The sequence below is a fragment of the Sciurus carolinensis genome, assembly GCF_902686445.1.
Source record: "Sciurus carolinensis chromosome 19 unlocalized genomic scaffold, mSciCar1.2 SUPER_34, whole genome shotgun sequence".
Lineage (NCBI taxonomy): Eukaryota > Metazoa > Chordata > Mammalia > Rodentia > Sciuridae > Sciurus > Sciurus carolinensis.
In genome coordinates this window covers 5,234,093-5,306,181 of record NW_025920112.1, presented here as the reverse complement: position 1 = coordinate 5,306,181, position 72,089 = coordinate 5,234,093, and the positions used below count along the sequence as shown (strand labels likewise).

The 72,089-nt window shown below is 38.1% G+C and overlaps 1 protein-coding gene and 3 pseudogenes across 1 annotated transcript; all 4 read right to left on the bottom strand.

Moving 5' to 3' along the window:
- Nucleotides 1-21,686: 21,686 nt before the first annotated feature.
- On the bottom strand, nt 21,687-22,614 carry LOC124973519 (olfactory receptor 14C36-like; annotated as a pseudogene).
- A 3,740-nt stretch (nt 22,615-26,354) lies between these two features.
- Nucleotides 26,355-35,305, bottom strand: LOC124973518 (60S ribosomal export protein NMD3-like; annotated as a pseudogene).
- Nucleotides 35,306-36,833: 1,528 nt separating this feature from the next.
- On the bottom strand, nt 36,834-37,766 carry LOC124973517 (olfactory receptor 14C36-like). Its single transcript, XM_047537415.1, has one exon. The coding sequence runs from the start codon at nt 37,764-37,766 to the stop codon at nt 36,834-36,836; it is 933 nt and encodes a 310-aa protein (XP_047393371.1).
- Nucleotides 37,767-53,811: 16,045 nt separating this feature from the next.
- On the bottom strand, nt 53,812-56,246 carry LOC124973516 (transportin-1-like; annotated as a pseudogene).
- Between the last annotated feature and the right edge of the window lie 15,843 nt (nt 56,247-72,089).

Here is a 72,089-nt window from a genome sequence, read left to right as displayed (position 1 = left end):
AGCCAAAATGATGCCTCATGTTTTCTCTGCAATTCTGTCACCTCATCTGGACTCTAATTTGTTATCCCTGTTATCACTCTTCAATCTCTTTCACAGGATCATACAGCTCCATTATTTCTTGTTCACATACATAGTCACACTAAGATTCCCAGACTGCTCACCGATAGAAATGCTTATGCTGATAATGCTATGAAATCACTTTATTCTCTCCTTTCAGATGCTGTGGAATCACACAATTTTTTTCATCAATATGCTCACTGTTTAATGAAAACATTTTCCATTCCCCTTCACAGGTCTGTTTCACCACTAATAATTGTTCTCATTGCACACCCCATTGTTCCCTTACTTGGAAAACTGTAAACCCTCCTGGTTTACATTCAAATACACATTGGCAGATGGATCCAACTCATTTTTCTCCCTTCCACCTCTATTCTTTCTTACATGTTACCATAGATAGATATGTCCTCAGGCTTTATATGGGCCAGTGCACATCGTTCAGAGATGGTCTCAGTCGGTATCTCTCATTTTCTCTTCTGCCTTGCCACCATGGATAAACTTCATCATTTAAAACCTGACAGTGTTAATACTGCTTATACTTCCAATGCCTTTGCTCAGTTTTCTAATCAATATAATATAATTCTAACTCATGGAATTCTCCACAATCCTACTGGACAGGGCAACATGCCTTTTAAAACAAAAATATAAAAGGGAACCTAGCCTTACTCATGTTAAAAATGCTTTAAATAATGCCTTGTTCACAATGAGTGCTCTTAGTGTACAATATGAAGATAATGCACATTGCTGGTCCTGTCTTGAACAGACACTTTAAACCTAAGGAACCACTACCAAATATTTATGTAAAATACTGAATTCCACCAGATCCGATATGGCAGGACCCTGTGCCTTTGACTTCTTGGGGGAAGGGATATGCTGCTGTTCTTACTCTACAGGTTGTGTCTTATTTCCTGCCAGGTGTCTGAGACCTGTCAAACTTCATGAGTTGACATCATGTACTTGAAACCCAATTCCCAAATTCCAGTTTTTCCTAGATGAAGAGGACCCTAATTCAAAGAAGGAAGCTCCACGAAGATCAAGAGACCGAAGTGAACTTGTCTTCTAATCATCTAGTAACTTTGAGGTACACAAAGCATTTAAAAACCTCTGATCAAGAATTTCTAGCATAGAGGGTTTAACATGTACCACAGAAAATTTGTTTATAACTCTGTTTATAAAACTTACCCCAAATTCCACAACTCTCTTGCATTTTTTCTTTTTTTTGCTCCCATGCTGCTGGTGGCCCTGTACAAAATACTGCTTCATCTTTGGTTTCCTGCACTCATTATAATATTTGGGCCCACTTAGTAAAAATTGTTAATTCTTCTGAAATTTGTATCATCAAGCTGTTCATTAAAATAGGATTGCTATGGATTATTTGCTACTGTTGCATCATAAGGGATGCCAGGAACTTAATAATATGTGGCTTTATCAAGTTAACTGATAACAGTAACCCCATCCAAAAAGAATTGGATCATCTTAAAGCATTGTAATGAAAGTTCAACAGGATGATGGAGTTTGGGATTTATTAATTTGGTTAACCTCCTGACTATCAAATTTTCCATGGATCAAACAGTTATTCATGGGAGTATGCTTATTGATGCTTGCCTTATTATGCTGTGCTGCTTTTTTGCCAACCTTTGTCTTGCTTTCTTCCTCCACCTTCCTTACAAAAAGACAAGTCATGTCTATTTAAAAAGCCACACCCAACAAAAAAGGGGAATTGTAGAGGTTTCAGGTCAGTCAATGTTCAGAGGAGTGTAAGTCCTTCAAGTGAGTAAACTCCTCAGGATAGTAATACATTCTGTTTGAATGGGTTAGAAATGCTCTGCAACTCCTCTGTCCTTGAGGCCTGGAGACATTATCTTATTGTAAAATCATTTGGAACTAGTGGGCTCTGAGAAGCAAGCAAGTTATGTGATCAGCATATGTGCAAAGCTAATTGCACTATTTAAGCTAATGTGACTTGATATATCCCTGGAATAGATAGCAAAACCGAATTGGTTTTCACAAGGGGGCCACTTCTTGCTTTCACCATCTTGTGTGTGTTTCTCTTTATTTCTCTATCCATCTTTAGCACACCAACCTTATTGTGAATTATCACCTGCATATCAGAGAAAACTTTCAGTCTTTGGTTTTTTGGGTTTGGCTTATTTCACCTATCATGAAATACTCCAACTCCATCCTTCTACCAGCAAATGCTAGCATTTCATTTTTCTTTAAGCCTGAGTAATATTCCATCACACACGCACACACACACACACACACACACACACACACACACATTCTCCTTTAAGATTATCAAAATTTCATCATAAAATCATGAGATGGGACATAAATAAAACAAGGCTCATGTAGCAAGAGGGTCAAGAAAAGAAGCTGGAGGAGAAGTTAGCACATGTTTAATGCCAGAAGGATGAGGAGGGAGTGCTCCAACTACTTTCCTCTATAAGGGAGAAAAGCTGGGAGTTTTCCCTTTTGTTCCTTCACTGGATAGTATTTACAATTTGGAAGTGTATGGGAATCAGGTTGCATTTAATAATGCAAAGAATTGCTTGGGATGTAAGATACGGAATTAATTATTATCTAAATTACTTTTTCCTATTAGCAATTATGGTCTAGTGCTATTGATCAGCCATTGAGGAATGATGAGGGGCAATTTGTCACATTCTTTCCTCCATAATATGCTTCCAAAGGCTGTGTGACCTTATTTTTATATTTTACCAGTGGACACACATACTCATTACACCTAATGTACATATAGTATTTTGTGAAAAAAAATATTGAAAAGGAGAACATAATTTTCATAAGGACAAATAGTGAGCTTGACGAATTCAAAACGCTTCAGTGAAAACACAATATTAGAAGTTTTGTTCTCAAAACTGCTGAAAAATAAGAATGCATGTCATTTGCTCAGTAAATTCTTACTATCTACCTGTCACCTATCAGTTGTTTGAGATTTTATCTTTCTTGCCTTCTTATGAATGTATTTCTTTGTCAGCTCTTTTTCCTATGCAGATAATCTTGTGCATTTTCTAAGTGTGTGGTAAGTAAAGGTAATTTGAAAAGAGTAATTTTAAACACATAAGCAGCAACATGAAAAACTGTCACATGTGTTACTTGCAAACACTGTGCAAACATCGATGACAGTCCAGGTACATTACTATAAAAGCACTAAGAGTCATAGGAAATATGACAGTGTTCACAAAACTTCTCTGATAGGTTATTTTGCATCATTAAACATTTGTTTCCTGGGATAGCTGACTCTCTTGATGAGATTGCAATTTTTGAACAGAATAAAAATAAGACTTCAGGTGCATTTAGGTCCTAAAGACCAAATAATCACTCCTGAGTGCTGCTGGTTCTCCACAGGGGAGCAGAATTGAGTTTCTCCTCAGCTTCTATAAACTGTACCTGCAACCAGTGTGGATCTGTCCAGCCAGCACAGCACAATGTGGGATGTCAGAAGCTCACTCTCTGCTTAAAGTTAACATGGCACCTTTCAGAGGGAGCAGGGCCCTCAGGACCCCAGAGTTCAGCCTGTGGAGGCAGCAGGAGGCCTGAGCATAGCACCAGGCAGCAGCATTTCCAGTGCCCAGGAGAGAGGATCTGGCTACCTGCCAGCATGGGCAGTGGATGGCACAGGGGAATCCTCTGCTGGGCATGACCCTAAGTCATTGCTGAGAAGTGAGTAGCCCCGAGGAGAGACGGATGGGCTCACTGAGTGTTCTCATCTCTGCCTCCTTCACCTCAGTGTGAGTTAGGGATGTTTATGGGGTCAGATAATATGAGGTTGGTGAAAACTCTCACTGGCTCAGCAAACTGCAAGTGGGAAACAGTTAACAGTGCATTTCAACAGCAAAAATCCTTACAGTTGAGATAAAATTCAGGTTACATAAAGTCAACTGGTGTAATAGTTCATGCTAACCAGTTCAGTGTTATTTATTGTACTGCACAACTGTACAACATCCAGCTTCCTCTTTGTCACAAATACTTTTATTACTCAAGTGACTCATTGATCCATTACACAACATTGTCCATATTATCTCTAATTAAAGTCACTGGATAACACTAAGTGTCTTGAACTTACTGTTTGTGAAATATAATATAAATAACATTATTCAGTATAGGATCTGTATTCTGGCTGAAGTTAGCCTAACATGATTGAAATTAATCTACCTTATAGCATGTACCATTATTTCATTACTTAAGGATGAATGGCATTCCATTAAGCATATGTGCCAGAAAAATTTTAATTAACATGTGCACTGGTGGACATAGTTTTTTTTTTCATGCTGCTAATAAAAAGCAACTGATTTATTCATTATCATATCTTTTGCATCTTTGAAATATCTGATAAACAGTTTACACTCTCTAAGATTAGGCTGAATAATTGTTTCTGACTGGTTTGCATTGATGTGAAAAAAATACTGGATTAAAAACATAAATATAGCCCAGTGAAGTGATGCATACTTGTAATCCCAGTGATTCGGGAGTCTGAGGAGGAATGATCATGACTTCAAAGCCAGTCTCATCAACAGCAAACTGGTAAGCAACTCAGTGCAATGATGTCTCTAAATAAAATACATAAGAGGGCTGGGGATGTGACGTAGAGGTTGAGTGCCCTGAGTTCAATCTCTGGTACTAATAAAAACAAAGAAACATCAAACAACAGCAACAAGAAAAAACACACCCCAAACAGAAAACCAGCTCAGATCAAGGAAAGCACATTTTTTTTCACAGGTTCAGAGTTTTAGTCATCTGTCTTCTGCCAATTCTGTGGTTTTTTGACCATGGTTTTGGCACATTGAGGAGGACCTAGCAGAGGGAAGCTAGTCAGGAAGGGGCTGCCAGGAAGCAAAGACAGGGAAGATAAAAGGGGGTAGAAGAAAGATGACTGCTTCCAGGACTTGACCCCAGTGGCCACCTCCTCCACCAATGCCCCTACATGCAGAATGCTCCCACCTGGTGAATTCATTCATTCAAACCAGAATGTACTGATTAGGTTGTTTCTCTCAAAATCCAATGATTTTAACTGAGAAATTCCTTGCCAAACAGGAAATTTTGGGAGATATCTCACATCTCATCCATAACGTTTCAAAACCAGACCTTCTACACTCATGTCCACGTCACAATGCAAAATGATTTTAGTCCATGTGGAAAGGTCACTAGTCTGAACAATTCCAGCATTGCTTCAAAGTGCAAGTCCAAAATCTCACCTTAACCTGAAGGTAAATTCTTGGCTGTGAGCCCCTGTAAATATTTTTAACACTGCACATTCTGCACCACACTTACAACTGATGTGCCATAATAAAATTTGTGAAAAATTATTAAAAAGGAGAACATAATTGTGATCAGAACCAAAAGGTGAGGTTAATGATTTCAAAGTGCTTTGGTAAAAAATGTATACAATATTAGAGGATTTATTTCTTTTCTTTTTTTTTTTTTTCACATAAGGGAGTTTATTAAGCAAACAGTGTCTCCCTGCAGGGTAAGAGAGAAAATGAGAGGAAAAGAGAAAGGAAAAGAAAGGGCACATGCTAGTGAGAGTGGAAAGCCAGGAGGATAGAGAAAAGTGAGTATGACAGACAGAAGAAGAATGGAAAAAGATGGCGTGGAAGCTACAGTAAAACAGTTGAATTCTGCTGGGCTAACAGGACCAATATCAGAGAAGGATACTTGCAAATTGACTGATGGACCAATTGCTAGCCAGGATGTTCACAGACTGACAAGTGGTTGGGAGGCAGGGGAAAATTACTGCACCTGATGTGTGGGGGAGCAGCTTTTTACATTATATTCCCCCATTTCTTTTTTTATAAGAAAATCTTTTGCTCTCCAGTTCTTTTTGAGGCCTTCTCTCTCCTTCCTGCCTAAGTGACTGGGGTTGGTTTTGCAGGTGAGATGTAAAAAGTCCATTCTCCTTCCAGACTTCCAAAGGCAGATGGTTTTCATGGACTTCACTTCCTCGATTTGACTGATTCCCTATTTCTACACTAACTGACTGTACCCCAATTCTGATTCATTCGTGTCCTGTAATTCTAGGAACTCCTTCATTCCTGTAGGAAAATGGACTGATGACCGATCTGGCTTCTTCAAGCTGGAAGTGGGCAGCATGGGCAAGCAGTTTGAAGTTCCCTTTTTAGAAATTGGGTCAATTGAGGTGTCCAAGATAGAAGTCTGGTTGGGGAAGAGCAGGTTGTAAAGGCATGTGGGGATGGGTGCTTCTATGAGAGAAGAACAAAGAGACATGAGTACTGAAATGTGATAATACAATATAAATGTTGCAGAATCTGGGACATGCCAATGCATATAATAAAAATGACAAAAGTCAATAATTCCTCAGCAGGGGGTGAAAGAACTGAGAAGTTGTTCCCATAACAAGACCTAGCAAAGGCTGGAGAGGACAAGGCCTTTATTTGGGAACTTTAACATTTTCCAGGTTATCAGGAATGTAAACACAGCATTTAGTAGAGATCTCTATACTTCTGTTACTAGCAAACATATATTAAGCCTATTTGTGTCTGTAGGCCTTAAACTGACTAAAACTTATGACTCTGGCAGTCTCTCTTGATAGTTATCAGGCCCATTTGCCTAAGAATCTCTCTTTTGTAGCTTTTAGTCTTTATTCTAGCAGGCTAACACAAGTGTATATCTTAAGTTACATTTAAGTATTATTTCTTTTAAATGCCCCAAAATGGCTATATTTTGGTTTTAACTGTTTTGCTAGGTGTTTAAGATCAAGCTGGTCAAAGTGACCTGTTCCTGTCTGTTAAAGAGTCAGTTGAGTTCCCACAGGGTTCACTCATAGAGAGCTTAAGAGCAGCTTCTTAGCTCCATTGGTGCCATTGGTTAAGCAGGGTTGTCTTGATGAGGTGGCTCCCCTTGGAAGCATTAGGGGTGTTTCCCCTTTTTTTAAGACCCTCCTCTACAGCAGGTACACTGAGTGGCTTTTCCTCTAGTGGTCTCATCAGTCTCCTTGGTCAGGAGGTTGTGTGACCCAGAGTTGCAAAGCTCCTTGGAGAAGTCCTCTTGTTCCCTGGGTTCAGGCTGACTTTGAGGGCAAGACCCAAATATGGACTTTTCTTGACCTCTGTCTCAATCTCTAAGTCTGATGTTAACCATCAAGCAAGTCAGTCTCACCAGTCATAAAGTAAGAGTACTGGGCTTTAGCTTCAATGTCTATGACTTTACCATTATTTACCATCTTTTATCTAATTGGGGTTTACATGTGTTCACTCTTGAAGCAGTACTTCTGCAAAATATTCATCAGGCAACAATTAGAATTTACAAGCAAAATACAAAATGGAATCACCAACAGTGAAGCATTCAGTTTGTGCAATAGCTATCTTGAATTTTGCCTGAATTTCCATTTGAGATCACAGTAATCTTTACAACAAACATCAGACTTTTGAACACAACTTTAAATGAGTTAAAGTCTGGCTTACTTTGGAGCCATTCTAATGTGCAGCAGAGTTGTGAGGCAGAGCCTTATCTCAGGTATGGTGGGGCTTTCCACAAATTTTAGGTAAGTTGTTCTAATCCTGAAGCTAATTTTTCCTCTTTTGCCATGACCAGCATGACCGAATTCTCAAGTTCAATGAGGGGCAAAGGAATACTAGAAAATAAAGGTTTATGAACACAGATTTTGAAGATTAAGCTGAGATCAGATGGAACTCTGTTCTCTGATGGAAATGCAGATCTAAAGAGTTATGTCAGCAACATGTATATATGTATGTAAGCATTGAAGAAAAGCTGAGAGAGCTTTTAACTGTCCTCTCAATAACGTTTAGAAATACATGTAACAAATTTTATATATACCCTATTGAATACAGGTCCTAAAATAGAACATTAAATGATAGGTTTACCATTACAGACATGTTTAATTTGGAGAATAGCAGCTTGATAAATTTTCTGCTTTAAAGGCTTGTATACCTGAAAAATATGAACACATTTAATATACAAAGAATAATGTTTTTAAGTATGTTACTCCATGAAATAGCTTTGTAAATTAATTAGATGTCTCTAACAAACACATATGAGTAATCCCATACATGTTGACTTTAATTCACTCATCTTACTGTAAAAAAACCAAGATATCAGACAAGTGTAAAAAAAACAAGATGTCAAACAAGTGTAAACACTATTTCCCATCTCTTTCCTGTTGAAGAAAAGTCCTAGAAAAATTTAATTTAGACACTTTATTAATATTTTATTAGTGTGACCACCTAGAGACTTGTGAGTTAATTTTAAAGACATTTTATTTCTATTAGATTACCCAATTTAAATTGAACTTCTTTAAATCATGTGAATTAAAAATATTTGGATCCATTTTTAAAACTTTAATTTTTATGCATGCTTATATTTAACACAAAAGTAAAGGCCTTGTAGTATTTATCTCCATTGCAATCTAACAGTTGTTCAAAAATAACTCTAGAGTTGGATAAAAATAACTGATCAAAAATTATTAACCTAGGTATGTAGGATCAAAATTGTGAGTTCAAAAATACAGCATTTAAGAAAAACAAAAGTCCGAGAAGAAAACTGATAATGGTCATTAATTATAGCATGAGAAAATGAGAAGGAGAGAAAAGTTGAAAGGGAGAAAAGTATTCTGAGTTGTAGCCCAAAAGAAATTTAAAATGGACACTTTTTTTCCTTGGGTTTGAAACTGATATCCCACTGCACCTTTCTTCATTTACATTTCAATGTAACGCTTGACTGAGATAGAAGGAGGATCTGGAGGCGCTTGAGCCTGCAGGAAGAGCCAAGAAACAAGAAAGAAGAGACTTGAAGATAAGGAATCCCTTTCCATTTGCCAGCTCGCCCACGGAAGCTGTGTGCCATTACACAAATGGATTTTGATGGCTTTAAGTACCAGGGGTCGGGTGAAGCATTCTCAGAGTGGAATCTGCCAGATTGGAGGACCCAGATTCCATGGTGGGGACTGATACGGCCGAGTCTGTGGCCAGGGCATCCCGAGGCCAGAGTACTGCACTGGAGATGAGGGGTAGCACATTGATTGTGTCCTCACACAAAAATCAATGTGGGGCCAGGCAAGTGAAGCCCAGAATAGTTGAGGACCTGATATCGGGATTTTTGAGGACAAGTGCGCGATGGTGAGTGTGCGAGCGCGAAATGAACCTCAACCCTGAGAGAGATCTCCACCATAAAATCAGGAATCCACCCGGCAGATAAGACAGACTATAGGGGCAACTATAAATCAGCCTAGGGGAACCGGCCAACTCACCAACCTGAAGTCCAGTGATAAATGCACAGCAGAGCATCTGGGCAGAATGGAAGGTGGAGCCGTATCTGGGGGCACTGGGGGGGTTCAGATGGGGTTCCACTCCCTTAAGAGACAATGGAAGATCCCATCCCGAGTCTCGGCATCAAAGTAAGGAATTTCCACGGAACCACACTGGACACGGGAAATCACATAAGGGAGTTTATTAACTAAACAGTGTCTCCCTGAAGGGTAAGAGAGAAAATGAAAGGAAAAGAGAAAGGAAAAGAAAGGGTGTGTGCTAGAGAGAGTGGAAAGCCAGGAGGATAGAGAAAAGTGAGTAGGACAGACAGAAGAACTAGAGGCTTTATTTCTAAAGCTACTGAAAAATAAGAATATGTCATTTGCTAGATGAATTCATATCTATCTACCTGTCACCTGCCATCTCCTTGACAATTTGTCCTTCGTGCGTTAATCTGAATGAAATTATTTGTCATCTCTCAAATTTTAGGAGACAGTTCTGTGCATTTTTGAAGTAGGCTGTAAGTAAAAGTAACTTGAAAAGAATAATTTTAAACCCATAAAAGGAAGCATGAAGTACTATCGCATGGGTTACTTGCAAACTCTGAGTAGACATTCAACAAAATCCAGTTACATTACTATAGAAGCACTAGGAATCAGAGTATACTAGAGTGTTTACAAGGCATCTCTGTGCCTCTTATCTTGGAGAAGTAACAAATGAATTCCTGGTCTAGCTGAATCCCTGGATGAGATTGCAATTTTCTTTTTTTTTTCTTTTTTTCTTTTTATTTTTTGGTGCTGGGGATCGAACCCAGGGTCTTGTGCTTACAAGGCAAGCACTCTACTGACTGAGTTATCTCCCCAGTCCTGAGATTGCAATTTTCTAAGCAGAATAAAAGTTAGGCTTCATATGCTTTGAACTCTTACTGCCAAGTGCTTACATCTGAGGGCTGCCTGTTCTCCACATGGGAGCAGAACCATGTCTATCCTTGGCTTCTCCCATTAACTGTGTCTGTAGACAGTGAGGACCTCTCCTTCTAGCCCAGTACCATATGAGATATGGGGTGCTCAGTCAACCGTGCTTCATGTGAACTTGTGCATCCCAGTGGGAGCATGGTCTCTGGGAACCTACAGCTCAGCCTGCAAGACAGTAGAAGACCTGATCACACCCCCAGGCAACAGCATCTCCAGAGCCCAAGAGAGAGGACCTGGTCATGTGCCAGTGGAGACAGTGATGCTGGGCATCATCTGAAGTAATTACTGAGAAATGAGTAACACTGAGAAGAGACTGATGGTGCTCACTGGGTGTTTTCATCTCTGCCTCCTTCACCTCAGTGTGAGTTAGGGGTGTGTATTGGGATCAGGTGACATTAAGGATAGTGTGCAACTCTCAGTCACTCAGCAAACTGCAAGTGTGAACATCTAACACTATCTGAATCCAGCAGCAACAATTTCTTACCTTTGAGATGAAATCCACATAACATAATGTTAACAGTTGTAACAGTTCATTGTGAACAAAGCTGTATTATTTACCACATCAAACAATTACACAACATCCAGCTATAACTTGTTCCCAAATATTTTATTACTTCAGATGAACCATCTAATCTGTTACACATGCTGTCACTGGTATTCCTAATTTCAGCCACTTGAAAACTCTAAGTATATTCTGTATAGTTGAATTTAAATATTTGTCAGATTTCATATTAATAAAAGCATTCAGTTTATGATCTTTCTTCTTGCTTGACTTAGTCTAGCTTTTTCAAAATTACCACACCTTTTATACTGTTTTATTATTTCATTCTTTAAAGATGAATGACATTTCATTATATGCATATGCCAGAAATATTTTAATCAACACTTCCATTTTTGGATCTAATTCTCCTCAGTCTATTAATGTAATAGGACTGATTTATTAGTTGTCATTTGTTTTGCCATTTTTATATCTCTGGTACACACTCTGTACTCTGTATGATTATGATGAATAATTGTTATCAGTCAGATTTTTATTTCTGTGACCAAAGTACCAGTTATAAAAAAATCCACAATAAACAAATGCTAACTCATGTGAGGCAAATCATTCTGAATCAGTGGTTCAGAGGCCTAGTTTGTCATCAACCAATTCCATGAATTTTTGCCCATTTTGTTGGCACATTGAGGAAGGACCCAGAAGAGGAAACTGCTCAGGATTGGCTGTCAGAAGCAAAGACCAGGAATGGGAAAGGGGATATAATGAAGATGATTATTCCAGGGCTTAATGACAGTGTTCCACCTCCTCCATCAATGCCCCCACATGCTTAAAGCTCCCACCCAGCCAATTCATTCAAACCAGGATGGACTGATTAGGTGTTAACTCTCATAATCCAATCATATCATGATTGAAAATTTCTGCCCAAATCTAGGAAATTTGGGGAGGAATCTCACATCCCATTCATAACATTTCACCACTGGTCATGTAAATCTCATGTTCATTTCACATTGCAAAATGAATTTAGTCAATCTCCAAGGTTCCCATAGTCTTAAAATCCCAGCTTTGCCCAAAAGTACAAGTCAAAATATCACCTGAATCTGAAGGTAAACTCTTGGGTCTGAGCCCCAATAAAAATCAAAATTGAGTTACATACATCCCACATCCACTGTTAAAATGTAAACTTTCCCATTACCAAAAGGAATGGTAGTACTATGGAAAGAATGGATGGGTCAGGAGGAAACCAAAAAACGAGCAGAGCAAACATAACTCCATTCATATTTCCTCATATACCACCTAGTAACCTTGACTGAAAGATGTTCCTTCCAAAGGGTTGGGAATTCCTGCCCTAGTGGTCTTGCCAGTTGTACAGCATAAGTGTTCCCTCTGCCTTTAGCTCTCTCTGCAGCCAGAAGCTTTTCTTGGCAGGCAGTTCATACTACTTTAACAATTAATTTCTGGGAATTCCATTCCGATTTTGGCTTCACCTTCAGAGATTCTCCCATTACCCTCTCAGGGACAGCCTACCAAGTCTCAGTCTATGCTACAATTTTCTTAGATTAACAGGCCTTTCTTTGAAATGATGGTGGAAATCATCATGATTTGTTAACATGATTACACTTCATTCCTGCAAAGCCAGCTCCATGTAAATGATGCTAAGTCTGATGGCAGCTCACACTGTAGTTGGGTTCTAAAATTAATTTCAGAACTGATGGACCATGATTGACTGGCAGAAGGACAACTGGAATGTTTTCCCAGTGTGCAAACCTGCATACACCAGACACTGAGCATGGAAGGCAGAGGTATATGGATACAAAACTGGAGGTTCATGATGATAAGGTACTGCAGGGGCTGGCAGATGGCCTATTAGCAGTCCCAGGCCATGAGGGAGAGAAAAAGAAGTTCAACACATGCACTTAAAATGACCAAGAAGATCTGGGGTGCACAGCCAGCCTTCGAAATGGCCCTGTTTTCTGTGATGGAGTTGACCCAGGCATTGGGGACAGTGACAGAAATGAAATACATGTCCACGATGGACAGGATCCTGAGGAAGAAGTACATGGGTGTGTGCAGGTTCTGGTCAACAGTGGTTACAGTGACGATGAGCAGGTTCCCTAACAAAGTACTCAGATAGGTCAGAATAAACACCATGAAATAGAGGAAACTCATATTCCAGCCATCAGGGGAGCACAGAAGGAGAAATTCCATTACCATGTTGGAATTTGCCATGTTCTGCAAATTCTGGTTGACTGGGAAGATAAAGAGGTAAAAGGGGAAGTAAACAGTGATTAATACAATTACTCTAAATATCATGTCCAGTGTTTTCTTGTACTTTGCAGTTTCATTTCTTGCAGAGAAAAGGTCACTCCTGGTTTTCTGATACGTTTAAAATTTTCTGAGGAGAGAACAACTCCCCATGCAGGTGTGGAGCTCTGATACCCAGGGTCTGGGTATAAGCTGCAGGGTTGTCCTCAGCTCCTCCATCATGCCTCCCTTGACCTCCTGAGACTCCCCTGCAGAACACTAGCAGGTGATGCTCACCTCCTCTGTTGCAGGGTCACCTGAGTGACAGTGTGCTCTTAATGCTCTGTAATTTAGTAAACTTCTTTCTCTTCCAAAAATAGTTTCAGTGTAATCTTGTCATTGTATCCACATTCAAATATTCAAATTACAATTTGTAAATATTTTATGTAGGAATCTATTCACAGTGTCAGAATATTTATATTATGAACATGAAAAATTTTTAGTCATGAGTAAACCGTCTCTAAAAAGCACACATTCCCATTCCAGGCCCACTGGTCCAGTGCTGTGGTGATCTGAGGTGACTGACTGCACCTGGACTCCCCTCAGTCCCACACTCTCCCCACTGATCCCAGGACATGGCTGGTGCTGTCTTATGACCAGCACCCTCAGCCAGACCTGCTGCAGCTGCCCTGAGTCTCTGTTCTTCTCCAAATGAGCAGTGTAAGCTGTTTAAAGCCTGCAGCTTCCAACCCAGCTGATATTCTCCTAACTCCTACTTTTATATTAATATGCTTTTACTCTGTGTTCAGCACCATGAAACTGAATGTTAGATAATCTATACACTCATTTGTCCTCTTTTTGTTGACACCATCCATTATATTCCTTTCTTCTTAATGTCATAATTATACAAAAACATACTGAGTGTTTACTCAGTATGGAGGAGGATTTTGCTGATAGTTACATCACTTCTGCAGCATCTCAGATGACTTCAGTTCTGCATCCCCTACATCATCATTTCCTGTGCCCTCTGGAAACCTGATGCTCCTCAACACCTTACCAAGTTAACCACACTTGTTCTTAGAAAAGTGATCCTGATGAATCTGTCTGGGCTCCTCTGGAAAAATGTATGTTCTCCACTCTCATGTGTGGATGTTCAGACAGGTAGGTTTGTGTTAATTTCCCAGCCAGTGTGAAATTCATGTGGTGCTATGCAGTCTAATTTCAGTCTTTGTCTCCCCAATCCCATTCCTTTCTGGCACAAACCTGACTTTCAGCCTGAGTGAACTACCTGTTTACTGCTGATGTCTTTACAGTGAACTGTTGATTTAATTTTTCCCATTAGTAAATACTGAAATTTAAAAGTCTCCCCAAAGCAATCTTTCCTCTGAAACCTTCTTCATAATCTCTAATTTTCATTCCAATTTTGTGAAGTTTGGAAATCAACATGTTATACTACCTTTTTCTAAATCTGTATGTATCCATCACCCCAGGTCACTGGTGCAAATTACTTTATTTTGGTCTATGAATCATTCATCATTTTATCTTTCAGGGGCAAGTGCATGACTTCCTGGACAGTGGTTAATTAACTAAAATGCCTGGTCATTTTGCTGACTGGCAATTCACCTGGACTGAATTTCTTTCATCTTCTGATTGACAGATGAAGAGCTCCCAAGCAGGCTTGCCCCTTCTTCACTGCTGTAGCATACACAGTGCAGACTGGGGTGAGGTCATCAACCCAGAGGCCTGGGTGCTTTCCAGGTAAGTCTCTTTAAAGTAATCCTCTCTTGACAAATAAATGATGACACAAATGTGATCCCAGGTATTTCAAATCTTGAGATTTTAAAAAAGAAAAATATTGGTATTTTCAAATAATGTTATTACTGTGGGAGAAATAATACAATAATACATTGTGTAAGCATGTAAATACATAGGACAAATTCAGAAGGTTATGGGTGATGAGACAAATCCATATTAAACACCTTGCAACCTTTCACTCTCCGTACTGAGCTCCAGGCACTTCCTGGGTTATTGTTGATCAACCCCAGGCATTTGTGTCAAATATAAGATGGAAAATTAACTATGGGATTAGGATCTGGAAGCTGGCATAGAACAACAGAGACATGTTCTTAGTTTCAATTTTTTAAATTCTAAACCAAATAATCTTTTGTGTTTCCAAAAGAACTTAGCAAATTCTCCAGTAAATCATTTGAATTGTATTAACTTAATAGATGACCTTCTTCACTTATGTGGTGTAACTACAACTTAAAATATTCCTTTCTAAATTTGACTTACTTTTTCCATGAATCAGTCTCATAGGAAACTTCAGATTATGGATATAAGAAAATAAATAGCAGAATTACCACCTAACTTTAAAGGCACTTAGAGCATACTTGGAGATCTACAAAATATGATTACTTTATGAATCTAGATATTTAATTAACCTTTTTTACCTGTTTTACTTAGTTATGCATGACAGTAGAGTGCATTTCTGAATTTTGATAAATCATACAAAAGTGGAGTACAATTTTTCACTTTTCTGATTGTACATATTGTAGGGTCACATAAAATTAGAAATAAGCTTTAGTTTCTGTAGTTTGACCTCAATCACTTTGGAGTATTTAAAACTACATTCTCTATTAACAGGTGAAAAGTGCTTGTTGAAAATTTCCCTCAGAAAACAAAAAGATGGGGCATAAATACAACCAAGTTCTGGAAGCATGAGGGTCTGGAAAATATGTAGGAGGAGAAGTTAGCATCTGTTATGGTCAGAAATTTGAAGAGGATTGCTTCCAGTGCTTTCCTTTGTAAATGGTGATTGCTGGGGTTTTCCCTTTGGATCCTTCTCTTTATAGTGCTTAAAATATGGTAAATCAATTTCATATAAAAATGCAAAGTCTTACTTGGGTTGTAAGAAACAGGAATTAATTATTTTCGAAATTACATTTTTCAGTATTAGCAATTATCACTAGTACTATTGATCAACCATTGAGGAAAGCCAAGGGGCATGTTATTACATACTGACCTTCAAAATGTGCCTCCAAAGGCTGCACAATTCTGTTTTTACATTTTTACCACTGGACACACATGTCCTATAATCACAACTGATATAACCTTAATATAAAATGTAAATAATTATTGAAAATAAGACATAATTGTGATTAGTAAAAGCTGAGAGGATGAATTCAAAAAGGCTGAGATTGATGAATTCAAAATGCTTCATTGAAAATTGTGTACAATGCTATACATTTTTATTTCCCACAGCTACTAACAATATGAATGTATGTCATTTGCATACATGAATTCTCATCTACCTTCCTGTCACCTACAAGATATTTGGCATTTTGTCTTCCTTTTTCCTTAATCAGAATATATTTCTTTGAGACCTCTCAAATCTGCAGATAATTCTGTGCATTTTCTGAGTTTGGGTTAAGTAAAAGTCATTTGACAAGAAGAATTTTAAACTCATAAGAGCAACAGGAAGAGCTATTACCTGCCTTACTTGCAAATACTGTGCAGACACCCACCATACTGTGGATCTGTTTGCTACTTAAGCACCTGATATCATAGCAAATACCACAGTGTTTAGAAGACCTCTCTGTGCCCGCCGTTCATTGCAGATTTAACCCTTCATTCCTTCCCTGGGCTGGCTGACTCTCTAGATGGGACTGCAATATGATGGGCAGAACAACAGTGAGGCTTAGATGCACTTAGACTCTAAGGACCAATTACTCACTCCTGAGTGGTGCCTGTTCTCCACGTGAGATGAGAACTTTCTCTGTACTTGGCTTCAGCTATGGGGTATGTCTGCACCCCAGTGGATCTATCCAGCTAGCACAGTGTCATGTGGGATGTGAGGAGCTCAGTCACCTCTGTTTTATGTGAACCTGGTGCCTTGCCAGTGGTAGCAGGAGCCCACGAGCCCAGAGCTCAATCTGCAGAGGCAGGCAGAGGGATGAGCACAGCACTAGGCTGTAGCATCTCCAGAACCCAGGGGAGAGAGACCTGGCCTCATGACAGCTTGCACAGTGGATGACACAGGGCAATCCTCTGCTGGGCACCACCCTATGTCATTGCTGAGAAGTGAGTAGCACTGAGGAGAGACTGATAGTGCTCACTGTGTGTTCCCATCTCTGCCTTTTTCATCTCTGTGTGAGTTAGGGGTGCTTATGGGGTTTAGTTAACATTAAGGGAGATGAGAAACTCACTCACTCATGAACCTGACAGTGGGAAACATCTAACACTTTCTGCATTTCAGCAACAAAATTTCTTATCACTGAGATGAAAACCACGTGACATAAAGTTAACCATTGTAACACTTCATGGCATCAATTCAGTGTTATTTACCTCAGGACAAATTTGTAGAACTTCCATGTTCAACTTGTTGATGAATACTTTTACTACTTCAGATGAGCCATCTAATCTGTTACACAGAGTTTCTATTATCCCCACTTACTGTCACTGGAAAACCTTAAGTATATTCTGTATATCAAAATTTACATGTGTGTGAAATTTCTTAATAGAATCACTTAATATATGATTTTTCTTGTTTAACTTAGTCTAATAGTTTCAAAATTAATCCATTTTGTAACATGTATCATTTGTTCATTCCTTAAGGATGAGAGACATTTCTTTATCTGCACATGCCTGAAATACTTTAATTAACACATCAATTTGTGGATATATTTTTCTTCTTTTGGTTAACATAATATGAGTGATTTATTGTTTCTCGTAAGTTTTGCCATCTTCAATATTTCTGGTTCACATTCTGCACTGTCTATGATTATGTCAAGCAATTGTGGCAGTCAGAGTCACATTATTGTTACCAAAATACTTTATGCAAAACAAACATACAACAAACAAAGAAACAAAAAACCCCAATAAACAAAAGAGCAACTCAGATGGGTGAATCATATTTTGGCTCAGGATTTCAGAGTTTTCATCATCATTGGACAATTCCACTACCTTGTTCCCATGGTGTAGGTACATGGAGGAAGGACACAGCAGAGGGAAGCTGCTCAGGATGTGCCTGCAAGGAAGCAAAGACAGAAAAGGGAAAAGGGGATGGAAGGAAGATGGATGCTTCCAGGACTTAACAACAGTGTCCACCTTCTCCAGGAAGGACCCCATATGACTAATGCTACCACCCAGTCACCTCATTCAAACCAATGTGGCAGATTAGTTTGTAGGTCTCACAACTCAATCATTTTACATTTGAAAATTCCTGCCTCTCATCAGGAAATCTGGGAGACACCTCACATCACATCCATAACTTTCACTGCTGGTTCCCAAAATCTCATGTTCACTTTTCATTGCAAAATAAATTTAGTCCATTTCTAAGAGTCCATAGTCTTAACCAGTCCAGCATTGCCCAAAAGTCAAAGTCAACAATCTCACCTAAATTTAATGCAAACTCTGGGCTGTTAGCTATTGTAAAATCAAAACAAGTCACATACATGCAATGTCCACTGGCAGAAAATAAACCTTCTCATTCCCAAAGCAAGTAAGAGGGTTATGGAAAGAAAGGGAGGGTCAAAACCAGATGAGCAAGCATAACTCCACCTCATATAGCATCTAATACTCTTGACTGAAAGAAATTCTTTTCAAAGGGCTTGGGAATTCCTGTCAGTTGTAGAGCACAAGGGTGTTCTTTCATTTGGCTCTCTCTGCAGTTAGCTGTTTCTCTTGGTTGACTGTTCTTGCTACTCCTTATATGAATTTCAGATGATTCCATTCAACTGTGGCTTCACTTTTAGAGGGTGAACTATTATCCTATCAGGGGCAGCCTACAAAGGCTCAGACCCTGTTACATTTTGCCTGGAATCTCAAGCCTTTCTGTGGAATGATGGTGGAAACCTCCATGAACTTTTACCTTGAGCACCCTGCAGTTCTACAGGGCCAGCACCACATAAATAATGCTAAAGCCTGCTGCCAGCTGACACCATAGTTGGGTCCCTGAAATTACTACCAAGGTGGTTTCTGGATGTCTTCCTTGTTGAACATGCTAATCTCACTTGCTCGGACCCCTTTGTAAGTATGGAGGCCCCATGAGATTTCTCACTAGAATTTTCCCTTCTATATCCTTGAGTGTGCAAGGGATGTGATCTTGCAAATGTCTTAGAGGCCTTCAGACTCCTTTACATTTTCTCTTTGTGAAATACTTGGTTCCTCTTAAGGGACTACAATCTCTTTACAACCACAACTTCCCTTGCCCCTGTTTTTGAAATGATTACTTTAAATTCTGATGAAATGTGGTTTTTAACTCTACTAATATAAACATCTGTTTTCTTAAAATGCTATATGTCTATGTTATTAATATAAATATTCTAAAGTCTTTATGAAACTTAGAATAGTTTGATGGTTTTATAAAACTTGAAAAGTATAATATTCCTAGCATAATATTCTCATTTTTGAATGTGACCTTAAAATGCTCTATAGAATCATTTACTACATTGGCTTTTTGGTGGCAGAATGAGTTACTACATTTTCTTGTTGGTGGATGATGTCCCAACACATTTCTAACTGTTGACTGTAGTAAGTCTTTTTCTTCTGTAGTTTTGATTCCACAAAGCACTGACAACCATAATAACAAAAAGTCTCCACCAAGTACTCCTAAACATAATATCCTTATAAGGGTAGACATGATATTCAGAAAACATGGCTTTCCAAAATATATCTCTGACAATTTTGGTATACTCTAAAAAATCTCTTCATTTGTTTCACATGTAGTATACGAAGTAAAATTTTTGGAAAACTCTACATAAGTTCCATACCACACCACACTTTCAGGGTTTTGCATTATTTGCCATAAGATATGAGATATCATGGAGTCCTTATATCAATATTTCCTTTTTTTATCTCCTTTTCCACCAGGACTTTCAATATAAAACACAAGTTAGATGTCCAAATACATGCATCAAAATACAACTTTCAATAGAACTGGTGTTTGAAATTGAATTTATTTCTAACTTTATCCATTAAATTTAAATTTAATATACCTGGCCACCTTAACTCAAAAAAGCACATGAGTTAGAATTCAGTCAGCTACAGGGGTGGAGGACATGCATGGCATGAAGAGTTCAACTGGGATTCTCTGAAGAACCTTCTTCTCTAGCAGGGAAAATTGAAATGGTGAGAATAAGAAAACATGGAAAACAGTTGTTTGGATGAAGATTTCTTGCTGGTTGCATCCTGTTAAGCAATCAAGGCTTCCTGCATCACCCAACACCTGGGTGTTTCAATGGTTCCTCCTGAAAGTATTCCTGTGTCTGAAAACTTTAAGAAATGCCATTATGAATTAATCTCATATATTTAAGCTTTTTATTTTCCTAGGTAATAAATGCACTCTTGAGTTTCTCCACTTAGTTTGTATTATTGTACTGGTGAGCAATATTGTTTTACAGAATTTGGAATTTAATATATTGAGTGAGGTATTGCATGAACAATTTTTTTATCACTTTGTTATATAAGTTACTCCTAGGTAACTTGATATTGAGCATATGTCAGTTATGATTAATGATTAGCACAGTATATGCTAAAATGTTTGAAGACAAATATCTTGTGTGGGATGATGAGCTATTACAAATCATGTTCACAGTCACACACCTGCATCCCAGCGGCTCAGGAGTCTGAGATATGAGGATCTTAGGTTTGAAGCCAGCCTCAGAAACTTAAGGAAGCCCTAAGAAACTTAGCAAGACCCTGTTTTCTGTGATAAAAGCAAAAATGGGCTGTGGGTTCACCCTGGGTTCCATACCTGCTGTAAACAACAGCAACAAAATAGATTGCCACAGGTACAGAGAGGGTTTTACTGTAGGAACACCAGTAAACTGAGAGAAGTGGTGGCATTGATGTGGGAAAAAGGGTCAGGCCAGACAACTAGATTCTATCTTTCATAATGATCTGACATGACTCATTAGCATACTCATTACAAAAGTAAGATGTGTGTGAGGAAAACTCTCTGAAAGATAACATGCAACTCGGCCCCATATTTACATTCCCACCACTGGGTCTCTCATGGAGATAATAAGAGACTGACAGCCATCAAAGTTGTGGGGGAGACCCAGGGTGCTCTTTCCCAGTGGATGAATTTGACTATAGGGACTATGAGGGTTGAAAGCTTTGGTTTCTGCTTTCTTCATGGGCAAGGAGATACTTTCCTTTTCATGTTGCAGATGGGAAAAAACATTACTGTGATTCTCTCATCATTTTGCTTATAAATTCTTTAGAAGTTGAGTTTTATATGATTTTAAAATAATTATACTGACAATTATGTATCACAGTGCTCACAAATCTGTTTGACATTTCTCTGAGTAAGAGCATATTATGCAAATATATGTTATCACCACGTTTTGTTTGTAAAGGTTTCCTCTGTGACAGTATTGTATACAGTTATGGTGAAGTTTCAATATATTACTACTATGGATAGCTTTCAATATATATAAACACAAATGATTTTAGAATAGATAGTGAATTGTATTTATATTTGAAACATTGATAAAATTACAGATTTAATGAAGGATACATGAAATGCTATGGTAAATCACAAAATTATTGTTCAGCTTCTCATAAGGTACCATTAGGGTAGGCAGTGTAACGTGTAAAGCCCCCATAAGAAGAGCACTTGATCTTATTTAACTCCACTCAGTGCAAGGAGTATAATGGTGAAATGCATCTTTATCATTTTCCTGAGAACAACTGTCTTGGTATTACTCTCCTCACAGCTTCGTTTACCTCTTTGTTCCTGAGATTATAGATGAGAGGATTCAAGAAGGTAGGATCCATGATATAAAAGGCAGAGAGAATTATTTCCTGCAGTGTGTCAGAGGTTGCTGCAGGCCTCAGGTACACACCTGTAGCAGAGCTTAGGAAGATGGACACCACAAGAATGTGAGGGGTGCAGGTGGAGAAATCCTTCCCTGACTCTGGAGGGAAATATCAGCACAGTAGAAAATATGCAAATATATGACATGCCAATTAAGAAAAAACAACCATCCCAAACCACCACAGCAGAGAGGAGAATAAGGACCATGTTGCTCGTGGTGTCATAGCAGGAGAGCCTCAGCAGAGAGGGGACATCACAGAAGAACTGATGGACCATGTTTGACTGGCAGAAAGAAAGCAAGAATGTGTGCCCAGTCTGTACACATGCATACACAAGGTCACTGAGCAGGAAAGCCAAGGTCATGCGGACACATAACTGAGGGTTCATGATAGGGTACTGGAGGGACTGGCAAATGGCCACATAGTGGTCCCAGGCCATGATGGAGAGAAAAAGGAGTTCAACACATGCACAAAATATGACCAAAAATATCGGGGCTGCACAGCCAGCCACTGAAATGTCCATATTGCTAGTGAGAGTGTTGATACAGGCATTGGGGACAGTGATGGAAATGAAGCACATGTCCAAGATGGACAGGCTCCTGAGGAAGAAGTACAAGGGCATGTGCAGGTTCTGGTCAGCAGAGGTGACAGTGATGATGAGCAGGTTCCCTAACAAGGTACTCAGATAGGTCAGTAGCAATACCATGAAATAGAGGAAACTGAGTTCCCAGCCATCAGGAGAGCCCAGGAGGACAAATTCCATTATCGTGGTGGAATTGGCCATGTTCTGGAAATTGTTTTACTGGGAAGATAAAGAGATAAGGCCAAGCAAGTGAAGCATGATTAATGCAATTACTTTTCATTTTTATGTCCAATGTATTTGCTTCAATTTGCAGTTACTTTCCCTGCAGAGAAAGGGTCACTCCTGGTTTTCAGAGTTTTTAATCATTTCTAAGAAGAGTGCACCTCCCAGGGCAGATGTTTAGGTCTGCAGCCCTTGACCCTGGGAGTGGCATGCAGGGCTGGTCCTCAGCTCCTCCATCATGCCTCCCCTGACCTCCTGAGAGTCCCATGCAGAGCACTTGCATGGGTTACTCGCCCCCTCTCCTGCATGGCCACCTGTGTGAAAGTGCATTCTTCAGTGCTGTGTAATTTAGTTAACATCATTCTCATCCATAAATCAGAACTGATAAGAATGTTTTAGCACTCTCTCCAGTGTTAAAAATGTTTTTACTCAGTGTTTTTGCCCATGATATTTGATTCATTTTTCTAAGAATATTTTCCTTGTTCTTCTTGACACCTTCCATTATATTCTCAATGGCATCATAATCTCTAAAGGCATGTTAATGATATATTCTAAATTAAGGTTGTGTTCATAATTATAACTCTTATGAAGCAGCTCAGACAGCTCAGTCCCAAGTCACCTGCATCATGGTTTCCTCTGCCCTCTTCAAACGTAGGTCCTCCTCAGCACCTTGCTGCTGGGGTCCAGCCCTGTCAGCAGTCGAGGGTCCTAGGTGGAGAAACAGCACAACGAGACACCAAGTGTTCTGAGGTCTGAATCTTTATTGTTCACAGAATCTTTTTGTATGTTTTTTCTTTGGTATTGATTACATGATTTCATAGTTAATACAAGGAAACTTTAAGTAAAAATCTGCAAGAGTATAATTAATGATCTTTTTCAATAAACCTGTTTTTACTGTATGATAGCTTAAAATGAAAAAATGGTTCCCAGCAAGGTAGAGGGCACCATGCTTTGTTTAGTTTTAATTTCCCTGAAATAATATGTCATTAAGTTTCTGTAAAAATTACCCCTTCCAAGTACTCTTATGTTAGTTATTAACAGTGAATGTTTTTTTGTTATTACTAACAGAGAATAGAGGAATCAGCTTATAGTTAATATTTATTGTATTTCATGTACTCAATGATGGACTAAAACTCTAACTAGACATAGAAAGAAAACAAATTGTACCTATTATTAACCTATTTATTTATTAAGTTGGAAAAATATCCTCAAACTTAATCATAAACACTAAGAAAGCAATGAAGACCAAACACCACATCAAAGCTCAGAGGAATACACTCTCATATATAACTTTTAGAGAATTTTTTATATTAAAGAAATCATGGGTTCCTTACAAATTTGAGCAAATCATAATTGCTTATTTATGATTTTATCGAAGTATTAACATTAAGCTTTATTGTATGTATTTTGTGCCCAACACCATGAAATCTCTCCAGTATATTCTATAATCTGGATCTAAGGATATATTGATTATTAGAATTAAAAGTAACTGCACATGGAGACATGCCACACCTATGACTCCCAAGAGTGAGGATGTCATAGCTTTCCATTAATTAAATAAGCATTGCCATAAGGTGTTTTAACTGTAGGAACTCTTTTTTCTTTATTTCTGCAGTTCCTGTCAATCATTCCTGATGGGGTTGGAGTTTTTGCCTACATGGTTCAGTTCATCTGAGAGTCGTCAACAGGGGATTGGCAGCTGGAATCTGTTTTTGTATTTTCTCATAGCATTTTTTGGTTACTCAGAATTTCATTGTAAAAAACTAAATCTGAAATCACTGTTCCGTTAGAAGTCTGGATTTATGTTTTAACCCTGGTTCTGTCAAGACCCATGTTTTCAGGGAAAACACATAAAATATTAATAGTAAACCTATACATATTAAGCAAGCAAGGAAGGAAAGCCCGCAACCCAAATTCCCAACGTGATCAGACTTTGCAAACATCTTTTTTACTCAGCGGAATCCTTGTCAAGCACTGAGGGGAATTGCAGGTGGCATAACACCTTGCCTTGTTAATCACACTCTTCCTTTGAAGAGTGAGCTTCCTTCTGAGCCTGTCTGGGCTCCTCTGGAGTTGTGTGTCTCCCATGGTCAGGAGGTGGTGGCCATACACAGGCAAGTTGCTTTTAATTTCATGGTCATGGCAAAGTCCAAGGTGTCCCCTCCAGTCTACCTGTCATCTGTGTCTGGTCCCCTTCTCAGCTTCTCCGTGACACAAACCTGAAGCTCTCTCCTGAGTGACCTCCTCTTCAGAGCTGACAGAGACTCCTTTTCCTACTAGACCAAATGATTAGAATGTGTTACTCTTTTTTTTTTTTTTGGAAGACTATTTTTATTTTCATGCTTTTTAATATCTTGACATAGAAGAGAGAAAGAACTTGTTGAGGCCATGCTCACCTATAAAGAACTAAGACAAGCTATCACCAAGAATAGCATATGCCTTTTACATTCAATTTTAACTAAATATGCAGACAGAAAAGGAATCAATTGGAAAATTCAGGATTTCATTCATAACTTCAAAATTGGGGAGTTCAATCTCAAAAAAGTAAGCATTCTATTCAGCACTTCTCAATCTATTTAGTGTTAGGCATATAATTAATGAAGTAACAGTTTGGTATAGTTAGTAAGATCTTATGCTACAGAAATAGAATTGTAATACTTCTCTCTCAGGACACTAAAATTCAAGCCAAGTCTCTTTCTTAAGAATGCGGAAGGATTCTACATTCAAACCCGATTCGTGGTTTTAAAAGCATGTACTTCAATTTTATTATTTTACCAACTACATGCTGGAATCTAATATTCTTTTTGATGGAGATGTGTTCAAATGATGAAACTTACAGAGAAAATTTATTTATTCTCAATCTGTAAAACAAAATTTTAAAAGCAAAATCTTTTAAGTGATAGGAAGATATTTTTATGACACAGACTACTGCCCTAAGCTGCTGGTCCAGGCAAAAATAACAAAAGAAGAAATTCTTATTTAACCTTTAAATAACAACTCCATATGAGCTACAAATATGTAAACATTTTATATATATTTCTTTGTACTACAGTAGAAGTTAAATGTTTAAAAACTTTTGCAAGACTTGGAATACAACTCAGTAAGAGTTATATAGTAAGCAAATGCCAAGCTGTGGGTTTGATTCCCAGTGTCACACAAAAAAAAAGAAATAAAAAGCTTCTGAAAATGTTAATTTTATGATGAAATTAAAAAAAAGATTAACTTCCCTCTTGAATGTCCAGTGATAAATTGAACCCCAATTTCCCTTCACTAAGGACATAAAAATGATCTAAAGTGGCTCAAAAAGCTTAGCAAGTTCATATTAAAAATGACCTTCCATATGCTCATAAAATGATCAACATAAAAAGAATGTAAAAGCTCTTGTTATACTTGAATATTTAGTTAACAGCCAAAGAATCACTACATTTGAGCTTTTAAATCCAGTGCTACAGTATGTAAATATACTACAGTACATAAAAAAAAGCAGTGATAAAACTGCACACATAAAAATGGCCCAAATATCAGCAACAAAATTATTCTCCCTAATCTTTTATTATCTAGAACTTCAAAACTATCAAATCTTTTAATGCTTAAACAATCAAAATAGTTTTATTTATTCACATTTAAAACTAAATTTCTCCTCCTGAAATACGGAAGCATAGAAGCAATACACAGTAAAGATCATTTTGTTCCAACTTCCTGAGCCACAGATGGTACAGTCTATAACATGATCTCATTATGTCATCATTGATGCACCTTCTTCACCAGTGGCATCTTGGGAAATATGAAGATCTTCAAGCATCTCAGCCAAACTAATTCGAGGTGCTCCTTCATCATCTGTGTCACTTTCCACAGGTATAGTTGAATCTCTATAGATGTTGATATTTTTTCTAATTGCCTCATCTTCTTCAAGATCTTCAAGGAAATCTTGATACTGCCTTTCATCATCTGTATCCATGTTTTCTCTATCTCTTGCAAGTTCTTTCAGTTTCCAGTTTCTACGACGCTGGCATTTGGTGCGGTCATAGCTCTTGTTGATTAGTACCACATCTGAAACTCTATCTGAGTTCACTTTGTGGACAAGTTCATCATTTAAGTTACAGTTGGCCAAATCAAACCCCAATACCAGGTCTCCAGGATTTAGAAGGTGTCCCAAATGAGTGTGACAAAGGTACTGTTTATCTGTATTCATTTCAGATGTTTTTTGTACCCAGACTTCCACGAGGGTATACTTTTTTGATATCATTCCAGCACCTGCATTGCGTTTTACATTTCTAATGATGCTGCATTCCATCACAATAAACTCCTCTAACTGTTTGGGATGGCATAAACTATTGAAAGGATGACTCCAGAAAGTGCTCCCATCAATATCTGCATCTTGTAGGCTGTTTGGATCTTTGAGGTGGATGGCACTGGTTACTCGAATATATTCACAGATCTGGTTCATATTTCCCAGACTTTGTGCCAGTTTTGGAGACAAACAGACAACATTATCCTTGCATATTGGAACAATTTTCACAGAAAAAGTGCTTTTGTAATTGTATGTGTTACTATGAATATCCTGAGAGATCAGTCTTTGTGAAGCTTTGTATCTACAGGGAACTGTACACTGAAGAAATTCTACCATCTACTGAGCATGTTGTTTTGAGGAATAATAGAAATCCAGACCATCATGAATCTCTTTGATACGAAGTGTATTCTGATGCATTCCATATTTCAGAAGCAACTGTTCCAGATAGTAGAATATTTTTTTTTGTTTAAAGTCTTTTGCCTGACTTGAATCACGGCCTTCCAGAAATCCTTGGCTTCTACTCTGTGGCAATCTCTGCACATTTGGGACTGAACAACATAATCCACCACAAACACTTGCTGAAGGACAGCACCATTCATCACCTCTTTTTGAATAGTCAGTTTAACTTTAAGTCTCTTAGAATGGGGCTCAGTCCAAACAAAGCCCGCATCTACAAGGCGTACCTTACTCAGAGGAGTTTTGATTTTTTTCAACCACAAAGCAAGAAGTTCCCTGGATTCTAAAGCACACTGTACCCAAGTTCCTGGTTGCTGAAAATATCTTTGACATTGTTTGCAGAAAGAAATTGAGACTTGCTTTGGAATACCTTGGCTGATGTCTACTTTACTTCACAAACAGGTCACACAAATATTGACAGGATTTGGACTAATTGGGACACCACACTCACAGCACAAGATGTGTCCAGGGCTGCAGTTGGTGGATACTGTCATATACTCCAGTGTTTTGTATACCCTCGTCTCACTGTCAGTTGCCACCACCTAGAATGTGTTACTCTTGAAAGGAGGATCAAATGTACCTTTTCCTCTGAAAACTTACTCATAATCTCTAATTCCCTCTTTGACTTTTGTATTTTGTTTAGAAATTGATGTCTTATAATAAATTGCAGCTAATATGTGTGTGTTTATCATCCCCACAACACTGCAGATCTTTGAATTTTTGGTCATGTGATATTCATGATTTTACATGTTTAGCAGCAATTACCTGACTTTATGCAGAGTAATTAATAAATAAAAATATTATAACATTATTGACTAACTACTAAGTGGACTGACTTTATTCCACTAATTTACAAATAAATAGCTCCCCAATAGACTTTGAGCCTTCTTCTGTCCTGTAACAGATACAGTACACACTGGTGTGAAATGATAAAAGCAGATGCTCCTCTCTACCCCATGTCTTTACAGGGTCAGTTCTAAAGCAGTAATGTAATCGCTCAAAAATCATTACTGATGACACAAATTTGGCCACTGCTATTCCTGATGCTGGGTTTAGGGAAAAAAGAAAATTATTGACATTTTACAAAATTTGATTACTCTAGAGGAAACAAATGTAATAGACTATAAAAACATAAATATATACAAAAAATTTGGATACTGATGAGCATTGAGATGAATCAGTAAGAACATGGGCTGACTTCTCACCCTTCCTGTGAATTGCAGGACTATAGGAAACATTTGTCTCCTTCATTTTTTCTTTGTGCGAAATCTATGATGGAAAGCAGAACATGTGTTTAAAATCCAGGAGTTGCATTGAACCATAGACATTTCCCTCATTGTTGAACACTATATACCACCTACTTGTGTTTATTTCTCCATCTGAACTTAGTAAATTCCCCCTAAGTAGTTTGAGTTATGTGAATGTAATTGCTTTCCTCTTTATTTATATGATTTAATTGTAATTTTAGAAATTTTCTGAATTTGACTTTGTTTCTTCTTTCTTTAGTCTCAGAGGATACCTGGGATCATGGAGCACTGATCTTTCCTCATGTGTAACATGGGAAAAACAAGAGTAGGAAACATCCCCTAATTTCTACAGAGAGCCTCAGTCAATAGACTTCTAATGTATCATTTCTTCAGGAAGAGAGATTTAAAAACAAAAACATGCTTTTGTTCAATTATCTGCACCACAATAATTTTAGTGTGACTCAGAAATGTATTAGGGGCAGATAAATGCCTATCAAAAATTTCTTCTACAAACAATTAGATAAAGATAAAATAAAATAAAAGTCAGGTGGAAAAGAAAGGCAGGGAAATGCTTCTGAGGAGAGGCAAGCAGGCCTTAATGCCAAGAAAATGAAGAGGGTGTGCCCAGGGCTGCCTCTAAAAGTGGGGAAAGTTGAGAGTTTCACTTCTTGTATTTCTACAGATAGTGCTTAAAATAAGGAAATAAATGATAAACTGGTCATTTAAAAACTGCAAAGGATTACTCCAGTTGCAAGGCACAGGAAATTATCATTTTCTAAACTATATTTTTCTATTTTTAAAATGATTAATTATTACTATTGATAAACCTTTGACAAATATTAAGGTGATATTTATAGTTTCTGAAATTCATAGTATGCTTCCAGAATTTTATAATTTCATTTTTTGTATGATTACTACTGGACAGAGACTTCCTCATAGTCACACCTCATATTTTGGTAGTAAAAAATGTAAAATTAGTTGAAAAACAGAATAAAATTTTTATCAATACAATAAGATAGGTGGATGAATTCAAAATGCTTCCATAAAAATTGTATGCAACAGAAAATTTCTTTTTTCCTACATTAACTGATACGTTTTAAGGTATATTATTTATATAAATACTTTGGTATTTACCTACTTATTGTCTATCAGGTATTTTCCATGTTATACTTTTTGCTTTAAAATGAATGTATTGGGAGGAAGAGGAGGAGCACGGTGGGTCGCTTGGGATAGGAGTGACTGCATCAGAGTTACAGGTGGTTGCAAGAGGAGGAGCTGCGTGGCGAGCTGTTTGGACACAGAGCGACTGCTTCTGAACACCGGGGGGCTGCCCTGAGGAAGAGGAGGAACCTGTCGGGTCGCTTGGTCTAGGAGTGACTGCATCAGAGCTACAGGTGGTTGCCAGAGGAGGAGGCGAGTAGTGAGTTGTTTGGACTCAAAGTGACCACTCCTCAACACCGGTGGCCTGCCTGGAGGAGGAACAAGGTGGGTCGCTTGGTCTCCGAGCAACCACTCCTCAACACCTGGGGGGCTACACCGAGGAGGAGGAGGAACAGGGCGGGTCACTTGGACTCGGAGTGACTGCCTAGGGCTATGGGCGACTGGCGGGAGGAGGAGATGTGAAGTGAGTTGCTTGGACTCCTACTGACTGCGATGGAACACCGGGTGGCTATCTGGAGGAAGAGGTGTGTGGCGGGTCTCTGGGACTTGGAGCTATTGTACGGGGCTCCAGGTGGCAGGTCAGAGGAGGGGCCGCATAGCCAGGCGATTAGGTGCAGAGCAGGGTCCCAGGACCTAGGCGGCTTCTTGCTGGAAGAGCCGCACAGAGACACGCCTAGGGGCGGAGCGAAGTTTCCAGGACTGCGGGCAGATTCTCTCAGGAGAGGCAGCCTACAGAGACTTGTCTGTGAAGGGTGAGGCTCCCAGGCCCAGGAGGTAGGTCCGGGCCCCTGGGAACATTGCAGAGGAAGAGAGCCCAGACCAGGCAGTACTTGTAGTTTGAGGGGAACCTCTAGGAGGGGAACTGACCAGCGAGACCTCCCCACCGGGTGGGTCTTCCCTGCCGGGTGAGGTTATCCCACAAGGATGGTAAAACCAGAGACACAGGCACAAACAGGCCTTGCCTCAGCCCACAGCCTAATTACCCTTTGGATGACGATTGGTCAACAAGTGGAGGCGCCTTGGCCCACTATCAGGGAATATACCCCACAAGAGGGTCACCAACTCTAGAGAGGCAGCTTCCTTGTGGAGCACAGCATTATCAACTTCCTCCAAGACTGCAGGCTACTGAAGGGTAAGAGGGGATATACTAGCAATCTTCAGGGACATTATAAGTCAATAGAGGAAATCTGCAATATCTTAATGACCCACTGATTCCTGAACAATATGAGAAAACAAGGGAAGAAAATGCCCCAAACAAATCTAGATGTTACATCAATAAAATCCAATGACAGCATGGCAGAAGAAATGATAGAAAGGGAGTTCAGAATGTACATAATTAAAATGATCAGGGAAGCAAACAATGAGATGAAAGAGCAAATGCAGCCATTGAATGATGAGATGAAAGAGCAAATGCAGGCATTGAATGATCACACCAATCGACAGTTAAAAGAGGAAATACAGGAAGCAAAAGATCATTTCAATAAAGAGTTAGAGATATTGACAAAAAAAACAAACAGAAATCCTTGAAATGAAGGAAACAATAAACCAAATTAAGAACTCCATAGAAAGCATAACCAATTGGATAGAACATCTGGAAGACAGAACCTCAGATATTGAAGACAAAATATTTAACCTTGAAAACAAAGTAGAACAAAGAGAGAACATGGTAAGAAGTCATGAACAGAATCTCCAAGAACTATGGGATATCATGAAAAGGCCAAATTTGAGAATTAATGGGATTGAGGAAGGCTTAGAGAAACAAACCAAAGGAATGAAAAATCTATTCTATGAAATAATTTCAGAAAATTTTCCAAATCTGAAGAATGAAATGGGAAATCAAGTTCAAGAGGCTTATAGGACTCCTAATACACAAATTACAACAGACCCACACCAAGGCACATTATAATGAAAATACCTATCATACAAAATAATGACAGAATTTTAATGCCTGTGAGAGAAAAGAACCAAATTACATTCAGGGGGAAACCAATACGGATATCAGCAGATTTTTCAATCCAGACCGTAAAAGCTAGAAGGGCCTGGAACAACATTTTTCAAGCTCTGAAAGAAAATGGATGCCAACCAAGAATCTTATACCCAGCAAAACTTACCTTTGAATTTGACGATGAAATAAAATCATTCCCTGATAAACAAAAGCTAAAAGAATTTACAAAAAGAAATCCAGCATTACAGAACATTCTCAGCAAAATATTCCATGAGGAAGAGATAAAAAACAAAGAAGCAAATCAGCAAAGGGAGAGATTATCCTAAAGGTATTGCCAAATAAAGGAGGAACCAAATTGTGTCAGAAATAAATGAATAAATAAAATTTTAAAAATGAGCCAAATGACCGGGAATACAAATCATATCTCAATAATAACCCTGAATATTAATGGCCTGAATTCATGAATCAAAAGACATAGACTCGCAGATTGGATTAAAAAGAAAGATCCAACAATATGTTGCCTGCAAGAGACTCACCTCATAGAAAGAGATACCCATAGACTAAAGGTGAAAGGATGGGGAAAAACATACCATGCACATGGACTCAACAAAAAAGCTGGAGTATCCATCCTCATTTCAGATAATGTGGACTTCAAGCCAAAGTTATTCAGAAGGGATAAAGAAGGACATTTCATACTGCTTAAGGGAAGCATAAATCAGGAAGATATAACAATCATAAACACCTATGACCCAAACGGTGGCTCACCCATGTATGTCAAACAAATCCTTCTCAATTTTAGAAACCAAATAGAGCATATCACAATAATACGAGGTGATTTTAACATGCCGCTCTCACCACTGGATAGATCTTCCAAACAAAAATTGAACAAGGAAACCATAGATCTCAATAACACAATCAATAATTTAGACTTAACAGTCATTTATAGAACATACCATCCAACCAAGAGCGAATACGCTTTCTTCTCAGCAGCACATGGATCCTTCTTTAAAATAGGCCATATATTATGCCACAAAGCTAATGTGAGCAAATACAAGAAGATAGAGACAATACCTTGTATTTTATCAGTTCATAATGGATTGAAGTTAGAAATAAATTAAAGAGTAAAAAACAGAAACTACTCCAACACCTGGAGACTAAACAATATGCTATTATATGATGAATGGATAACAGAAGATATTAGGAAGGAAATTAAAAAATTCTTAGAGGTAAATGAGAACAAAGAAACATCATATCAAAACATCTGGGACACTATGAAAGCAGTACTTAGAGGAAAATTTATTTCATGGAGCACATTTAATAAAAGAAGTAAAACTCATCATCCACTAATTAGTGATATCATTCGTCCTTTGGTTTTTTGAGATGGGCTTATCTCACTTAGCATGATATTCTCCAATTTCACCCATTTGCCTGCAAATGCTATAATTTTATCATTCTTTATGGCTGAGTAATATTCCATTGTATATATATACCACAGCTTCTTTATCCATTCATCAATTGAAGGACATCTAGGTTGGTTCCACAATCTGCCTATTGTGAACTGAGCAGCTATGAACATTGATGTGGCTGTATCTCTGTAATATGCTGATTATAAGTCCTTTGGGTATAGACCAAGGTGTGGGATAGCTGGGTCAAATCCTGGTTCCATTCCAAGTTTTCTAAGGAGTCTCCACACTGCTTTCCAGAGTGGCTGCACTAATTTGCAGCCCCACCAACAATGTATGAGTGTACCTTTCTCCCCACATCTTCGCCAACACCTGTTGTTGCCTGTATACTTGATAATCACCATTCTAATTGGGGTGAGATGGAATCTTAGGGTGGTTTTGATTTGCATTTCTCTTATTACTAGAGATGTTGAACATTTTTCCATATGTTTGTTGATTGCTTGTAGATCTTCTTCTATGAAGTGTCTATTCATTTCCTTAGTCCATTTGTCGATTGGATTATTTGCATTTTTGGTGTCAAGTTTTTTGAGTTCTTTGTAGATTCTGGAGATTAGTGCTCTATCTGAAATATGATTGGCAAAGATTTTCTCCCACTCTGTAGGCTATTTCTTTGCATTGCTGATCGTTTCCTTTGTTCAGAGAAAGCTTTTTAGTTTGAATCTATCCCAGTTATTGATTCTTGCTTTTATTTCTTGTGCTAGGGGGATCCTATTGAGGAAGTCTGATCCTAAGCCAACATGTTGAAGATCTGGACCTACTTTTTCTTCTATAAGATGCAGTGTCTCTGGTCTGATTCTGAGGTCCTTAATCCATTTTGAGTTTAGTTTCGTGCATGGTGAGAGATATGGGTTTAGTTTCATTCTGTTGCATATGGATTTCCAATTCTCCCAGCACCATTTGTTGAAGAGGCTATCTTTTCTCCATTTCCTTGGAATTTCCTGTTTCCTCTAAGTATATAATCATATCATCAGCAAATAGGGATAGTTTGAGTTCTTCTTTTCCTATTCCTATCCCTTTAATTTCTTTGGTCTGTCTAATTGCTCTGGCTAGAGTTTCAAGAACCATATTGAAAAGAAGTGGTGAAAGAGGGCATCCCTGTCTTGTTCCAGTTTTAGGTGGAATGCTTTCAGTTTTTCTCCATTTAGAATGATACTAGCCATGGCCTTAGCATAGATGGCCTTTCCAATGTTAAGAAATGTTCCCACTATTCCTATTTTTTTCCAGTGTTTTGAGCATGAAGGGTGCTGTATTTTATGAAATGCTTTTTCTGCATCTATTGAAATAATCATGTGATTCTTGACATTAAGTCTATTGATATGGTGAATGACATTTATTGATTTCCTGATGTTGAACCAACCTTGCATCCCTGGGATGAAACCCACTTGATCATGGTACACTATCTTTTTAATATGTTTGTGTATGCCATTTGCTAAAATTTTGTTGAGAATTTTTCCATCTTTTAAAACTAATTTACTTGTTCTAAATGTAAAAATGCAGGATATCAGCCAATCGTAGTTAACAATATTAGCCATCACTTCTGTATTGAAGAAAAATCTGAGAAACAATGGATCTTAAACATTTTAGATATTTTATTGAGACCATTGTGCAACTACCTAGAAAAACTTAATAGTAATTTTAAAGATATCTTACTGTCATTTATTTACATAATTTAAATTGAATTTTAAGGTCATGTGAACAAAAAGATATTTAAATCGATTTTAATTTAAATTTTAATTCATGAGCACTCATCTCCATGTCAATTTTGATACCATGTACAGGATGTGCACAAGCACATATGTAGTCACAACACTAAAACACACAGGTGTGCACACATACTTAACTCAGGCAGGAAACAAAGATTTTATATCTTTTTGTAGGTAGATCTGCACAACTGGGAGGCAACACTACAAATAGTATTAAAGCCTCTATTATATATAAGCCACTAGGTATCAGAATAGAGTCTATCTCACTTTTACATCATGACTTAAATGCAGGGCAGGTCTAGCAGTTGGAAATACAGGTGCAAAGCCACTGTGGACACCTGAATGAAAGTCTCAGGGGACCACTGGCCCTTGATGGCTATCAGAGTTATTCCCAACTCCACCATGTCTATGCACCTTTAGGGTTTTGTGAAAGAAAGTTTTCTAGTGTATTTGAGAGTCAAACCTTGAAAAATTGACCTCTGAACATGGAGCTGAAAAAATTCTATACGTAGATAAAATAAGACTGATCAGAGGAAAATCAATTAAGCATAAAGAAAGAAATGTAAATTTACTATAACACCATGAGCTTAAACATATATAAAAATTTTTCAAAACAGAAATTCTAAAAAAATACAGTCATAATTGTTCTAGTAAAGGAAGCATGTAGAATCTTTTTATCAGATCAGGGTGTAAAAAACTTTTTTAAAACTTTTTTAAAAGTTTTTTTTGTGTATTTTTAGTTATATACATGACAGTAGAATGTATTTTGACATAGTATACATGCCTTGGAGTATCACTTTCTATTTCTGTAATTGAACATGCTGTGGAGTTACATTGGTCATGTATTCACATATAAGCATAGTAAGGTTATATTTGATTTATTGTACTGTCTTTTTTATTTCCATTAACACTCCCTATCTTTGTTCTCTTTTTGTGTGATCCAATGAACTATACCAGTTGTCTGTAAAGTTAGTGGGAAACAGATGAAAGGAAGGCTGGTGTAAACCAAACTATCTTGATCTTTGTTATGTGTAGAACACAATTAGTGAAATCACAATTAGTACATTGCACAAACTATCAATCATTGTCCATTTCTGAGACATTCATATTTCTTGTTAATAATATATAGTACAAGCTATCAATCATTGTCCATTTCTGATATATTCATATTTCTTGTTAGTAATACAGAATTATCAATTTCAAACCAGCACCAGCAATGTAGGAGGCCCCTTAGCAACTTACCAAAATTTTCACTCTAAGTAAAATCAAAAAGGACTAGGGATGGGCCCTTGGGTTAAATCCCTGGAAAAATAACAACCCCAAAACCCAACAAATACAACAACAACAATAATCACCACCACCACCAAAAACAGCAAAATGTTGTCACAAGGCTTTAGGGAACAAGGACTTATAGATGTTTACTTTATGAACTCCAATAATATGAGGGAAATTAAAAGTTGACCTGGGTAAGGCACTGAGGCCGGACAATTACAGTTCAGTTTTCCATAATTATAAGGCATGACATGTTAGGATAGACATCAGAGAATGAAGATATGTGGGAGGAAAACTGTCCAAAACCTGTCCTGCAAATGAGTCTTGGGGATTGATCCCTGACACTGGGCAACTCATGGCCATCATAAAACAGTAGCAGCCAATATTATCCCAGGAATGTAGGGTGCTCTTCCCCAGTGGATGGATTTGACTATCAGGACACAGGTTCTCTATTTCTTCCATGGACAAGGAGTCTTCTTATATTATGAATTAGATGTACAGAAATATTATTGTGATTCACTCTACATTTTTGGTTATAACTATTTTGGAATTTGATTTTTATAGATTTTAGTAGAAATTAAATTGACTCATATGAAGAGGATTGTATCACATTATGAACCTCAATCAGGGAAATTAGGATAAAGCTGAAATGCATCTTTCTCATTTCCTCGAGAACAACTCTCTTCCTAAAACTCTCCTCACAGCTTCCTTTAGCTGTTTGTTCCTGAGACTGTAGATGAGAGGATTCAAAAAGGGAGGAACCATGGTGTAAAAGGCAGAGAGAAGCAAGTCCTGGAGTGTGTCAGAGTTTGCTGCAGGCCTCATGTACACAACTATGCCAGAACTGAGGAAGATGGACACCACGAGAATGTGAGGGGTGCAGGTGGAGAAGGCTTTGCCTGGGGCTTTGTTGGGAACTTTGAGCACAGTTGAAAATATGTAAATATATGACAGGATTATTATACCAAAGGAGCCACCACCAATTATTATAGTAGAGACAAGAAGAAGGACCTTGTTACTGTTGGTGTCAGAGCAGGAGAGGCTCAGCAGAGAGGGGACATCACAGAAGAACTGATGGACAACGTTTGATTGGCAGAAGGACAGCCAGAAGGTGTTTCCAGTGTGCACACCTGCATATACCAGACCACTGAGCAGGGAAGTCAAGGTCATGCGGACACAAAACTGAGGGTTCATGATGATGGGGTACTGGAGGGGCAGGCAGATGGCCACATAGCGGTCCCAGGCCATGATGGAGAGAAACAGCATCTCCACATATGCACAAAAAATGACCAAGAAGATCTGGGTTGCGCAGCCACCCACTGAAATGACCCTGTTGCCAGTGAGAGAGCTGACACAGGCATTGGGGACAGTGATGGAAATGAAGCACATGTCCAAGATGGACAGGTTCCTGAGGAAGAAATACATGGGCTTGTGCAGGTTCTGGTCAGCAGTGGTGACAGTGATGATCAGAAGATTCCCTAACAAGGTACCCAGGTATATCAGTGGGAATGCTGTGAAATAGAGGAAACTCATATTCCATCCATCAGGAGAGCCCAGGAGAAGAAATTCCTTTACCATGGTGGAATTGGTCATTTACAGGAAATTCTAGTTTTCTAGGAAGATAAAGATATAAGACAGAGGAAGCAAAGCATGATTAATGCAAATACTTTACATATTCATGTCCAATGTATTTGTTTGTATTTAGCAGTTACTTTCTCTGCAGAAGAAAGGTCACTCTTGCTTTTCTGATTTTTTAATTCTTTCTAAGCAGAGTGCACCTCTCAGTGCAGGTGTGGAGGTCTGCAGCCCAGGGTCTGGGTGTGACCTGCAGGGTTGTCCTCAGCTCCCCCATCATGCCTCCCTTGACCTCCTAAGACTCTCATGCAGGGCACTTACAGGGGTTGCTCACATCCTCTCCTGCAAGGTCACTTGTCTGACGGTGTGTTCTTTAATGATTCATAAAATAATCACCCTCATTATCTTCCATAAATGCAATTCAATCCTATTTTGTCTTTGTATAAAAATAACAATTATAACTAATAATTTGAATTGCAGTCAATGCTTAATTTATGTAGGAATCTATCTATATAGTTGGAGTATTTATCACCATGAACAGGAATACATCTTACTCATGAGGAAACCATCTACAGAATTCAAACTTTCCCATTTCAGACCCACAAGTCCAGTGCTGTGGTAATCTGAGGTCACCTGACTGTACATAGTTTCCCCTCAGTTCCCCACTGTCCCTGCTGATCCCCAGGACTGGGTGGTGCTGTCTCATGGCCACACATCCTCAGCCAGGCCAGTTGCAGCCCCCACTGTGTCTCTACTTTCTTCTCCTACTGATTAGTGTAAGGTGTTTAAAGCCACCAGCTTCCAGCCCAGCTGACATTCTCCTAAACTTTTAATTTTTACCTTAATATATTTTTACTCTGTGTTCAGCACCATGAAACCTAATATTCCACTGTCTATGCAATCATTTGTCCTCTTTTTTTTTTTTGTTGGCAGTGCTGGAGGTTGATCCCAGGGCCTCATGATTGCAAGGCAAGCAATCTACTACCTGAGATATATACCCAGCCTTTCCTATTCTTATTGACACCATCCAGCATATTCCTTTCTTCTCAGTGTCATAATTATACAAAAAGATACTGAGTGTTTACACTGAAAGGAGGATTTTGCTCATAGTTATAACAGTTCTGCAGCAGCTCAGACCAGTTCAATCCTGAGTCACCTACATCATCATTTCCTTTGCCCTCTGGAATCCTGGGTCCTCCTCAGCACCTTGACAGGTTAACCACACTTGCCCTTAGAAAAGTGATCCTGATGAGCCCGTTTGGGCTCCACTGGAAAAATGTGCATCCCTCTGTGTCACTTGTGGGTGTCTAGACACAGGTATTTTGGTGTTAATTTTGCAGTGAGTGTGAAATTCAAGTTGTCCTATGCAGTCAACTTGCAGTCTTTATCTCCCCATCCCCATTCCTCCCTGCCACAAACCTGAAGTTTATGCTTTAGTTTCCTCCTTGTTGATAGCACACACCTGGATCTTTCTGACAGAGGCCTTTTCTACTGTGACATGGTGATTTACATTTCCCCAATACTGTGAAGTGGGTTTTAGAGGACAGTCAAATGCAACTTTTCCTCTGGGTACTGCTTTTCAGTCTAAATTTTTTCCACTCATCTATAATGTTACAAATCAACATGTGCTACTACCATACAATAAATTGGTGTGTATTCATCTCTGAAATCTCTGGTGCAATTTCCTTGATTTGGCACCTTGTATCTTGCATATTTTTATCATTCTTGTAGCGTGTGCATGACTTTCTGCAGAGTGGTTAATGAACAAACGTCTGGTGGCTTTGTTGACTGAACATTCACCAGTACTGACTTTCTTTACTGATTGAAAGATGAAGAGCTCCTAAGGAGACTCTACCATTGGGTGCAGGGTCTGGCAAGCCCTGACCACCTGTGCATTTGCAAAGCAATGTCTCTTTTAAGTAGTCACTGAACAACTGTTACTGATGATATAAATATGGTCACAGCATTTCAGAAGATGAAGTTATGGAAAGAAGAAAAATATTTGTATTTTTAAATAATCTGATTAGCATGAGAGGTAAGAGTGTAAATACATAATACAAATTTTGAAGGTGATGAGTAATGACACATATCCATATTAATAACAATACATCTTTTCAGCCTTCTATACTGACCTCCAGACATGTCAGGGGTCCTTACTGACCACACTTAGACATTTATGTCTAATATTAGATGGAAAAATGAATATGTGTTTGGGTACTAGAGGCTAGCATAGAACTACATAGATATTTTGTTCCTTTACAGTTTTTGTATGCTAAACCATGTGTTGCTTTGTTTTTCTACGAGAAAGCAGTCAATTCTCCAGTAATTGTAGTTGCATTCTATGAACTTAATTTATTTTCTTCTTTACTTATGTAATTAACTACAATTTTAAAAATTCTTCTCTATATTTGACTTTTTCATGAATCAGTCTTATAGGAATCTTCAGATTATGGATATGATGCAGTGATATGAATCACCACCTGATTTCATAGGTCCTCAGAGTATTCTTGAAGATCTTCAAAATATGATTTCTTTTTGAACCTAGTTTTTCTAAATAAGGAATAAGCTTTAGTTTCTGTAGTTTGACCTCAATTACTTTAGAGTATTCAGAACTACATTCTCCTTTAAGGGGTGAATATTGCTTTTTGAAAATTCCCTCCTAAAATACTTGAGATGGTGGTGTAAAGAAGACAAAGCTCAGGTAGCATGAGGGTGAGGAAAAGAAACAGGAGGAGAAGTTTGCATATGTTTAATGCCAAAAGTATGAGGAGGAACTGCGCCAAATCCTTTCTTCTATAAGTGGGTCCAGCTGGGAGTTTTCATTTTGTCCTTCTCTTGACAGAGCTTAAAATAAGGAAATGTATGGTAAACAGATTGCATTTAAAAATGCAAAGGATTGCTTGGGTTGATCCCATAGAGGAAAAAGAGGGGTGGGAGGGATGGGGGGAAGAAAAAATAACAGAATGAGACAAACATCATTTCCCTGTGTACATGTATGATTACACATGGTGTGACTCTACTTCATGTAAAATCAGAGAAACAGCAGTTGTACCCCATTTGTGTACAATGAATCTAAATAAATAAACTTTAAAAAGATACAGAATGATTGAACTAAATTGCATTTTTCCCTCTTAGCAAATTTGGCTTAGTGCTATTGATCAATCATTGAGGAATACTTAAAGGAACTTTTTAAAATCCTGACATTCGTAATGTGTTTTTAAAGACTGTATAAACCTATTTTTAAATTTTTACCACGGGACACACTATTTCATACTTACAACTAATATATTTTAATAAAAAGTGTGAAAAAATATTTAAAAGAGATCATAATTGTTATCATGACAGAAAGGTGTGATTGATGAATTCAAAGTGCTTCACTGGAAGTTATATATAATATTAGCTGTTTTTTTACTAAAGCAACTGAAGACTAAGCAGGTATGTCATTTGCTGAATCAATTAATATCCACCTAACTGTCACCTGCTTGTTATTTGATAATTTGTCTTTCTTGCCTTAATATGAATAAAATTTGTCTTCTGATGAATCTTAGGAGATAATTCTGTCCATTTTCAAAGTGTGGTAAGCAAAAGTAATTTGAAATGACTTATATTAACCCATAACAGGCAGCATGAGGAGCTATCACATGTTACTTACAACACACTCTAGTGATATTACTCTTGACCCACTAGGAATCAGCAAATACTACAGTTTTCACAAGACATCTCTGTGCCTGTTATTCTTGCAGAATTAACAAATCAATTCCTGGGCTAGCTGAATATCTTATGGGATTGCAGTTTTCTAAGCAGAATAAAAATGAGGCATCACATGCTTTGAACACTTACTGCCAAGTACTCACACTGGAGTGCTGCCTGTTCTCCAGGTGGGAGCAGAATTGAGTCTCTCCTTGGCTTCCCCCATCAACTGTGTCTGCAGGCAGTTGGATGTGTCCAGCCAGCCCATTGCCATGTGGGATGTGGGGAGCTCAGTCACCTCTGCTTTATGTGAACAAGGTGCCTTGCCAGAGGAAGAATGGTCTCTGGGAGCTTGGAGCTCAGCCTGCAGAGATAGCAGGAGACCTGAGCACACTGCCAAGCAGCAGCATCTCTAGATCCCAGGAGAGCAGTGCTGGCCACCTGCCAGCATGGACAGTCAATGACAGAGTGTGAATACTCTGTTGGGAATGACCCTAAGTCATTACTGAGAAATGTGTGACCCTGAGGGGAGAAAGATGTACTAACTGGCTGTGTTTTCATCTCTGCCTCCTTCACCTCAGTGTGAGTAAGGGGTGCTTATGGGGATCAGGTGGCATTAGGAGTGGTGAGCAACCTGCAAGTGGGAAATACCTAACGCTATATGCATTTCTGAGGTAAATTTTCTTATTTGAGATGAAATCCACATGACAGGAAGTTAACCTTTGTAAGAGTTCATGGTTATGAATTCAAAAATATTTACCACTTTACAAAGTTGCAGAATTGCCAAATCTATCTTGTTCCCAAATAATTTTATTACTTCAGATGAACCATCTAATCTGTTACACACACTGTCCCTATTAATTCCTATTGCAGCCACTAGAAAACTCTAAGTATATCCTGTATCTTTGAATTTACATATTTGTGAAGTTTTATATGAACAAAATAATTCAACATAGGATATTCCTTCTTAGAAGTCAAAATTAATCCACCTCATAGAATGTATCATTAGTTCATTCTTTAATGATGAATGACATTCCATTATATGAATATGACAAAAAGTTTTTAATCAACACATTCAATTTTGGACCTAGTTCTACTCAGTCTGTTAATATAATGGGATGAAATTTATTGGTTATATGTGTTTCCTTTTTTGATATCTCTAGTATACACTCTGTACTCTGTATGATTATGATGAATAATTGTGCCAGTCAGATTCTCATTTCTGTGACCAAAATCCCTGGTTTAAAAGCCCACAATAAAAAAAAATACCAGTTCAGTTGAGGTAAATCATATTTTGTCTCATGGGTGCAGAGACTCAGTCTATCTTTGGTCAATTCCAAGTTTTTTTACCCATTTTGTGGAAACATCGAGGAAGGACCCAGCAGAGTGAAGCTGCTCAGGATGTAACTGCCAGGAAGAAAAGACCAGGAATGGGAAAGGATGGAAGAACAATGACTGCTTTCAGGGCTTAACCCCAGTGAGCAGTCTCCTCCATCAATGCCCTCACATGCCTAAAGCTCCCACCCAGTCACTTCATTCAAACCAGGATGGACTGAATAGGTTGTAGCTCTCACAATCCAGTCATTTCCCAATTCAAAATTGCAGCCCACACATAGGAACTTTTGGGAGACATCTCACATACCACCCATAATATTTCGCCACTGGTCCTGCAAATCTCATGTCAATTGCACATTGTAAAATGAATTTAGTCCATCTCCAAGCATCCCATGGTCTTCACAATTCCAACTTAGCCCAAAAGTACAAGTCCAAAATCTCACCTGAAACTGAAGGTAAACTCTTAGCTGTGAGCCTCAATAAAAATCAAAAGCAAGTTACATACATCTGATGTCCACTGGTAAAATGTAAACCTTCCCATTGCAAAGGGATTGATAGGGCTATGGAAAGAACAGATGAGACCAGAGGAAAGCAAAACCAGTAGAGCAAACCTATCTCCTCTTCTAATTCCTCATGTACTATACAGGACCCTTAACTTAAAAGTGTTCTTTCCAAAGGGCTTGGGAATTCCTACCCTTTTGATCTTGCCAGTTGTAGAGTTCAGGTTCTCTCTTTGACTTTAGTTCTCTCTGGTGCCAGCATGTTTGTGGCAGACAGTTAATGCTACAGGTAATTATTGATTTCTGCGAATTTCTTTCCAACTTTGCTCCACTAATCACCATGTCAAGGGTATCCTGCAGGGCCTCAGACTATGCTTGGATTAACTGGCCTTTCTTTGAAATGATGTTAGAAGTCATCATGACCTATGCACTTGAGTACCATGCTTTCCTCCAGAGCCAGCACCACATTACTGATAATAAGGCTGTAAGCAGCTCATACCATAGTTTGGTCCCTGAAATTACTGTCATGGTGGTTGCTGAATGTCTTCATTGCTGAGCATGATTATGTCTCTAGCTGAGCCCCTTGTACAAGCAGGGTGGCCCCAACACACTTCTCAAGGAAATTTTCCCTTCTACATCCTTGAGTGTGTTTTGGGTGTGGACTTACAATTCCTTAGATGTTGTCAGCACCTTTCCTGTTGTCTAGGTGTGAAATATTTGGCATCTTTCCAGGGCCTGCAATCTGTTTACAACCACTCCTTCCTTGGCTCCAGTTTTTAAAATGATCTGTTTTAAACTCTGATAAAATCTTATTTTGAAATGTACTGATAGAAATAACTAACATTGTACAATGTTGTATGTCTCTGGTATTGACATAAATATTGTGACGTCTTCATAAACTTGGGACAGTGAGAACCAGAAGCCATGGGACACAGTTTGAGGATGGAGCTTACATTCTGCCTTGGATCATACTGAGCAAGTCAAGGCTTCCTGCATCAGCCAACACCTGAATGTTCATTTGTTCCTCTTAAAGTGCTCTCTGGCCAGCAAACTTTAAGAAATGCCTTTATTAATTAATTATGTATATTTAAGTGTGTATTTTTCTAGGTAATAAATATATTTATGCTCTCCTCCAGTTTTTTCTATTAGTGTACTGATGAACAGAATTTTCCTTCAGAAATGGGAATCTACTATATTGATTGTGGTATTATATAAACAGTTTTTCTCAGTTTGCTATGTAGATACTCCTACAACCTTGACATTGAGCATTAGTCAGTTATAATTGATGATCACAGAGAATATGCCAGTTAGAACACTAAAACATTTGGCGAGAACTAATTTGTGTGAGATAATGAGCTGCCACAAAATGGGCGCGGGGTGCACACTTGCAATCTCAGTGGATGGGGAGGCTGAGGAATGAGGATCTCATGTTGGAAGACAGGTTCTGCAACTTAGGGAGGCCCTAAGCATCTTGGCAAGACCCTGTTTTGTGTGATAAAACAGAGGAAGGCCTGGAGTTGTGCTCTTGGGTTAAATCCCTGCTGAAAACAACAACAACAAAAAAGATGGCCACGAGTAGAGTTGGGGGTTTTCTTTATGAACTCCAGTAAACTGAGAGAATGTGTGGAGTTGACATTTATCAGATACTGAGGCCAGACAATTACAGTCCATCTTTTATCATTATCAGAGAAAACTCATTAGCATAATCATTATGGCAATAAGATTTATGGGAGGAAAACCCTCATAAACTGTCTTGCAACTCAGCCCTCAGGGTTGGTCCCTGATGGTGGGTCACTTGTGGAAATAACAAAAACTGGCAGCCATCACACCTGGGGGAATCAATGGTGCTCTTCCCCAGGTGATGGATTAGACTGTGGGGATGTGAGTGTTGTAAGCTTTGCCTTTTTCTTTCTTCATGAACAAGGAGATTCTTCCTATTTAATATTCCAGATACAGAGAAATATTGTGATTCTTTCTACAGTTTTGATTACACATTCTTTAAGATTTGAAATGTATATATTTTCATAGTAATTAAATGGACTCAATTATGTATGACAGTGCTTAAAAATCTGACACAAGTGCAGATTATCTGAGAAAAGGGCAGATTATGTACCTATACATTATGTCCATGTTTTATTTATGATGTTTTCCTCTGTGACAGTAGTTGATACAAGAACTGTGATGTATATGAAGAAACTTTAACATATATTACCATAAATTTTTTCAGAAAATATAATGAATTATATTTACACACTAAAATGAATTGACAAAATTATACATTTATGTATTCATTGAATAATTTGGTAATTCATAAAATTATTTTATAAAATAACTGAACTTCTAATAATACAATAGTTGGCTAGGCCATGAAAATTATAAAGCCAAGATCAGAAGATCACTTGATATTTTCTACTCCACTCAGTGAAGTTAGGGTAATACTAAAATACATCTTTATCATTTCCTCCAGAACAACTGTATTTATATTATTCTCCTCACAACTTCATTTACCTATTTGTTTCTGAGACTGCAGATGAGCAAATTCAAGAAGGGAGGAACTATGGTGTAAAAGGCAGAGAGAAGCATGTCCTCGAGTGTGTCAGAAGTTGCTGAAGGCCTCAGGTACACACCTGTGATGGAGCTGAGGAAGATGAACACCACAAAGATGTGAGGGGAGCAGGTGGAGAAGACCTTCCCTGGGGCTTCATTGGGAACGTTCAGCATGGTAGAAAAAATGTGAATATATGTCATGACTATATACCACATGGGCTATGACCAATTATTACAGTAGAGGTAAAAAGAAAGACTATGTTGCTGGTAGTGTCAGAGCAGGAGAGCCTCAGCAGAAATGGGACATCACAGAATAACTGATGGCCATGAATGACTGACAGAAGGACAGCTAAAATGTATTTCCAGTGTACACACTTGCATACACCAGATGACTGAACAGGGAAGCTGTGGTCATGTGGACACAAAACTGAGGGTTCATGATGGAGTACTGGAGGGACTGGCAGATGGTCACATAGTGATCCCAGGCCATGATGGAGAGAAACAGCATCTCCATATATGCAAAATAAATGACCTAGAAGACCTGGTTGCATAGCCACCCACTGAAATGGCCCTGTCACCAGTAAGAGAGCTGACACAGGCATTGGGGACAGTGATGGAAATGAAGCACATGTTCAAGAGGGACAGGGACCTGAGAAAGAAGTACATGGGCATGTGCCGATTCTTTCAGCAGATGTGACAGAGACAATCAACAGGTGTCCTAATAAGGTGCCCAGGTAGGTCAGTGGGAATACTGTGAAATAGAGAAAATTCATATCCCAGCCATCAGGAGAGCCCAGGAGGAGCAATTCAGTTACCGTAATGGAATTGTTCATTTATTGGAAATTCTGGTTGAAGAAAACGATAATAGGCAGTACTCAAAAACATGATTAATAGAATTACTCTACATATTTCTTTGCATGGTGTTTTCTTGCACTTTGTAGTAGCTTTCCTTTCTGCAGAACGGTCACTCTTTGTTTTCTCATATATGTAATCATTTCTAAACAGCGTGCTCCCCCCAGTGCAGGTGTGGAGCTCTGCAGTCCAGGGTCGGGGAGTGATCTGCAGGGTTGTCCTCAGCTCCTCCATCATGCCTCCCTTGACCTCCAGAGTCTCCCATGCAGAATACTTGTAGGTGATGCACACATCCTCTCCTGCAGGGCCACCTGTCTGACAGTGTGCTCTTCAATGTTGTATGATTTATTTACCTTCTTTCTCTTCCTTAAATACAATTTCACGATTGAATTTCCTTTTTTCCACACTTAGATAATTCTAATGGTAATTATTTTCATATATTTATGTAAGAAGCTATTCATAAGATTGAAGTGTTTATTGTCATGAACTTGAAAAAAAATGTTACTTATGAGGAGAGAGTCTCTAAAAACAACCCTTTTATTTGCAGAGAGGCAGGTCCAGGGTTGTGGAAATCTGAGGTGACCTGACTTCTCTTGGACTCTCCTGCAGTTCCCCACTTTACATCTTCTCCGTCAGGACATGGTGGTGCTGTCTCACGACCACACACCCTCAACAATGTCAGTTCCCACTGGGGTTTCATTTCCTTTCCACCAGTTCACTGTAAGCTCTTTAAGATATCCAGGATGCAGCCAAGGTGATATTCTCCTATACTACTACTTTTCCATCCTGTGCTTCTATTCCATGTTCAGCACCATGGAGCTGAAGATTCCTTTGTCTATACAATAATTTACTTTCCCTTGTTGACACCTTCCATTATGGTCATTTCTTCTCAGTGGCATCATAATCATTAAAAAGATGCTGAATGTGTATCCTAAAAGGAAGGATTTCCTTATTGCTATAGCACTTCTGAAGCTGCTTAGATCAGTTTAATTATCAGTCAAGTACACTGTTATTTCCTCTGTCCTCTGCAAACCTGGATCCTTCTCAGCACCTTGTCAGATTAACAACACTCACCTTAAAAATGTGACCTTCCTCCTGAACCTGCTTAGGTTCCTCTTGAAATGTGTGTGTCCCCCAAGGCCAGGGATTGGTGGACAGACTCAGGTAGGTTGGTACTCGTTTCACAGTGAGGGTGAAGTTCAAGGGATTCTACTCAGTGTGGCAGAAATTTGTTTCTCACCCCATCCCCCATTTCTCCCTGACACAAACCTGAAGCTGACACCTGAGTGACATCCTTGTTCACAGTATGTTCTGGAACTTGCAGACAGAGACCCTTTTTTACAGTCACATATGGATTTATATTTCCCAATTACTATGTTTTGGATTTTAGAGGAGGGTTAAATGAAAGATTTCCTCTGGAAACTGCTTTACAACCTTAAAATTTTTGCACTTTTCTGTAGTGTTAGAAATAGACATGTTATACAAACTTTAAATACATCAGTATGTATCCAACACCCAAATCTGCTGGTGCAAATTCCTTGATTTGGGACCACGTATCATTACCTTTTTATCCTTTCAGAAGCAAGTGCATGACTTCCAGCACAGCAGTTAATGAACTAATGCCTGGTGGCCTTGTTGGCTGACCACTCACCTGGACTGACTTTCCTCTACTTATAGACAAAGAGCTCCCAAGCAGGCTCTGCCCCTTCTACACAGCTCTAGCACACAGCGTGTGGGCTGGGGTGAGGTCTTGCAAGCCCAGGGCCTGTGCACTTGCAAGGTAAGATCTCCCTGTGCTTTCTGAATCATCCTTTCTAAAAAACATGAGATGCAACATAAATGATACAAAGGTCAGGTAGCATGAGGGTCAGGAACAAGTTAGAATTGCTCAATTTCAGAAGCATGAAGAAGGAGTGCTTCAAGTGCCTTCCTTGGTAAATGGTAACATCTGGGCTCTCCATTTTGGTCCTTCTCTTATAGTACTTAAAATAAGAAAGTGTATGGGAAACTTGTCATTTAAAAATGCAAAGGATTGCTAGGGCTGTAGGACACAGAAATTAATTATTTTCTAAATTACATTTTTTTCCTTTTACAAATTATCACTTAATGCTATTGATAGTCATTGAGGAATGCTGAGGGGCAATATGTCATATCAAGGACTTCGTAATGTGTTTACCAAGGGTGCACAGCCCTGTTTTTATATTTTTACCACTGGACACAGATCCTCATCACACCCAATATACTCCTTGTATGCAATATGAAAAAATTATTGAAAAGGAGAAGATACTTGTGATCAGGACAAAAAGGTGAGGTTGATGAATTCAAAGTGCTTAAGGGAAAATTTTGTACAATATCATTTGTTTTATTTCCAGAGCTGCTTAAAAATGAAACCAACAGAGATTGGCCTTTAGGTGGAGAAAAGTTAGAAAGAGAATCTAGAAAGACAGTCAAACAAGAGGAAAAATACACATAAAGAGAAGACAAAAATTAAAAACATGAATAGGCAGAATATATAGCAGATCAGCAAAATACCATTCATGTATCACCATCTTCAACTAACTCATGCTCAAATTCATCTTGCTCCAAATATGATGGAGAGAGGTGCCAGAGAAGAAAGAAATAACAATAAATCTTGATGTAAAATCAAACAACATTCTCTGCCAGTGTCCAAAAGTTTCTCAGCCCTGTCTCTGACTTTCCACAGGAGTACCTGGCCCAGACAGGCCCTGGACACCCAGTCACTATCCCACCAATCTGGGCCTCAGATATACTGGGTTTGGCCACCTTACAATCCCAAGATCTCAGTGCCACTAGAATTTGGAGAGAGACCACCAGGGATGAGCAATCCTGAGAGAAAGTAACTAGATGGTGGCAACCCACACTCTTGGGAGGAAGAACCCAGTTGCAGCCAAACTCATAGGGACCATAACACTGAACCTCCAGGTCCCTGGTGAGTGTCCCTAGACAGTTGTGGCTGCATCCCAAAATGGCAGTGGCAGCAAACCATTGGGCACCCCAAACAAACCCAAGGATCTGGCCAGCGTCTCAAAGTAGATGTGGCTGTGTGCAGGTATGCCTGAATTCTCCCTGGAAGTGGACCTCTGAACTGTGTTGGTTTCTATTTTATTGGAGTATAGATTTTCAAAAATCTTCCTGTTGTGTTTTATATTTCAATGTCTGTCATGATATTTACTTTTTTTATCATGAATTTCTGTAATTTGGGTTTTCTCCCTCCTTCTCTTCATTAGTGTAGCTAAGCGTTTACCAATTTTGTGTATTTTTTCAAAGACCTAACTTTTTGTTTTGTCAATTATTTGAATTGCTTCTTTTGTTTCAAATTCATTGATTTCAGCTCTGATTTTAATTATTTCCTGTCTTCTCCTATTTTGGGTGTTGATCCGTTATTTTTCTAGGACTTTGAGATATAATGTTAGGTCATTTATTTCTTGACTTTTTATCCTTTTGTCAAATGTGCTCCATGTGATGAATTTTCCTCTAGGACTGTCTTCACAGTGTTCCAGAGACTTGGATATGTTGTACTGTTGTTGTTGTTTACCTCTAAGAATGTTTATCCCCTTTCTGATCTCTTCTGTTATTCATGCATCATTCAGTAGCATATTACTTAGTGTCTATGTGTTGTAGTAGTTTTCTTTGGTATTTTAACATTTATTTCTAATTTTATGCAATATGATCTGATAGAATACACGGTAGTTTTTTAATATTTGCTAAGATTTTCTTTGTGGCAGAACATATGGTCTATTTTAAAGAAGGATCCACATGCTGAGAAAAAAGTGTATTTGCTCATTTTTGAATGGAATATTCTACATATGTCTGTTACCTCTAAATCGTTGGCTGTATTTTATGTTCTGTGCTTTCTTTGTTCATTTTTCTTTGGAATATCTATACAGTGGTGAGGGAGGTATGGTAAAGTCACACACTATTATTGTATTCCTTGTCTATTTGATTCCTGAAATTGAGAAGGATTCATTTGATGTACATAAATTCTTTATTGTTTGGGGCATATTTATGATTGTTATGTCTTGTTGATTAATGTTTCCCTTAATCAGTATGAAATGTCCTTCCTTATTCCTTCTGACTAATTTTGACTTGTTGTCCACTTCATGTGATATGAGGATGGAAACCTGGGCCTTTTCCACTGAGTCCAGGTGCATGGTCTGATTTTTCCTATCCTTTCACCTTCAGTCTGTAAATGTCTTTTGAGATAAGTCACTAAAGGCAGCATATTGTTGGGTCATTTTAAAAATCCAAACTTCCCATCTATATACTTTGATTAATAAGCTTAGGCCATTAACATTCAGGGTAATCATTGAGATATAATTTTTATTTCTGGTCGTTTTGGATTGCTTTTGGTTTTCAACTTGACTTGGTTTCTCTTTTAATTAGCTTTTCCTTTAGGATAGTTCCACCCTTTGCTGACTTTCATTATTGAATTTCATTTCTTCTTCGTGGAATATTTTGTTCAGCATGTTCTGTAGTCCTGCTTTCTGTTTGTAAATTCCTTTAAATTTTGTTTATCATAGATGATATTTTTTTCTCATCAAAGCTAAAGTTTAGTTTTCCTGGGTATAGATGCTTGGTTGACATCCATGTTCTTTCAGTGTTTTGAGGATCTGTGCTGAGAAATATACTGATATCTGTGTTTGTTTTTCACTGTATGTAATGTGATAATTTTCTCTTCTGGCATTTATGAGTCAATCTTTATTTTGTATGTTGGTCATTTTCATTAAAATTTGTTTTCATGTGACTTTGTTGTAATGTTGTGCATTTGGTGTTCTGTAAGTCTCTTGTATTTGACTTTCCATTTCATCCTTCAGGTTTGGGTAATTGTCTGATATTATTTCATTGATTGGATTGTTCATTTCTTTGGATTGTTTCTGTGTGCCTCCCTTGATCCTATTAATTCTTCAATTTGGTTTTTTCATGTTATTTCTTAATTCCTTGAGGTTCTGGTCATGATTTCATACCATCTTCTCTGTGTGGTCAAATTTATTTTCAAAATTAAATATTTTGTCTTCATTGTCTGAGGTTCTGTCTTCCAAGTTAACCAGTTTGTTGGTGATGTTTCTGATGAGTTTTTAATTTGGTTTACTGTTTTCTTCATTTCAATTATTTCTGTTTGATTTTTATCAGAATCTTTACCTCTTTATGTAAATGATCTTTTGTTTCCTGCATTTTGTCTTTTAACTCTTTATTGATGTGATAATTCATTGCCTGCATTTGCTCTCTTATGTCATCCTTTACCTTGTAGATCCTTTTAATTATGTACACTCTTAACTCCCTTTATGACATTTCTTCTATCACATTGTCCGTGAATTCTCTTAATATACCATCTTGGTTCATTTGGATTGCTTTCTTCCCTTGATTTTCACACTGTTCTTGTATGTTACCCTCTAGCAGGGTAGATAAGAATATTACATTTTCTCCCCTATAGGTTTATTGTGTCTCTGCAGGTTTCTGATACTTCACCTTTAAAGATGACATCAATATTAGGAGCACACAACACAAACAACATGCAGCCTTACATGAAATAGCACCTATTAAGATAATAACAGTATTGTCATAAGATCTGAAGATGATGAGTTTGATTACTATGTACAGCATAAACAATAATTTTGCAATAAGGTCTACAATTGCTAGTGGTGGACAAAGAGGATGGAGAAGGTTGTAGGATGTAATGTTGATGAGATAGGAAGTGAGAATATACAGGCCTTAGATCATAGAAAGAGTCAATGTGGATTCAAAAGAAGTTGGTTTTTAGCATGAGAAAAGGAAAAAAGAGAGCCCAAGGGAACAGATAGGAGAATGGAGAGACTGAGAGAAAGCATAAAAGATAGAAAAATAATAATAAAATAATAATAAAATTTACAACAAAACTGTAATATAGTACTAAAACATCCCAGGTTTCATTAGTCCAATGCGTGAAAGGTATTTGATAATAAGGAGTCCTAGGATGGGAGCTGCCCCAAATATCTATAGCAGTGTCCTGGTCAGAGATGATCCATGATGTTGGACAGAGGCATCCCCATATGTTGGTAGATGGGGGAGCCACAGCATCCACTGCTGATTCTTCCCGGGGTGCTCTGGTGCTGGAGATCCATGTGGGTGGGCTGGGCCTGGGTGGCATGGTGCTGGACATAGGCCAAAGAAAGACATTTTAAATGCAGGTCTACACTGAACTGTTAAATGCAACATGATCTGGTGCCACATAGGTCAACAAACACCAGTGTCACTATACGTGATGCAAGTATGCTAGCTTCCCACTGATTTACCTTCAATCACTATGAGCCAGAATGCATGCCTGAACATTAACACTGCACTTTAAATAATGTGTTTCCCTTGGAGTTAAATCTATTGAAGTACGGCCATCGAATTATTTGCACTACATGAATATTTTAATGTAAAATCAAGGTTTCAACTTCAGATTTGATATGCCCAACCCCATTTGTTCCTTCCTCCCTCCCCATTTCACAAAGGTAAATGGAGTGACTTTTTTGGCATTTCAGAGGGCCTTCATTGCTTAAATTTTATTTGTTTTATTTTGAATATTTGGTAGGGGCTTAAAATGTTATTTCCAAGATCCTGTTTCTACAGTGGGAAGGTCAGCTTATTTTTAACTCTATTAGTTTGTTTGTGTAGTTCTTCAACAGCATACAAAACAAGGTACCCTAATGTGGGCATATTTATATAAAACCCGTTCCATTTAAAAATAAAGATTTTTAGTGTTTGTAGCCTCCATTCTTAGGTTTCCTTTATTGTGCATTACAGAATTTTCTCTCTTTCTTATCCCCATGCATCATTTATGTGGTTCTTGTTTTGGTACAATTCCCCATAATATTTAGAATGCAGTGTTTTGTGAATAGACTGATAGATTTTTTGCTTCTTCACATTTAGTGCAGAGTTTAATTGAAGACAGATTTCTACCCACAAAGTTTTCAGATGTTAAAATATTTCACAACATCGGCTTAATACATGATGTTACACCTCCCTTCAGGCCCTCCCACTACAGTTGGGAATATACTGAATTCCTTACTGGTATGTGCTTCCCCCAATAAAGGGTACCACATTCCCTGGGTGCAGGAGCTCCCTCACAGTCTCTTGAGGACTGCAGTTTAAGCATACTAGATTAAACACCATGAAAAACTGCAGGACACTCTTGAAGGGAAGAGAAAATGGTCTGAGAAATGTCTCCAATGTTTACCCTCAACCTGATTTTTAGATCCACGAAGGATCTTACAGAGCATGTCTCTGAGATCATCGTTAGGGTCAATCCATGATGAAACAGCATCATAAAAAAGTATAAAATTCTGGATTACACCACTAGAAATCAAACTAGTCATGGTACAAATCCCATGGAATGCTGAGTCCTTTTCTTTATTGTCTCCTATGTTTCTCAGAGAGCTACACCAGGGACTTATGAACTGCTGTAGAATGGGGGTCACCTTTGAGCCCACATAACCAATACAACCACTTGTTATTGCTGTATTCTGTAACAAGATCTTTAGTGTGTTGGGATGTTAGTGATTTCTACAAGCTGGCGCAACAATAGGAAAGTAAAGCTGCATATTTATACCCATTTGAATGGAGATTCCTCCAGTTGCCCATGTGCATTGTTGCAGCCTGAAATGAACTTCGAATTTTGGTTGGTTCCCAATATCAGCATGAAATAGACTATACAAATTTTAACAAGCTTAAAGCAAGTTTCAGTCAGGTCACCTAATAGGGAAAAGGAACTCTGACAAACTCGTTTCATTTTCACCACCATGCACTGGTGTATTAGTGTTAGGAAATTGTTTTGGGCTACCAGCTGTTCGATGTTACCTCCAAGTCCTTCAGCCATGCCACAGAGTAAATAGGCACTCTCATAAAATCTTTTCCTGGAGCCTCATATTGAACTAGTTGAGCATTGTTCAGCAGGGCTTGTGCAAGTGTCTTCTGTACTTGGTTCACTCAATGGTCATAGGTTCACAGTATGGAAGGAAGCAAGACTGCAGGGCCATGACAACTGATGATATGCACTCAAGTAAAGGAAAGAGATCTCTATTTTCATCCTCTCAAATATTCCATTTCTGGATCAGTGGAGGAATTAGCTTCTGAATATGATCTGTTGGTTTAAATCATATTCTACTGAATCTGCTCACATTTCTATGGCATCATAAACAACAAGTAGTTACTTAAGATGGTATTTTCTAAATTTGAAGACCCACGTATCAAGCATGTAAACAAGATAAGGAGCAAGTTCTGTACAAATCTCATCTTTAAGGGTATCAAAGGCACTGCAGGCCTCCTACTTTCTGTTCCTGTGCAGCACATGCTTTATTAACTCTGTCATTAATGGCTCCATGTATGTGTCTGGTGACTGGATGACTACACAGTGTGCACAGTGGCTAAGTGTCCAGCATGCACAAGGGACTTTTCACCATAGAGGAACTGAGTAAGATGAGGAGTAAGCTCAGACAGTTATGGAATCATGCCCTGCATGGAACCTTCAGCAATTGCTCCAAAAATCAAGATGCCTCATTTTTCACATGACGAAAAAGGCAATCCATTCAAACTTCAAGCCAAATCACAAGAGCCCAGCACACATGATTTGTACCTTTGGATACTAATCACCAGACAATTCAAAGGGATTTTCAATAAAAGAATCCATGTGCAATAGCAGAGCTTGAATCCTACTAATGATAAACTGAGAGATACATGCAAGTGCATGAAACCTTATATTGGGGCTACTGTGCTTGAAGAACTGTAAACATTCAGGAATCATGACATTGACAGTGTGTTCTGAAACTTCACTATCTAAAATATCAGCAGAACCTTCACATGTCTTCTGAAGGGTCCCAAATGTGCGATTACAGATGTTGTGATTTCAGAATCAATAGACTATAAAGTTCTGGTAACCGGCCAGACCAGTTCTGAAATTTTCTCTTGGAGGTGATGACTGTAGTCAATATCAGTGTAGCTCTGATAAAGGTGAGGAGTCACCAGTATTATTTAAGCATTCACTTTTAATAAAGCCTGTCACACATTTGGGAGGTTTGGAAAATACACTTACATTATTCATCAAAAAGAAGTCACTCAATTATCTTGTGGATTTATATTCCAATTTTAATTTTGTATGTAAAAAATCAGGAAGTTGTTAAAATCTGGATATTGATATTGACCTTACGGTTTCTAGAACAAATTCTATTTAAGGAAACTTCCTTGTGTAACTGAATTCCATATTAAATAATTTGCTGCTTATTGACAATGAAAGTATGCAATTTAAAAAAAAAAGAATTAAATTCTTTGGGCTTGACAGAACATGCATAAAATGATCATTATTGCACCTCTGGAGGGTGGTGTCTGGGGCCTGGGACTTCTTTAGTAGTGGCAGGATTTTCTGAAGCCCTTGCTCATCATGTTTTTCACTCATAAACTCTCTTGGTGTGCTGCCTGTGGTGCCCCAAAGGAAGTCTCCTAGGATGGAGCCCCAAGGAACCACACTCAGTAGTAGCTCAGATGCCAAAGTCTGCTGCTGCCAAAATGACCCCTGAGAGTCAGAACCCGACCAGACCATGTTTGAATTTATATGCCCTGATTACTTTGTATGCCTAGAATTATTCAATATGTGCTCTTTTTTATGACTAGGCTCATCCTAATGTTTTTGAAACTAGTGCACATTGTAGCATTTATCACTTTTATCATTACCTTAAGAGATGAATGGGATACCAGCATTTTAAAAATCCACATGTCCATTGATGGGTGTTTTGACCTTCACACTGTTAAAATAATGGGGAATTCACTGGTGGTTGTCTTTTGAGGCTCCATGGTATGCTGGGAAGGATTTCATATGAAAATATTTTATAATCGTGTTGATGTACTCATGGTAGATGTACTTTGTTTAGGCAGATTTTGTTGAAAAGGTTTCCTATGTTCTTATAAGGGATATTGTTCTGCAGTCTTCTTTTCTTTTTCTGGCATTTTCCAAACTATCTTTAGCTGGTCATCCCCTACTCTATGCCTGTTATAATGAAAAATTTGCTGTCAATCTATCCAAAGAGAGAAAGAACCAATATGTTCTCTTGACAGTCACCAAGAGAGATGCACATCTTGGACTTTAGGTCAGGAAGTGTGATAGATTGGAGGACTCAGGGAGCAGCATCACCAGAAATCTGATGTGTCACCAGATGAACCTGGGGGTTTCACAGTCTGGTAAAAGTGTACAGTGTAAAGGATTTCAGGCAAAGGAGACAATGTTAGTTATTGTGTCTACAAGTTTATCTGACTTAAAGTCTTATGGCCAATGAAAAGAAGGAAAATGTTCAGGAACAGTGTCGGTAATCGAGTTGGTCCCAGTTGGATAGCTTGAGAGTGATCCTGCATTCCTGAAAATTCAAAGTAACAAAAGTATATTTTAACCTATGGCACTTTTATGTGTACAGACCAAACTTCCTGGGGCCCAGAGCCTAGCATATTGGAGAAACACTGATCATGATGAACCAAGAGGGAAGCACGCTGAAGGAAGTCACACAGTGACCAATGAGCATCCTCCTGCTGTCTCCCTCATGTTCTTCAGCAGAACCTTGGCCAAGGTGGGCAGCCTCCATGCCATTAAGGATATTTCTCCTGACTCATGGTGAGGAGGACACTGTGCTTGTCATCAGAACTATGTAGCTTCTTAAAACTAGACCAATCTCACATGGACTCTTAATCTGTCTAGGTTTTATGAGGTTTGTGTTTTTTCTTTTAATCACATTTCTACTATAACATTCCCCAATCTCTTTGGGCCAAAATACAAGAATAGAAAAAGCATTGTGAAAACAAAATTAAGTCAGTTGTCTGGAGATAATATTCATGGAGAAAGGGTTGTATGGGTGAAAACCTCTTTAGGTCCAGCAACAGTGTTCCCACAGGGAGGGAGAAAAGATAAAAATGATTCTTCAATGTTTATTGTATTTCTGAGAAGGAATGATTAAGTAATTACAGAAAAATAGCTTTGAATAATGGAGGATGGGAATAGGCTTCTTGGAGCCATGGAGGAGCCAAAGGGTCACAGGGCTGATCGCCCTGCAGGCCTTTGAGGGAGAGGATCCCTATAACCTGCAGAGGATTCCTGACTGATCCTAGCCTTGGTCTGCAAATGACTATTGGAATTGTTGTTTATGCCAACCCCTCAGGACCCCAGAGAACTCAGCAACATCAGCCAGGTCTGAGACAATTGCAGACTCCTGATCCACACAATATTCACCATGCTCATGCACAGTACACTGTTCAGGGTGGGGCATGTGAGGTGGGTGCCTGGCCTCCTAAGCAGATGTCCTCTGTGGAGGTGGGAACCCTGTGGTCAGGGCTGGAGCAAATCCAGTTATCCAGTGGGCTGCTTCCATGGAGTGATGCTTTGAGCCTCTGAGCTACAGAGAGCAATATAAAAACAGGGTTTTCTAGAGCACAGTTTGGAGTTATACTGATCCTGGCAGCCAACAGCAACCCGTGTGCTCTGAGAATATTCCTGAGCATGCTCAGAGTCATGTCCACCACACACTGTAGTCCTACTCAGTGGCAGTTGGACAAAGTGCTGAGTCCTAGAGAAACAGCCTGACTCCTCTGCCAAGAGTTTCCAGTTTAATTTATACATCTCTACATTCTCAAAAGCAGAGGAACACAGAGAAAAAAACACCTTTTTATCAGAATGATATTTAGTAACTTTACTTGTGACTGTGAGAAAATGTATTATTTCTAAAATGCATTAAATTGTTTTCAAAGCTTTGCATATTTGCTCACTTATGGTTTAAATTTAAATATGTCACTGCTTTACCTTTTTCTACAGTTGAACCTATTTTCATTTTATGAAGGAAGACTAGAAATGGTAGTGTAATTCACAAAATTTTTATCTTGAAAATTTATATAACTGGGTCTTCTTAAGATGATGTTAAGGTAAGCAGTAGAACATATAAAGCCCAGATTCAAAGAGATTTATATAATTAGTGAACTTGAATGAGTGAAATGAAGACAATAATGAAACACATCTTTTTCATTGTCCTGAGAATAACTGTCTATGTATTAATCTCCCAACAGCTTTTTTAACCTCTTTGTTCCTGAGACTGTAGATGAGAGGATTCAAGAAGGGAGGAACCATAGTGTAAAAGGAAGTGAGAAGCATGTCCTGGAGTGTGTCAGAGGTTGCTGAATGTCTCAGGTACACACTTGTGATGGAACTGAGGAAACAGACACCACAAGGAAGTGAGGGGTGCAGGTAGAGAAGGCCTTCCCTGGGGCTCTGGTGGTAGAATTTAGCACAGCAGAAAATATGCAAATGTATGACATGATTATTATACCAAAGCAGCCACCACCAATTATAATAATGGAAACCAGAAGAAAGACCATGTTGTTGGTGGTGTCAGAGCAGGAGAGCCTCAGCAGAGAGGGGACATCACAGAAGAACTGAAGCACCAGGATTGACTGGCAGAAGGACAGTCAGAAGGTGTTCCCAGTGTGCACACCTGCATACACCAGGCCACTGAGCAGGGAAGCCAAGGTTATGAGGACACAAAACTGAGGGTTCATGATGATGGAGTACTGTAGGGGCTGGCATATGACCATATAGTGGTCCCAGGTCATGATGGATAGAAACAGCATCTCCACATATGCCCAAAAAATGACCAAGAAGATCTGGGTTGCACAATCAGCCACTGAAATGACCCTGTTGCCAGTGAGGGAGTTGACACAGGCATTGGGGACAGTAATGGAAATGTAGCACACGTCCATGATGGACAGGTTCCTGAGGAAGAAGTACATGGGCTTGTGCAGGTTCTGGTCAGCAGTGGTGACAGTGATGATCAGAAGATTCCCTAACAAGGTACCCAGGTATATCAGTGGGAATACTGTGAAATAGAGGACTCTCATATTCCAGCCATCAGGAGAGCCCAGGAGGAAAATTCAGTTACCCTGGAGGAATTGGTCATTTACTGGAAATATTGGTTGTATAGGAGATAAAGTGTAAGAAAGTAAAAGCAAAGCATGATTAATCAAATCACTTTACATTTTCACGTGCACAGAATTTTATTGAATTTTTAATTACTTTCCCTGAAGAGGAAATGTCACTCCTGGTTTTCTGATACATAAATATTTCTAAGCTGAGTGCAACTCCTAGGGCAGGCCTGGAACTCTGCAGCCCAGTGTTAGGAGTGACCTGCAGGGCTTGTACTCAGCTCCTACATCATGCCTCCATCACCTCCTGAGACTCCCATGCAGACCACTTGCTGGGGTTGCTCACCTCTGCTGCAGGGCCGCCTGTCTGACAGGGGATTCTTAATGCTCTGTTATTTAGTTAACATGTTTATTTTCCATAAATGCAATCCAAACTTATTTTTTCATTGTATCCACAATTATTACAAATTATCATTAATAATTCATATTGTAATTATTTTTTTCTATTTTCAGGTAGGAATCTATATATAATGGTGGAGTATTTATCTTCAGGAACATGATTAAATTTTTCTCATGAGTAAACCATATAAGGAATTCAAACTTTCCCATTCCAGACTGAAGGTACAGTGCTGTGTCAATCTAAGGTGTCCTGACTGCACCTGGATTCCCCTCAGTTCTCCACTCTGCCTGAGGCTCATGGCTACCTGACCTCTACTGGACCAGTTTCAGCCCCCACTGGGGCTCAGTTTTCTTCTCCAGTGAACCATTATAATGTGTTTACATCCTCCAGGTTCCAGCCCAGCTGACATTCTCCTATAGTTCTAATTTTACCTTAGTATGCTTTTACTCTGTGTTCAGCACCATGAAGTTGAGGATTCCTCTGTTTATACAATCATTTGCCCTTTCCTTGTTGGCACTTTCCATTATATTCTTTTCTCCACAATGTCATAATCATACAGAAAGACACTGACTCTACACACCGAGTGGAAGGTTTAGCTCATTGTTGCAGCACTTTTCTAGCAACTGAGACCAGTTCAACCCCATGTCTCCTACATCTTCATTTTCTCTTCCCTGTGGAAATTGAAGTTCTCTTCAGCACCTTGCCAGATTAACCACACTAACCCACAGAAACGTGACCATTCTGCAAAGACTGCCTTGGATCCTCTGACAGTGTGTGTGTCCCCTAGTGTTAGGGATGGGTGGAATGACACTGGTAGGTTGGTGCTAATTTCACAGTAAGTGTGAAGTAAAGGGGTCTTACTGGGTCTACCTGCAATCTGTGTCTCCCCATCCCTCATTCCTCCCTGAAGCAAACATGGCTTTCCATCTGAAGGACCCTTTTGCTCCCAGCTGCTTTTTACTATGATCTAATGTTTAATTTTCCAATTTGTATGTAATGATCTTTAAGGGAGAATCAGATGCTTCCTTCTTTTTGTAATCTTTTCCATAATCTCAATTTTTCCTCAGATTTTGTGTAGTGTTAGAAATCAACATCTTTTGGTCCATGTATCACTCATCGTTTTATCTTTGAGTACCAAATGCATGACTTCCTGCACAGTGGTCAATTAACTAATTCCTGGTGGCATTGTTCACTACCACTCACCTAGACTGACCTTTTCTTCTTCCACTGATTGACAGATGAAGAGCTCCCAAGCAGGCTCTGCCCCTTCTCACTGCAGCAGCACACACAGTGCAGGCTGGGGTGAGGTCATGCAAGCCCAGCACCCTGTACACTTGCAAGATGAGGTCTATTTACAACAGTGCTTACTCAAAAACATTATTGATGACACAAATATAACTGGTTTTCTAGGAGGATAAGGATATGGTGATATTTTGAAAAGAAGAAAAGTATTTTTTTTTAGTAATTTGATTATTTTTAGAGGACAAAAACTGTAATACAGTATGTAAGAGTGTAAGCATATATGAAAAATTCAGAAGGTGATGGGTGATAAGGTAAATTCCTAATAAACACCTTGCAGCTTTTCACCCTTGCTAGTGTCCCCCATACACTGCATGGGTTATTACTGATCAAACCCAGGCATTTGTGTCAAATATGAGATGGAAAATTAACTATGTGTTTTGGATTTCAAAGCTGGCACAGAAATACAGAGACATGTTCTGGGATTATATTTTTTCCTACTAAACCACGTATTGTTGTAGTTTCTCATATATATTGTAGTAAATTCTCCAGTAAGTAGTTTGAATCATATCAATGTAATCTATGTTCTTCTTTGCTTATGGGATTTAATCATAACCTGAAAATCTTTTCTCTGAATTTGACTTATTTTCTCATGGATCATTCTCAAAGGAACTTCAGATCATGGATATAACACAATAAATATATGAATCATCACCTAACTTTCATAGGAATGCAGGATACTCTTGCACATCTACATTGTGATTACTTTATGAATGCCATTTTTTTTCTTTTTTTATTGTAAACAAATGGGATACATGTTGTTTCTCTATTTGTACATGGAGTCAAGGCATACCATTTGTATAATCATAAACTTACATAGGGTAATGTTGTTTGATTCATTCTGTTATTTTTTCCCTTCCCCCCACCCCTCCCACCCCTTTTCCCTCTATACCTTCCCTACCTTCCTCCATTCTTACCACCCTCCTTATCCCTAACCCTAAACCAAACACTAACACTAACGCTAACCGATCCAACCCCCCATTATACATCCTCATCCACTTATCAGCGAGATCATTCATCCTTTAGTTTTTTTGAGATTGGTTTATCTCACTTAGCTTGATATTCTTCAGTTTCATCCATTTTCCTGCAAATGCCATAATTTTATCATTCTTCATGGCGGAGTAATCTTCCATTGTATACGTATGCCACAGTTTCTTTATCCCATTCATCAACTGAAGGGCATCTAGGTTGGTTCCACAATCTGGCTATGGTGAATTGAGCAGCAATGAACATTAATGTGGCTGTATCTCTGTAGTATGCTGATTTTAAGTCCTTTGGGTATAGGCCAAGGAGTGGGATAGCTGGGTCAAATGGTGGTTCCTTTCCAAGCTTTCTGAGGAATCTCCACACTGCTTTCCAGAGTGGCTGCACTAATTTGCAACCCAACCAGCAATGTATGAGTATACCTTTTCCCCACATCCAATCGCCAACACCTATTGTTGCTTGTGTTCTTGATAATTGCCATTCTAATTGGGTTGAAATGAAATCTTAGTGTAGTTTTGATTTGCATTTCTCTTATTACTAGAGATGTTGAACATTTTTTCATATATCTATTGATTGCTTGTACATCTTCTTCTGTGAAGTGTCTGTTCATTTCCTTAGCCCATTTGTTGATTGGATTATTTGATTTCTTGGTGTAGAGTTTTTTGAGTTCTTTATAGATTCTGGAAATTAGCGCTCTATCTGAATTATGAGTGGCAAAGATATTTTCACACTCTGTAGGCTCTCTCTTCACATTGCTGATAGTTTCCTTTGCTGAGAGAAAGCTTTTTAGTTTGAATCTATCCCAGTTATTGATTCTTGCTTTTATTTCCTGTGCTATGGGAGTCCTGTTAAGGAAGTCTGATACTAAGACAACAAGTTGGAGATTTGTACCTACTTTTTCTTCTATAAGATGCAGGGTCTCTGGTCTGATTCCTAGGTCCTTGATCCATTTTGAATTGAGTTTTGTGCAGGGTGAGAGACAGGGGTTTAGTTTCATTCTGTTGCATATGGATTTCCAATTCTCCCAGCACCATTTGTTGAAGAGGCTATCTTTTCTCCATTGCATATTTTTGGCCCCTTTGTCTAGTATGAGAAAATTGTATTTATTTGGGTTTGTGTCTGTGTCCTCTATTCTGTACCATTGATCCACCTTTCTATTTTGGTACCAATACCATGCCGTTTTGGTTACTATTGCTTTGTAGTAGAGTTGAAGCTCTGGTATTGCGATACCCCCTGCTTCACTCTTTCTGCCAAGGATTGCTTTAGCTATTCTGGGTTTTTTATTCTTCCAGATGAATTTCATAATTTCTTGCTCTATTTCTGTAAGGTACATCATTGGGATTTTAATTGGAATTGCATTGAATCTGTATAGCACTTTTGGTAGTATGGCCATTTTGACAATATTTATTCTGCCTATCCAAGAACATGGGAGATCTTTCCATCTTCTAAGGTGTTCTTTAATTTCTTTCTTTAGTGTACTGTAGTTCTCATTGTAGAGATCTTTCACCTTCTTTGTGAGATAGATTCCCAAGTATTTTATTTTTTTCAATTCTATTTTGAATGTGGTAGTTTTCCTAATTTCTCTTTCTGAAGATTCATCACTTATGTATAATTTATGAGCATTGATATTGTTACCTGCTACTTTACTGAATTCACTTATGAGTTCTAAAAGTTTTCTGGTGGAATTTCCAGGTTCCTCTAAATATATAATCATGTCATCAGCGAACAGGGATAGTTTGAGTTCTTCTTTTACAATTCGTATCCCTTTAATTTCTTTGGTTTGTCTAATTACTCTGGCTAGAGTTTCAAGGAAGATGTTGAATAGAAGTGGTGAAAGAAGACATCCAAGCCATCTTCCAGTTTTTAGGGGGAATGCTTTCAGTTTTTCAACATTTAGAATGATATTAGCCATGGGCTTAGCATAGATGGCCTTTACAATGTTAAGGAATGTTCCCACTACCCCAAATTTTTCTAGTGTTTTGAGCATGAAGGGATGCTGTATTTTATCAAATGCTTTTTCTGCATCTATTGAAATAATCATGTGATTGTTAACTTTAATTCTTTTGATATGGTGAATGACATTTATTGATTTCCGGATGTTGAACCAATCTTGCATCCCTGTAATAAAACCCACTTGATCGTGGTGCACTATCTTTTTAATATAATTTTGCATGCGATTTGCGAAAATTTTGTTGAGAATTTTTGCGTCAATGTTCATTAAGGATATTGGTCTGAAATTTTCTTTCCTCGATGTGCCTCTGTCTGGTTTAGGTATCAGGGTAATATTGGCTTCATAGAATGAGTTTGCGAGGTTTCCCTCCTCTTCTATTTCATGGAATACTTTGAGGAGAATTGGAAAGAGCTCTTTTTTAATGGTTTTGTACAACTTGGCTGAGAACATATCTGGTCCCAGACTTTTCTTTGTTTGTTGGCTTTTGATAACCTCTTCTATTTCATTGCTTGAAATTGATTTATTTAAGTTGTGTATGTCCTCCTTTTTCAGTTTAGGTAAATCATATGTCTCTAGAAACTTGTTGATGTCTTCGTGGTTTTCTGTTTTGTTGGAGTATAGATTTTCAAATAGCTTCTAATTATGTTTTGTATTTCACCCTTGTCTGTTGTGACATTTCCTTGTTCACTCTGAATTTTAGTAATTTGAGTTTTCTCCCTCTTTCTATTTGTTAGTGTGGCTAAGGGTTTATCAATATTATTTTTTTAAAGAACCAACTATTTATTTTGTTAATTTTTCCGATTGTTTCTTTGGTTTCAATTTTGTTGATTTCAACTCTGATTTTAACTATTTCCTGTCTTCTACTACTTTTGATGTTGGTCTGCTCTTCTTTTTCTAGGGCTTTGAGCTGCAGTGTTATGTCGTTTATTTGTTGATTTCTACTTCTTTTGTTGAATGCACCCCATGAAATAAATCTTCCTCTAAGTACTGCTTTCATAGTGTCCCAGAGATTTTGATATGATGTCTTTGTTCTCGTTTACTTCTAAGAATTTTTTTATTTCTCTCCTGATGTCTTCTGTTATCCATTCATCATATAATAGTGTATTATTTAACCTCCAGGTATTGGAGAAGTTTCTGTTTGTTATTCTGTCATTTATTTCTAATTTCAATCCATTATGATCTGATAGAGTACAAGGTAGTATCTCTATCTTCTTGTATTTGCTAACAGTAGCTTTGTGGCATAAAATATGGTCTATTTTAGAGAAGGATCCATGTGCTGTTGAGAAGAAAGTGTATTTGTTCTTTGTTGGATGGTATATTCTGTACATGTCTGTTAAGTCTAAATTGTTGATTGTTTTATTGACATGTATGGTTTCTTTATTCAATTTGTATTTGGAAGATTTGTCCAGTGGTGAGACAGGTGTGTTAAAATCACCTAGTATTATTGTGTTGTGGTCTATTTGATTTCTGGAATTGAGAAGGAATTGTTTGACGTACATAGATGAGCCAACGTTCAGGACATAGATATTTATGATTGTTATGTCTTGCTGATTTATGGTTCCCTTAAGCAGTATGTAATGTCCTTCTTTATCCTTTCTGACTAGTTTTGGCTTGAAGTCCACATTTTCTGAAATGAGGATGTATACTTCAACTTTTTTTGCTGTGTCCATGTGCATGGTATGTTTTTTCCCATTCTTTCACCTTTAGTCTATGGGTATCTCTTTCTATGAGATGAGTCTCTTGCACGTAGCGTATTGTTGAATTTTTATTTTTAATCCAATCGGCCAGTACATGTCTTTTGATTGATGAGTTCAGACCATTAACATTCAGGGTTATTATTGTGATATGATTTGTATTCCCAGTAATTTGACTAATTTTTGTTTTTTGACATGATTTGGTTTCTCCTTTATTTGGCTATTCCTTTAGGCTAGGTCCTCCCATTGCTGATTTGCATCATGGTTTTTCATCTCTTCCTCATGGAATATTTTGCTGTGGATGTTCTGTAATGCTGGCTTTCTTTTTGTAAATTCCTTTAGCTTTTGTTTCTCATAGAAGGATCTTATTTCTTCGTCAAATCTGAAAGTATGTTTTGCTGGGTATAAGATTCTTGGTTGGCATCCGTTTTCTTTCAGGGCATGGTAAATGTTGTTCCAGGCCCTTCTAACTTTTAGCGTCTGGATTGAAAAATCTGCTGATAATCTTATTGATTTCCCCCTGAATGTAATTTGATTCTTTTCTCTCGTGGCCTTTAAAATTCTGTCTTTATTTTGTATGTTAGGTATTTTCATAATATGTGCCTTGGTTTGGGTCCTATAAGCCTCTTGTACTTGGTTTTCCATTTCATTCTTCAGATTTGGGATATTTTCTATTATTTCATTGAATAGATTGTTCATTCCATTGGTTTCTTTCTCTAAGCCTTCCTCAATCCCAATAAATCTTAAATTCGACCTTTTCGTGATATCCCATAATTCTTGTAGATTCTGTTCATGATTTCTTACCATCTTCTCTGTTTGGTGAACTTTGTTTTCAAGATTAAATATTTTCTCTTCAATGTCTGAGGTTCTGTCTTCCAGGTGTTCTAACCTATTGGCTATGCTTTTTATGAAGTTTTCAACTTGGTTTATTGTTTCCTTCATTTCAAGGATTTCTGTTTTTTTTTTTTTTCATTATCTCTAACTCTTTATTGAAATGATCTCTTGCTTCCCGTATTTGCTCTTTTAACTGTTGATTGTTGCAATCATTTAATGGCTGCATTTGCTCTTTCATATCCTCCTTCAGTGCCTGCATTTGCTCTTTCATCTCCTTGTTTGCTTCCCTGATTGTTTAATTATGTACATTCTGAACTCCCTTTCTGACATTTCTTCTGCTGTGCTGTCATTGGTTATTTTTTTTTATTCTACTTTCTACTCCTATGAATTCAAATTTCTTAGATTCCACACATAATTGAGATAATGTAGTGTTTGTCTTTCTGTGTCCTATTTATTTCACTTAATGTAAAGTCCTCTAATTTCATCTATGCTGCTTCAGATGACCAGATTTCCTTCTTTCTTAAGACAGTATTCAGCTAAGTGCAGTGGTGCATGTTTGGAATCCCACTGACTCAGGAGGGCAAGTCAGGAGAATGGCAAGTACAAGGGCAACCTGGTCAACTTAGTAAAACCTTGTCTTAAAATTCAAAATAAAAAGGTGGGAATAATGCTCATAGAGAGTGCCCCAGGGTTCAATTCCCAGTACCACACATAAACGTAAAAAGTTACTATTCCAGTTTGTAGATATACTACATTTTCTATATCTATTTATCCACTGACAGACATTTAGAATCAGCCAATATTTCGTCTATTATAATAATGCTATTTTGAAATTGTGGTGCAGATATCTCTTTGACGTAGTGATTACATAGTCTGGATAAAATTCCTTTATCAGATAGGTGTTTCTCTGTTTGTTAATGGATGGATGTTTTTCTTTTTTTCACTTTTTTATTTTATTTTACTTTATTTTTATTATAAACGAATGGGATACATGTTGTTTCTCTGTTTGTACATAGAGTAAAGGCATACCATTTTTGTAATCATAAATTTACATAGGGTGATGTTGGTTGATTCATTCTATTATTTTTCCCTTTCCCCCACCCCTCCCGCCCCTCTTTTCCCTCTATACAGTCCTTCCTTCCCCCATTCTTGCCCCCCTCCCTAACCCTCACTCTAACCCTAAAACTAACCCCTCCCATGCCCCATTATGTATCATCATCCATTTATCAGCGAGATTATTCTTCCTTTGTTTTTTTGAGATTGGCTTATCTCACTTAGCATGATATTCTCCAATTTCATCCATTTGCCTGCAAATGCCATAATTTTATCATTCTTTATGGCTGAGTAATATTCCATTATATATATATGCCACAGTTTCTTTATCCATTCATCAACTGAAGGGCATCTAGGTTGGTTCCACAATCTGGCTATGGTGAATTGAGCAGCAATGAACATTGATGTGGCTGTATCTCTGTAGTATGCTGATTTTAAGTCCTTTGGGTATAGGCCAAGGAGTGGGATAGCTGGGTCAAATGGTGGATCCATTCCAAGTTTTCTAAGGAATCTCCATACTGCCTTCCAGAGTGGCTGCACTAATTTGCAACCCCACCAGCAATGTATGAGTGTACCTTTTTCCCCATATCCTCGCCAACACCTATTTTTTCTTGTATTCTTGATAATCGCCATTCTGATTCGGGTGAGATGGAATCTTAGGGTGGTTTTGATTTGCATTTCTCTTATTACTAGAGACGTTGAACATTTTTCCATATGTTTGTTGATTGCTTGTAGGTCTTCTTCTGTGAAGTGTCTTCATTTCCTTAGACCATTTGTCGATTGGGTTGTTTGTAGTCTTGGTGTTGAGTTTTTTGTGTTCTTCATAGATTCTGGAGATTAGTGCTCTATCTGAAATATGTTTGGCAAAGGTTTTCTCCCACTCTGTACACTCTTTCTTCACATGGCTGATAGTTTCCTTTGCTGAGAGAAAGCTTTTTAGTTTGAATCTATCCCAGTTGTTGATTCTTGCTTTTATTTCTTGTGCTATGGGAGTCCTTTTGAGGAAGTCTGGTCCTAAGCCGACATGTTGAAGATCTGGACCTACTTTTTCTTCTATAAGATGCAGGGTCTCTGGTCTGATTCCAAGGTCCTTAATCCATTTTGAGTTTAGTTTCGTGCACGGTGAGAGATATGGGTTTAGTTTCATTCTGTTGCATATGGATTTCCAACTTTCCCAGCACCATTTCTTGAAGAGGCTATCTATTCTCCATTGCATATTTTTGGGCACTTTGTCTAGTATGAGAAAATTATACTTATTTGGGTTTGTGTTTGTGTCCTCTACTCTGTACCACTGATCTACCTGTCTATTTTGGTACCAATACCATGACGTTTTTGTTACTATTGCTTTGTAGTACAGTTGACGTTCTGGTATTGCAATACCCCCTGCTTCATTTTTCCTGCGAAGGATTGCATTAGCAATTCTGGGTTTCTTATTCTTCCAGATGAATTTCATGATTGCTTGTTCTATTTCTGTAAGGTACGTCATTGGGATTTTAATTGGAATTGCATTGAATCTGTATAGCACTTTTGGTAGTATGGCCATTTTGACAATATTAATTCTGCCTATCCAGGAACATGGGAGATCTTTCCATCTTCTAAGGTGTTCTTTAATTTCTTTCTTTAGTGTTCTGTAGTTCTCATTGTAGAGGTCTTTCACCTCTTTTGTGAGATTGGTGCCCACGTATTTTATTTTTTTCGAGGCTATTGTGAATGGGGTAGTTTTCCTAACTTCTCTTTCTGAAGATTCATCACTTATGTATAAAAATGCATTAGATTTATGAGCATTGATCTTATATCCCACTACTTTACTAAATTCACTTATGAGTTCTAAGAGTTTTCTGGTGGAATTTCCTGTTTCCTCTAAGTATATAATCATATCATCCGCAAATAGGGATAGTTTGAGTTCTTCATTTCCTTTTCGTATCCCTTTAATTTCTTTGGTCTGTCTAATTGCTCTGGCTAGAGTTTCAAGGACAATATTGAATAGGAGTGGTGAGAGAGGGCATCCTTGCCTTTTTCCAGATTTTAGGGGGAATGCTTTCAGTTTTTCACCATTAAGAATGATATTAGCCATGGGCTTAGCATAGATGGCCTTTACAATGTTAAGGAATGTTCCCACTAACCCTATTTTTTCTAGTGTTTTGAGCATGAAGGGGTGCTGTATTTTATCAAATGCTTTTTCTGCATCTATTGAAATAATCATGTGATTCTTGACTTTAAGTCTGTTGATAAGTTGAATTACATTTATTGATTTCCTGATGTTGAACCAACCTTGCATCCCTGGGATGAAACCCACTTAATCATGGTGCACTATCTTTTTAATATGTTTTTGTATGCGATTTGCTAAAATTTTGTTGAGAATTTTTGCGTCGATGTTCATTAAGGATATTGGTCTGAAATTTTCTTTCCTCGATGTGTCTCTGTCTGGTTTAGGTATCAGGGTGATATTGGCTTCATAGAATGAGTTTGGGAGGGTTCTTTCCTCTTCTCTTTCATGGAATACTTTGAAAAGTATTGGAATGAGCTCTTCTTTAAAGATTTTATAGAACTTGGCTGAGAAACCATCAGGTCCTGGACTTTTCTTTGTTGGTAGGCTTTTGATGACTTCATCTATTTCATTACTTGAAATTGGTCTATGTAAATTGTGTATGTCCTCCTCGTTTAGTTTAGGCAATTCATACATCTCTAGAAACTTGTTGATATCTTCGAAATTTTCTATTTTGTTGGAGTATAGATTTTCAAAATAGCTTCTAATTATGTTTTGTATTTCAATCGTGTCTGTTGTGATATTTCCTTGTTCATTCCGAATTTTGGTGATTTGGGTTTTCTCTCGTCTTCTCTTTGTTAGTGTGGCTAAAGGTTTATTAATTTTGTTCATTTTTTTGAAAAACCAACTATTTATTTTGTCAATTTTTTGTATTGTTTCTTTTTTTTCAATTTTGTTGATTTCAGCTCTGAGTTTAACTATTTCCTCTCTTCTACTATTTTTGGTTTTGCTCTGTTCTTCTTTTTCTAGGGCTTTGACCTGTAGTGTTAGGTCGTTTGTTTGTTGAGTTTTACTTCTTGTATTGAATGCACTCCATGAAATAAATTTTCCTCTAGGTATTGCTTTCATAGTGTTCCAGAGATTTTTGATATGATGTTTCTTTGTTCTCATTTACCTCTAAGAATTTTTTAATTTCCTTCCTAATATCTTCTGTTATCCATTCATCATATAATAGCATATTGTTTAATCTCCAGGTGTTGGAGTAATTTCTGTTTTTACTCTTTCATTTATTTCTAATTTCAATCCATTATGATCTGATAAAATACAAGGAAGTGTCTCTATCTTCTTGTATTTGCTAATATTAGCTTTGTGTCATAATATATGGTCTATTTTAGAGAAGGATCCATGTGCTGCTGAGAAGAAAGCGTATTCACTCTTCGTTGGATGGTATATTCTATAAATGTCTGTTAAGTCTAAATTATTGATTGTGTTATTGAGATCTATGCCTTCTTTGTTCAATTTTTGTTTGGAAGATCTGCCCAGTGGTGAGAGAGGTGTGTTAAAATCACCTAGTATTATTGTTTTATGGTATATTTGGTTTCTGAGATTGAGGAGGATTTGTTTGACATACATGGGTGAGCCACTGTTTGGGGCATAGATATTTATGATTGTTATGTCTTGCTGATTTATGGTTCCCTTAAGCAGTATGAAATGTCCTTCTTTATCCCTTCTGACTAACTTTGGCTTGAAGTTCACTTTATCTGAAATGAGGATGGATACCCCAGCTTTTTTGCTCTGTCCATGTGCATGGTAATTTTTTTCCCATCCTTTCACCTTTAGTCTATGGGTATATCTTTCTAAGAGATGTGTCTCTTGCAGGCAACATATTGTTGGATCTTTCTTTTTAATCCAATCTGCCAGTCTATGTCTTTTGATTGATGAATTCAGGCCATTAATATTCAGGGCTATTATTGAGATATGATTTGTATTCCCGGTCATTTGACTCATTTTATTCATTTATTTGTTTATTTTTGACACGACTTGGTTCCTCTTTATTTGAGAGTTCCTTTAGGATAGCTCCTCCCTTTGCTGATTTGCTTCTTTGTTTTTCATCTCTTCTTCGTGGAATATTTTGCTGAGAATGTTCTGTAATGCTGGCTGTCTTTTTGTATATTCTTTTAACTTTTGTTTATCATGGAAGGATTTTATTTCGTCATCAAATCTGAAGGTAAGTTTTGCTGGGTATAAGATTCTTGGTTGGCATCCATTTTCTTTTAGGGCTTGAAAAATGT

Coding starts and splice junctions, on each gene's coding strand:
- LOC124973517 (XM_047537415.1), bottom strand. CDS start 37,766: ATGACCAATTCCACCATGGTAAAGGAATTTCTTCTCCTGGGCTCTCCT.